This window comes from Oncorhynchus clarkii, chromosome 17 (genome assembly GCF_045791955.1).
Source record: "Oncorhynchus clarkii lewisi isolate Uvic-CL-2024 chromosome 17, UVic_Ocla_1.0, whole genome shotgun sequence".
In the NCBI taxonomy this organism is placed as follows: Eukaryota; Metazoa; Chordata; class Actinopteri; order Salmoniformes; family Salmonidae; genus Oncorhynchus; species Oncorhynchus clarkii.
In genome coordinates this window covers 17,092,467-17,164,555 of record NC_092163.1, presented here as the reverse complement: position 1 = coordinate 17,164,555, position 72,089 = coordinate 17,092,467, and the positions used below count along the sequence as shown (strand labels likewise).

The following is a 72,089-nucleotide window of genomic DNA, read 5'->3' as shown; positions in this document are numbered from 1 at the left end:
GATACATGCCTCACATGAACCTTCTCCGCGTCCCAGAAACGTATGCCAACTTTTTTTCATTTACTGCCCCTCTTGTGACAACAATGGAAATGTCAGCTGACGTGCTTCTGGTTGAGTCCGCCTTTGGGCCAGTGCAAGCTGGCAGTGTGCTGTCCTATCAACTTCCTCAGCCAAAGACCCGTGAAATTGTGAAGATTGCCGATGCCCCTTCTCCACCAATCCTTCCATTAGATGGCTACAGACTTCAGTCTTCCCAGTGTGCTCACATCCTTAGCCTTTAGTCAAGTCATTACAGACAACCTACGAGATGTCACACAAATTCGAGGTTGCTACAAGGGAGCAGAGCAGCAGCTCTGAATGGCATCAGCTTAGGAAAATGAGAATAACATCCTCTCGTTTCCGAGAGGTTTGCCATGTCCGGGGAGAGACCTCAGCTGACCGTCTAGCTGAACGGATGTTCAAGGGATCTGGTATGCAGACCATGGAGATGAAGAGGGGGCTAGCCATGGAGCCAGTGGCTGTACAGCAGTACTGCACACTGAAGAATGTTAACTTCTTTCCGTGTGGCTTCGTAGTGCACCCAGATGCTCCTTGGTTAGGATCCTCACCAGATGGCATCATATTTGATCCCAGTGTGAGACCACACTTTGGACTCTTAGAGGTCAAGTGCCCAAATGTACCAAGTTATGTTGACTGCCCTTACCTGAAGATACAGAATGGAGAGCTGATGCCCTTACCTGAAGATACAGAATGGAGAGCTGATGTCCTTACCTGAAGATACAGAATGGAGAGCTGATGTCCTTACCTGAAGATACAGAATGGAGAGCTGATGTCCTTACCTGAAGATACAGAATGGAGAGCTGATGTCCTTACCTGAAGATACAGAATGGAGAGCTGATGTCCAGACCTGAAGATACAGAATGGAGAGCTGATGTCCTTACCTGAAGATACAGAATGGAGAGCTGATGTCCTTACCTGAAGATACAGAATGGAGAGCTGAAGTTGAAGAGATCTCATGCTTACTACTGGCAGGTGCAAGGTCAAATCCTTCTCACAGGTTGTAGCTGGTGTGACTTTGTCATCTGTGCACAGGAGGTCATCCTAGTTGAAATTATATATAATTATATATCATCTACAGGTTTCAAAAACTATAAGAGAGATGATTGGCCACTTATTTTTACCACTACTTGCAGAAGTGTCTATCTCGCACCTGAATGTATCCCCTCCCTGCATGGGTGCCATGTTCTTGTGAAGAAAACTAAAGTAGAATAGATTTGTTTAAAAAAAATGTATTTCAGCAAATGTTCAACAGTTCAGTTAATCAATTACACATCTCTAACATTGTATTCAGTCTTGCATTCTGGCTATTCTGTGTTGACTTGATTTCTTTCCCCCACCCCTAAACTCATTGCCAAATTAAAGCCAATACAAGCTCCACACAAACTGATGTTCACTACAACACAAATGATTGATACATGTCGTAGATAAACAAATTATTATTTTGCTGCTAGCAAGTAAACACAAGTACATTTACACTGACTTGGCCTATGCTCTGACCAAAGGTCCGTTTTGATAGTTGGCCAACAGGCACGCCACTGCAAATAATTGGTTGATGCTGCCTGAGATGGTCAGGGGGGTGACTGTGTCAAACAGCCTGTGCTCCTTTACTCTGTGGATCATTCTTTCAAAATGCACTCTCAGCCTGGCAATGGACTGGGTCTCCCTAACCTCATGCGCTGGCCTCTGTGTGTGTCTTGACAGAAAGACTGTCCGGTAGCCCTTGCACGGAACAATGTCATCTACGAGAAGGCCATTATGGTGGATAAGGGCTATGTCAGGGGTGAGTAAGGAAATCATTCCAGACTGCTTGAAGATCTCCATGTCACTCACATATGTGGTGACATTCCCAACATGCCCTTAAAGGTACAGTGTGACTTGTAGGAAGAAAACACCTCACTCTGCAGTAGTAGTGAAGATGATGTCTGGCAGTCGATCACTACCTGGGTATCTGGACAGTCCTTGAACTCAGGTGGCAGGTGGGCTTTGATGGTTTCTTTGGGGATCCATAGCCGTGCTGATCCAAGCAGACAGTAGAGGAAGTTGGCCCAAGAGATGATAATCCGGCTCACTGTCGATTGGTGGATACTGAACCGATGGGCCAAATCCTTCTGTTTCAGACCCAGAGACAGATGAGTCATAAACAAGAAGAGCTCGTCGATTGATGGCAGTGTCTGAACGTAAAGAAAACCGTTTTAGTACAATATAGTCCTCATATTCGGTCCATAACAAAAAGTAAATAATGTTTAACAATTACAGTAAGATCAAATAATATTCTCTTAAGTATTTAATGAAGTTGTCCCTTACCAGTTTTCTTAAAGTAACATTTGTTTCAGATGAATTGGTGCTTGTGACTCTTATAAACCTGGTCTCTGCTGCCCCTTCAAACAAGTGCCAGAAGGCCATCAGGTGGGTGTAGCTTGCACATCTAAAGACGAACCCAGAGTATTTGAATACCAAAAAAGCTCATTACTATTATTGCCCATCTTCTCTAAGCATCAAGTAGCACTAGACATGACCTAGTTGCTATTGTAGCCTGTTTTGTTGTTACTGCAATTCATACTGTAATTCACAGCAGCTATCATCACAGCAGTGAATTTGTTTTAAATGTTCCGTTATTTAACCTGGGAAGTGGACTAAGAACCAAATCTTATTTGCAGCAACGACCTAGGAGCATTTTGGGGGGTTATCTGAAAACGAATGTAAAGACGATATGCATTCAATGTGCCTACTTATGCTAAGATATGCTTGCCTAGTTTTAAATAACAATGAACATGTTCTTAAAGGTAAGATGGACTTTGGGATAACAATTAATAGTAAATAATTAACAATAGTAATGCTGGATAATAATAAATCATTACTGTACCTTGTGTAAAAACGTATATCCTCGTCAGAACCAGCAAATCGCTGTAGACCAAAGCCGTGTTGGGCGATCAGTTTCTCCAGCTTGGCTCGAAGCTCCTCAATTTCTCTTACGTGTTCATGCTTTTCCATTTTCTTTCCCAAACACCAGGTCTCTTTTGAATGTGCCAGTTCCACGCCAAGACTGTAGGAACAACACCTCTTTTTAGGTATTGTCACCTCCTAATGTTTACCTCAACAAAGTCACTCAACGAAATGTGTACAACACATATTTGTGTGTTTGGTGACAGTAAAGTTGTCACGACGTACTGCCACCAACCACCTTTTTCTGAGCTCTACACTGACCGGGAAACTATGGAAGCGCACAATACCATTCAATTTGGAAGAAACTGAACACAGATGCACTGAACAATGTTCATTAGCACCTCCTTCGCGGGGCTGTAATTTAAACGTAGTCATTGCAAACTATTTCAGTCAGAAATGCATCGACGACATTTAGATAGCTAGTAAGCTAATGATAAAAACAATAGCAGAAATCGCTCCGGAAGTCATCAACCCGGACGTTGGAGGCGGTATAATGCATAGAGCCTATTGACAGCCATGGTGTGATGCATATCATGTGTTTGGTTCTGCTGGTCTTAGTTCAGTTCACACTGATCTTACTCAGGGCTACTGACTTCTGTCTGAAATGGCACCCTATCCCCTATAAAGTGCACTACAGTAGTGTATTATATAGGGCAGAGGGTGCCATTTTGGACACAGACAGTGACTGCTTTCCACGACAACCCCCAGTAATAGGAGAAGTGAATTATCTAGTCTTCAACATCCTTTCCAACACTTCCCCTTCAGCAGTGATGTGCAGCCTGTCCTCATACATGTCTAGTAGTTTGACAAGCATTCTATCTTTTCATTTAGATTTCTCTCTCTCATACATTTTAGTCATTTAGCAGACGCGCTTATCCAGAGAGACTTACAGTAGTGAGTGCATACTTTTTCTTGTTTGTTCGTACTGGTCCCCAGTGGGAATCAAACCTACAACCCTGGCGTTGCAAGTGCCATGCTGAACCACATGGGACCCCTACTCATACTTACTCCAAGCGATCTCACACACACACACACACACACACACACACACACACACACAAAACCCCCTCAACCCGTCTCTCTCCCTATACACAAGTCCACCTCGCCCCCTTCTATCTCTTTATTCCTCCCATTGATTCCCCTTCCCCCCTGGTCCCTGTGGCCTATTAACAGCATGATAGATGATCAGGCTTTGATCCACCGTCACTCACTGGCAGTGAGGTCAGCACCACCTGACCCAACGGCCATGTAAAGACAGATCCCTAAAATAACTTCTGTCTTGGTGTGACTTTGACTGCCCAGTTCCAATGTGTGGTGGTGAGAGATGTATAGGGAAGAGGGATGTGTGTGTTAGGGCGTGTCTGTTTGTGTGTGTGTGTCAGCTCTTGCAGGGTGGGATGAGCGGTGAGCCTTCATACCAACCACTATAGTGTCCTACCACTAGATCATAGCAAGTCAAGGGAAAGTGAATGTTTATCCCCTTGGCCTTGCACTATTATGGCTAATATCTTACACCCCATTGGAACATACTGTGGACAAGAGTACAGACAGTATACCGTTTTTTGTGTTTATTTTTTGTTGCTTGTGTTTGTTCCCATTCTACATGGTATACTGTAATAAAGAGATCCTAACCTTTTCAGCAAAGGCAGAAGAATGTGTAGTGTTAATCAATACCTCCACATAACTCTTTTAATAGTGCCCTGAGGGCGCCACTAACCCAGTGACCTGGTTTCACCATAACACAGCTGTGTACTGATATCAGTCACACAGAAAGAATGGGACTGGGTAACTTATCCTGTTAGAGCTAGAGAGGAGCGCTGTTTTCTAGCCTAGGCTATATATCACCTGTAACACCTTGCGCTGTACAGTCACAGTGGCATGGTAGTTAATAGTGATTTTACCATAGCTTTGATTTTGGGCCAGATCCTGTTTTTTGCAGCCAACCATGTCTTCAAGCTCCGCTTGTATAGACGCTGCAGCTATTGCAGTTGTATGTTATAAGGAGGGCTGTGTGTGTGTGCTGACATTCTGTTGTGGGTAGAGAACACCTGAATATTTCATGGCGAGCGGCAGCAACGGGATCTGATCGCTAGTGTGCGTGTGCGACTGTGCGTGCGTCCATGTGTGTGATCTCTCCATTTCATTCCGCCATAGTGTCTGCAGATCACTCCCTCTGAGCTTAGAGAGATAGACAGGGCAAATAGGACTGTGTGGAGGCTTGATTCTGCCTGCCCTGAAAACGAGAGGCACTTAACTGCTCTGGAACGCCACTTACCTTGGGAGAGTGAGGGGTTATGCAGTCTGGCCATGCAATATACATTCTAGACCATACTATAGCAATTTGGAGAGAGAGTGCAAATGTATAGGTAAATATCAAGTCAGTCTGTCACACACAATAGAGGAATATCAACTCTCTGTCTCTGTCTCTCTCTCCTGTTCTCCTTATTCTCTCTCTCTCTGTCTCTTTCTTTCTATCCCTCTCTCCCTTTCTCCCATTCTCTCTCTTCTATCTCTCTCACTGTTTTTCTTTATCCTATTTCTCCCTCCCTCCCTTCCCCCCCACCCCCTCTCTCTCTCCTCTATCCCGCACTCTCTCTCCCTGTCTCCCTTTATCCTATTTCTCCCTCCCCTCTCTCTCTTCCCTCTCCCTGTCTCTCTCTCTCTTTCTCTCTGTCTCTCTCTCTACCTCTGCCTACGTTATCATTTTGTCATTGTGTAAAGTGGTGCAGTAGGTGTTTGCTAATTCTCTCCATGTACAGCAGCTGTGGCTTCAAAACGCTGATAACATACCAGACCAGCAAAATATATACCTTGCTTTAACATCTATAGCAGCCTATTTTTCTCTCTGCGTCCCAAATGGCACCCTATTCTATATGTAGTGCACTAGTAGTGGTCAAAAGTAGAGCACTATATAGGGCTTAGGGTGCCATTTGGGATGCATATTATGTTAGAGCCTAAGGAAATGTATGAGAAATGTCTCAAAGTGAGAGGAACATGTGTTGTCTGTGTTCTTAATGAGTTATGATGCTCGACTCATGATGTGGTGGTTCCAGAGTCTGTGTTCAAATGCACTGGTGTGTCTTTGGCTATGCCGGATTACGTGATTTGACATGCTATTCTATAAAATCCTTTCTCCCTAATTAATATTACCTGATTGAGCTAATCATGTAAATGTAATTAACTAGAAAGTCAGGGCACCACAAAATAATATTTATAGAGCTGTTATCTTCCGAATAAACTCTTAAAGACCTAGTAATATTTTACATCAATAGCAATCGTCACCTTAATTCAGTCTCATCTGAAAGTTGTAAATTCTTGGTTATCATCACGAACCCTGGCTAACAAGTTGAATCAGCAATACAAAATTGGGTTTAATTATTTATTTACTAAATACCTAACTAATCACACAGAATTACACATACACATAATTAATCATAACTTGATTACAAATGACGTCATAAAGGAAAACGTCCCTAGCGGGCGGAACAGATATGAGAGCTTGTTACACAAAAGAAAAAGGGCTGGGTTTGAGTGAAAGAGCGGGAAGACTGAGGGACAAAGGAAGAAGCTGTGCTATCGTAAATACAGTTTCTTATGCATTCTAAATTTCCGCCCATTTGCAAAAGGAAAATGCAATAACTATTTACTCTGAGCTGCGCTTCAGTAGGTTGGTGGTAGATGGAAGGTCGTGTTGCCAAACCGAGTCCTTTGAAGAATGTCTCTGGTGGTCAATTGGATACATTGTAGTAACGTTGTTGTGTGATAGACGGGATACTCTGTCTGTTCCTTAAGAGTTCAAAGTTCATAGCATTCGCAACCAAAGCTCACGCTGATGTTGGCTTCGTTCTGTAGTTATTATCTGAACCATTCTGACATCGGACCGTCGTCCTCACATCCCCAGAACAGGAGGTTATATTGTCATCAAGGCTTTATATAGGAAGGGAGAGGAGGGCGTGTTTGAAAAGTTTTATAACCCATGTCCCTTCACAGGGGCGGGCCACTGATTGAGCAGAGCCCTAACCTTATGAAAACTCAAATCTCTAATTTGGAAGCTAAAATTACATTTAATTTCTTCACCAATAATTTGATATTCAAACATTTAAATTTAACAACAATTCCATGTGAATCCGATAACTCTGATGTTTAGACTTTCCACTATAGAGTTTATGTCATCTTATCATTGATGAGAATGTCTCAGATGACAACCGAACTGACATCATATTCATTAAGTACCACCCCATATGTTCAATTGGTCGGATTAACAGAATATAGTTAATTTCCCCCCACCTTCTGATGTTCCCAGAGTCTCTATATTAACCAAGGGGTTTTCCAAAGGGGGGAAGAGGTATTTATGACTGTCATAAACCTACCCCCAGGCCAACGTCATGACAGCACTTATTGTGAGTCACTCTAAAGTTTCTCCAGAGTGTTCTGCAATTGTTATGCATTGTCTTTTCTGGTATATAAACACTTTTCCTTCTCTAGTCTATATGCCTTTTGAACCATGCATCCCACAGCTGGCTTGCCTCTGAAGCTAAGCAGGGTTGGTCCCTGGATGGGGTACCAGATGCTGCTGGAAGTGGTGTTGGAAGGCCAATAAGAGGCACACTTCCCTCTGGTTTAAAAAAAATATCCCAATGCCCCAGGGCAGTGATTAGAGACATTGCCCTGTGTAGGGTTCCGTCTTTCAGATGGGACGTTAAATAGGTGTTCTGACCATCTGTGCTCACTAAAGAACCCATAGCACTCATAAGAGTAGGGGTGTTAACCCCTGTGTCCTGACTAAATTCCCAATCTGTCCCTCATACCATATTGGCCACCTAAACATCCCCAGCTTCCAGTTGGCTCATTCATCTCCCTTGTAATTATTCCCAAGATTGTTTCTGTAGATGAGAATGTGTTCTCAGTCAACTTACCTGGTAAAAAGATGGCAAACTATTGAGTCGAACACGCTAATTTCTCATTCTCTGGTACAGATCAGAATCTGGAATTCTCTTCCACCATAGCCAATAATGACAGCATGGTCAGTAGTCCAGTGGCCTAATCAATCCATCCCATTGTCCAGATTGTGTGTGTGTGTGTGTGTGTGTGTGTGTGTGTGTGTGTGTGTGTGTGTGTGTGTGTGTGTGTGTGTGTGTGTGCGCATGTGTGATTGGCTATAGAAGTCATCAGGAAGATAGCTACAATGGACTGATGAGCAATCCTAGTTGCACGGGTACCAGTGATTAACCAACATTTCATATTTTTTCCCGATATTAAACAACTAATAATCGATGTCGGTTCAATTACTAATGAACTACAATGACCATAATCCACTGCGCCTGTTCTTTCCGGCTTGGACAGATGGATACACTTTTATGCTTGCTACGTTAGGATAGATACACAGACCGCATGAGAGAGGAAAGTACACAACACAATGAAGAGGGAGATGGATAGAGACGGTTCATGAAAGTATGCCTTATCTACTTTGAAGAACTAGTAAAATGATTTAGTCAGACAGCCCTGCAGCATACGGTGTGCAGGCACAGAGAATGTTGTCTGGCTGTTTGGCTGCTACTGCCTGAGCAGAGATGAGATTAGGATTTTTAAGGAATGAAAAGTAATAGTCATCAATTAAAAACAATGTAATATACATGTAACGATCGTCTTCGGGAGAAAGAGAGGAGGACCAAGGTGCAGCGTGGTAAGTGTTCATGTCTTTTTAATAATCAAACTGAACACTGGAACAAAACAATAAACGTTGTGAACAAAACGAAACAGTACCGTGTGGCCCAAACACTCACACGGAAACAAACACCCACAAACCAAAAGTGAAACCCAGGCTACCTAAGTATGATTCTCAATCAGGGACAACAATTGACAGCTGCCTCTGACTGAGAACCATACTAGGCCGAACTCAAAAACCAACATAGAAAAACAAACATAGACTGCCCACCCAACTCACGCCCTGACCATACTAAAACAGAGACAAAAACAAAGGAACTAAGGTTAGAACGTGACAATACACAACTGAAATATTGAATTATTTCATAGTAATTTCCTATTTTTCTATTGCTGTCTACTCAATGTGGACCTGACAGAGACAATGGAATATTTAAAATGTTTTGGCAATTGAATGTCCACGATTTTGGGCTTTGGAATTTCAATTAAAAAAATATAAAATCATTTGAATCTCATTCTTTCATAATGTATGTAATGTTCAAAAACATGTAGCTCTCTTCCTGATGGCTTCTATAGCCAAAGAAGTAGAGTAGGTCTACAGGAAATGGTTTGCCCACCTTGGTAGTGTAGAAACATCGGACTATGTGTGTATGTGTGTGCATGTGTGTGGCCGTGGTTGTGTTTGAATTCCCCCAGTCCTGCATCTTGGCAGTAGGAGAGTAGCACCGTTGTTGGTATTCACGTCAGCCACTCCACAACACCACTCACTGTATCCATGTCTTTACCCCTCACTGTATCCTTGGTACCCCTCACTGTATCCCTGGTACCCCTAACTGTATCCCTGGTACCCCTCACTGTATCCCTGGTCCCGCTACTGTATCCCTGGTACTCCTCACTGTATCCCTGTCTTTACCCCTCTGTATCCCTGGTCCCCCTACTGTATCCCTGGTACTCCTCACTGTATCCCTGTCTTTACCCCTCACTGTATCCCTGGTACCCCTCACTGTATCCCTGGTACTCCTAACTGTATTCCTGTCTTTACCCCCCACTGTATCCCTGGTACTCCTCACTGTATCCCTGTCTTTACCCCTCACTGTATCCCTGGTACCCCTCACTGTATCCCTGGTACTCCTAACTGTATCCCTGTCTTTACCCCCCACTGTATCCCCGGTACTCCTCACTGTATCCCTGTCTTTACCCCTCACTGTATTCCTGGTACTCCTCACTGTATCCCTGTCTTTACCCCCCACTGTATCCCTGTCTTTACCCCTAACTGAATCCCTGGTACCCCTCACTGTATCCCTGGTACCCCTCACTGTATCCCTGGTGCTCCTCACTGTATCCCTGGTACCCCACTCTGTATCCCTGTCTTTACCCCTTCACTGTATCCCTGTCTTTACCCCTCACTGTATCCCTGTCTTTACCTACTCCTCACTGTATCCCTGGTACTCCTCACTGTATCCCTGGTACTCCTCACTGTATCCCTGGTACCCCTCGCTGTATCCCTGGTACTCCTCACTGTATCCCTGGTACCCCTCACTGTATCCCTGTCTTTACCCCTCACTGTATCCCTGGTACTCCTCACTGTATCGATGGTACCTCTCACTGTAACCCTGGTACTCCTCACTGTATCCCTGGTACCCCTCGCTGTATCTCTGGTACCCCTCACTGTATCCCTGTCTTTACCCCTCACTGTATCCCTGTCTTTACCACTCACTGTATCCCTGTCTTTACCCCTTACTGTATCCCTGTCTTTACCCCTCACTGTATCCCTGTCTTTACCCCTCAATGTATCCCTGGTACCCCTTACTGTATCCCTGTCTTTACCCCATCACTGTATCCCTGTCTTTACCCCTCACTGTATCCCTGTCTTTACCCCTCATTGTATCCCTGGTACCCCTCACTTTATCCATGTCTTTACCCCACACTGTATCCCTGTCTTTACCCCATCACTGTATCCCTCTTTACCCCATCACTGTATCCCTGTCTTTACCCCATCACTGTATCCCTGTCTTTACCCCACACTGTATCCCTGGTACTCCTCACTGTATCCCTGTCTTTACCCTTCACTGTATCCCTGGTACCCCTCACTGTATCCCTGTCTTTACCCCTCACAGTATCCCTGGTACCCCATACTGTATCCCTGTCTTTACCCCTCACAGTATCCCTGTCTTTACCCTCTACTGTATCCCTGTCTTTACCCCTCAATGTATCCCTGGTACCCTTCACTGTATCCCTGTCTTTACCCCATCACTGTATCCCTGTCTTTACCCCATCACTGTATCCCTGTCTTTACCCCACACTGTATCCCTGTCTTTACCCTTCACTGTATCCCTGTCTTTACCCCATACAGTATCCCTGTCTTTACCCCATCACTGTATCCCTGTCTTTACCCCACACAGTATCCCTGTCTTTACCCTCTACTGTATCCCTGTCTTTACCCCTCACAGTATCCCTGGTACCCCTCACTGTATCCCTGTCTTTACCCCTCACTGTATCCCTGTCTTTACCCCTCACTGTATCCCTGTCTTTACCCCACCACTGTATCCCTGTCTTTACCCCTCACTGTATCCCTGTCTTTACCCCTCACGGTATCCCTGTCTTTACCCCATCACTGTATCCCTGTCTTTACCCCTCACTGTATCCCTGTCTTTACCCCTCACTGTATCCCTGTCTTTACCCCATCACTGTATCCCTGTCTTTACCCCTCACTGTATCCCTGTCTTTACCCCTCACTGTATCCCTGTCTTTACCCCTCACTGTATCCCTGTCTTTACCCCATCACTGTATCCCTGTCTTTACCCCTCACTGTATCCCTGTCTTTACCCCTCACTGTATCCCTGTCTTTACCCCATCACTGTATCCCTGTCTTTACCCCATCACTGTATCCCTGGTACTCCTCACTGTATCCCTGTCTTTACTCCTCACTGTATCCCTGTCTTTACCCCTCACTGTATCCCTGTCTTTACCCCATCACTGTATCCCTGTCTTTACCCCATCACTGTATCCCTGGTACTCCTCACTGTATCCCTGTCTTTACCCCAATACTGTATCCCTGTCTTTTCTTCCACATCCACCCTACTCCTTCTCTCATTCTCTCTCATTCTATCGTGCCACTCTCTATTCCTCTCTCTCACACACACACACACACACACACACACACACACACACACACACACACACACACACACACACACACACACACACACACACACACACAATCTCACTCTTTTCCTCTGTCTCCCTCTCTCTCTCCCTCCCTCCTCTGTCTTGTTGCTGCATAGTGAATGCTGGCTGCCTCTCAAGTCCCCACGGAGCTTATTGAACTGAACCCTGCAACATACACTATTTGTTTGGCTTTTTTCTTTTTCTTTGGGAGGAATGTGTGTGTTTCAGAGAGAAGAAGTGAGTTTGTGTGGTTGAAAAGCGGTAGCGTGTGTGTACTGTATGTGTGTGCGATGTGTGTGATGTGCGTGTGTGATTGGAGTGACAGCATAATGCAGTACAATAACTTTGCCACAAATCTCCTCTCGCTTCATTCTTCCCTCTTGATTCATATTTCACCTCACTATTCCTCCAATACACAGTTCCATACCCCTGGAGAATTGTTTAATCACTCTATTCTGCTCTCTGTGAATAACATCAATAAATCACATTAATGCTGGATCTGAAAGCATTACCCTCAAAGTATTACTACATGTCTCCAACTGAAATACAATACGCCAGTCTCACCCAGGTAGACCTGAATAGAATGTGAAAGGAGAAGGCCAGCCCTCTAACAAATTGCGTATTAACAAATAGCTGTGGGACCGTTGGTTGACGTGTAGCCAGTCTTTGAATGTGTGAGAGAGAGAGAGAGAGAGAGAGAGAGAGAGAGAGAGCCAGAGAGAGCCAGAGCCAGGAGGGGAGCATTCCTTGCCACATAATTAGCTTTCATTTGGGTCCCCTGGCCTGGATCACCCTCTCTATCCCTTCTTCTCTCACCCCTTCCTTTCATCCTTCCTTCCCACCCTCTTTATATAAATCTCTCTCTCCATATATGCATGTCAAGCACTTGGTGATCTAGTGTCTGTGAGGTGAGGATCTGATACATATGTCAGTTCCCTCCGGAGACAGTCTGAGTCATAAAGACAAAGGGGGCAACAGGAAGAACAGGAAGAAAGGAAGAGGTAGAGGCTGAGAAGCAGAGGGAGAGGGAAAGATGGGAGTAAGCTGAGAAATGAGGAGAGAGAAAGGTGAGAGAGAGGAAGTGGTGAGGGAGAGGAAGAGAAGTGTTCTCCACCCTGAAATGCTACAGGGTTTGGCTTGGCATGCCAGGCACGGTCACCATTGTTTGGAGCAAGTTTGTCACAAAGAAACTAGATTGGCACGGTACATAGGGATAAGGTGTATTATGAGTGATCAGGTTGGTTGACAGGAGAGTACCTTGTTTACAACTGTCCTGTATGGGAGACAGCTCCTCTCAGCTCCTCTCATCACTGAGACATAACAGAGACAGCAACTGCTCCCCGAGCGCCAATGATGTGGACGTCAATTAAGGCTGCCCCCCCCCCCCCCCTTCTGATTCAGATGGGTTGGGTTAAAGGGGAAGACACATTTTGTGCAACTGACTAGATACAATACCCCACTTTCCCTTCCATTAACACAACAGCACAACAGGCAGGTGCACAAGACACCATAGTAACAACAACATTACCACAGACAGGTGCTAGTGCTACCACAGTGAGATGCTATCGTTTGGATCTAGGAAGAACAGGGAGATTTACATGGCGTAGTTTGCACAGGTGCAACAGAGAGGCTGCTGTGTAGGTAAAAGACTCCTACGAAGTGTACCGCACCTCTAAATGATAACGCTGATTAATCAAATTCCATATGCTGACCGCAAGGCACTGCAGAGGGTGGTACACTCAGTCGAACGCACCACTGGGTGCACACAGCCTGCCATCCAGGACATCTACAACACCAGGTGTCGCAGGAAGGCCACGAAGATCATCATTGACCCCAGCCACCGTAGGCAGTACAGGAGCATCATGGCTAAAACTAACAGACTGGCCAATAGCTTCTACCCCCAGACCATTAGGCTGAGGAATAGTCAGTTACCTGTCCCTGATATTTATATTAATCATTGTCACAGTGGAAACAGTTATATATTATTATTATTATTTATTGTTTCATTCACACCTGCACTGTTGGAGCTCGGAGCTTAAGAATTTCACTGTACACTGCAACTACCTGTGACTAATTAAAAAGATCTATCTAATCTAGAATAAATCATTTGTTTTAATAATGAATTTCACCATGCAGGTGATGCACTGCACAGACTCAACAGTATTCCCCTCACCATCCACCCCTCATCCTGTCTAGCAGTTTGAGCTGTTGTCTTGTAGTCTGAGGCTGCGTCCTAAGTGGCACCCTATTCCCTATGTAGTGCACTTTTGACCAGAGCCTGGGACACAGCCTGACTCTATCCTTCTACTGCCTTTGCCAAAGTCAACTTATTATGTTGTGAGACAGTTGGGCTCAGCTGGCTCAGACTGTGTGGGTTTAACATTAAGCTGCTGGGCCCTGGGAGAGGGGGTGAAGGAGGGTGAAGAAGTACAAGGAGGAGGGGAGCTGGGGAGGAGAGGTAGAGGGGAGATTGGGGAGGAGATAATGAGAGAAGGAGGTGTTAAGGCTGTAGCTGTGTTGTGATGTGGTGCTGGCCTTTTGGGATCCACTGTTGTTGACTCAAACACTGCCTCAGCCAGGCGTTTTAGAATATTAATTCATTAATTTATTTATTTTTGTTTTTATTTAACTAGGCAAGTCAGTTAAGAACAAATTATTGTTTACAATGACAGCCTAAACCGCCCAAATCCGGACGACGCTGGGCCAATTGTGCGCCACACTATGGGACTCCCAATTACCGCTGGTTGTGATACAGCCTGTAATCGAACCAGGGTGTCTGTAGTCACACCTCACTACTGAGATGCCGTGTCTTAGAACGCTGCGCCACTCGGGAGCCCCAGACTATCAGGAAGGGAAGGAAGGAGGAGAGAAGCCTCAGTCTTCCCCTCTCTTAAGGGTTGGGGGATCTGGGGAGGTTGGTGGGGTGGAGAGTTCATCACCAGATCTCAAAGTCCATTGTTCCAGTGGGAAGTGTGTGAGTGACGGAGAGGGTGTGTGTTTTGTGTGTGTGTCTGCGTTTGACCCTTTCTCTCTCGCTCTCTTTCTGTCACTCTGTCTGTTTTTCAGACATGAGTTTATTTAGCTCTTTCTTCCAGTGACACTGTAGCCTACCAGCTATCTCCCTCGGTCTAAAATACAATTTCTCACCATTCACTCTTCCCCTCATCTCTATCAATTCAATTCAATTCAAGGGGCTTTATTGGCATGGGAAATGTGTTAACATTGCCAAAGCAAGTGAGGTAGATAATATACAAAAGTGAAATAAACAATAAAAATGAACAGTAAACATTACACATACAGAAGTCTCAAAAGAATAAAGACATTACAAATGTCATATTATATATATATATATATATATATATACAGTGTTGTAACCATGTACAAATGGTTAAAGTACACAAGGGAAGATAAATAAGCATAAATATGGGTGGTATCTATCTCTCTCTCTCTCTCTCATATACTCACACAGAAGCTCAAATATGCAAACAACTTTTTATACACCTGATTGGGACACCTGACACTCTCTCCCCTTCCCTTATCTCTCTCTCCTCCTCTCCACTTTCTCAAATCCTCAAACCCACACAGAAGAACTCCATCACTCCACTTTCCAGGTTTTGAACCTGTAGATAAATGTGCCATGTCATTCGATAAGACTGTTTGAGTGAAGATAGAATGTTACTTCAGCCCTCTAGTAAAGCCGCTCTGTTCTATGGAAGAGAGGCAGGGCTTGATATGCAAATGCAGCTTGAGGGGGCGGAGGCCAAGAGAGAGTTTGCAGCAATGTGACTCTCTCTCTCTAGGGGCCGGCCCAGCTGAAGCCAGTTGCCTGGCAACAGCTCGGGGAGAGGGGAGGAGGGGGGAGTGGCCTAATCTCAACAACTGTTGCCAGAACTGAGCTCCCTCTGTGTGAATGTGAGCCAGCCAGAGAGCGAACAACCAAATGAGTGTGTGTGAGAGAGTTGCTGCATCTCTGCATGTGTGTGAGAGAGTGAGGTAGTTGCAGTGTGTGTGAGTCGTGCTCTCACAGAGGAGCTAAGCCAGCCAGCACAGTTTTAGAGGCTCTGAAAGAGCACTCTCTCCTCTCCTCCTTTTCTCTCCCTCTTTTTCTGGACAACACTGATTCAAAGGACTGCCATTTGGACTATCTAAACCCCCGGCACTTTCTGTACTGACCTGGCTTCACCTGTGTGTGTAAGACGAAAGGCAGAGGACTTCGCCCCTGGTTTGAGGGGCGCGTTGGATGACTTCTATGGATGAGGGCTTGGCCGGTGGAGTGTTGGGCCAGGGGGACCACCATGGCTCCCCCCAAATAATGGATGGGGTAAGAGACAGCACCTCTTTGCTAAAGGACGGGGGTAAGGGGATAGAGGGGTAGAAGGATAGAGAGAAGGATCTGGGGCGGAGGTTAGGGGTTGGGGGATCTGGGGGGGTTGGTGCGGTGGAGAGTTCAGCACCAGAGCTCAAAGTCCATTGTTCCAGTGGGGTGTGTGAGTGACGGAGAGTGTGTGTGTTTTGTGTGCGTGTCTGCGTTTGACCCTTTCTCTCTCTCGCTCTCTTTCTGTCACTCTGTCTTATGCTCTTTCTTCCGCTGCCACACTGTAGCCTACAGTCTATCTCCCTCTGAAATACAATTAATCACCATTCACTCTTCGCCTCATCTCTCCCTCTCTCTCGCTCCCCCTCATTCTCTGACCAGCCAGCCCCGGATTTCAATTAATCCCATTACAATCAGAGGAGGGGTGAACCGAGACAGCACCCAGCCACCGACAGAGAGAGAGAGAGACTTAAACATTGTGGGTTTTTAGTGTACAGTGCAGTATGAGCTTGGCTGAAGCTCAATGTTGTCCGTTCCGGCTGTGTAACTTAGCCTATGGTTCAGTGAGAAATTAGAAGTTTATCCCACACAACAGTGTGTCAAAAAAGGAAGTCTACATTCAAACTGTTGGAATGGGTGATAGGGTTTCACAATGTTTGCGTTTCCTTGATCAGTACCTGTGACTTTGTCAATATAATTACCGACATGTTGTAATTGTGGTCTCAGTTCCACAGAAAAGAGGAAAGATGTCTATTTGTCATACAGTAACTAGTTTCTCCCACAGTGACATGTGACATGGCTAGCCGTATCTGTTTGAACAAGATGGCTCATGTTCTGTAACAAGACATTAAGTAATGAGATGCATCCTCTTATTCTCAAACTAACTAACATTTCTCCTTTGCCAAGATAATTAATCCACCTGACAGGTGTGTCATATCAAGAAGCTGATTAAACAGCATGGTTATTACACAGGTGCACCTTGTGCTGGGGACAATAAAAGGCCACTAAAAGGCCAGGTTTGTCACACAACACAATACCACAGATGTCTCAAGTTTTGAGGGAGCGTGCAATTGGCATGCTGACTGCAGGAATGTCCACCAGAGCTGTTGCCAGAGAATTTAATGTTCTCTACCATAAGCTTCCTGCAACGTAATTTTTAGAGAATTTGGCAGTAAGTCCAACCATAGACCGCGTGTGGGCGAGCGGTTTACTGATGTCAACATTGTGAAGAGATTGCCCCATGGTGGCAGTAGGGTGGCACCTCTCTATCACTTTCCACTCTCCATTCCAAGGGCATTTTTAGCACGGCTTTTCTGAACTCTGATATGGCCTGTCTCCATTATGGTGTCTATATCAGGGCTTTATTCTGGTATTTGGTGTAGGTTTTGTTTTGATATGAAACAGCGGGCTCTAACTGGTTCGTTTGAACATGACCAGGGCCCAGTTGCTCAGCACTTGTTGCTCAATGGCAACAGGTTTAACACCATGAGAACAAATGGATGGTCAGCATGTTGATGACACTGCAATCTGACTCCTAGGGCACTGATACCGATACTAGGGAATATTACACTGACTCCATTGGCTCTCTCACTCTCTCTTTATCTGTCTGAGTATGTGTTCCTAAAATACACTTTCAGATAGTCAGGATGACCGGACTGATTCCTCAGTGGGCGTCTTAACACCCATTCCCCCTCACCAAGGATACCTTTTATCTATCTGACAGACACACACACACACACACACACACACACACACACACACACACACACACACACACACACACACACACACACACACACACACACACACACACACACCCTACTCAACATAACCCCCCTAGCCCAATCTTAGTCCTGCTTTGAGGAAAGAAAAAACAGCTGAGGGAAATGTCACCACAGGGCCGTCCAGCCAGGGTGGCACAGACAGGGACACAAACACGCGTTTGTTCCCACTTGGCTCTTCAGGGAACAGATAGCTGACAAAGGACAAGGACAGAATGGAAAGGGAGTGGCTCCCATAGAGGTATACAGGAGACTGTGTTGAAGTATTTTTTACTGGGAAACCCAATACAGCCAATTGGGTTGATACAGGGACACTCTGGGAAACACTCTGGGGTGGGTGTGGGTGTGAAATGGGTCCTTCCTATTGTCGAAGAGAAAGTGTGTGTTTGTTTGAAACACACACCCTGAAAACGTGACAGATCAATGGCACACAATGAATGGTGGTTTGGAGGAGCTGAGTCCACAGAGAGACTTGAAGACCTACTACTGTACAGGTGTCCTAGAACAAGCATACAGGAGCGGCCATCAGTTATGAGGTTGTGTGTATGAGGTTGTGTCCATTTCTAAGTGTGTGTGTGTATGGGGTTTATAGTTTATAGTCTATGTGTCAGCACGTGCCTCAAGCATTTCTGTTTGTGTCTGCGTGTGTGTCTCAGTAGCCGAAACCTGAAGTGCTTTTAGAGACTTCTAGTGCTTACTTCACAGAATGCGTCTGGATTATGAGTCATCAGTTCCTGTTCTCTTTTGACTCTCGGGTTTTTTTTACTCCATCTGTGAATGTGTGGGCTGAGAGTCTCTCCATTGCTGTAAGAGGTTGAATCATAAAGATCCAAAACACACACATAGGAAACGCTGGAAATAACCTCAGCTGTACTCAGAGAAGGAAACCTACTGACTAAACAGTTAACACATAGGCCTACTGGTAAAGGACAGTAAAATAGACTTAAAAAGCAATATTGTTTAGTGACTGCACAGGTAGACTCCATTGTGTTGGAGAGAGCACTTGAATCAAATGCAGGCTGCTGAGTTAGAGTGTAAGACCGAGATAAAGAGACTGAAAAGCGCTCTGCAGTGCGTCAACAGTATGAGATTGGATTGGATCTTATCTTCTCAAGCACAGTCAGAGAAACACCAGCAAAGCCACAGTATGGCTCTCTCTCTCTCTCTCTTTCCTTCTTTCTCTCACTGTCGCTCACTCTCCCAGTCTATCTTTCTTTCCCTCCCTCTCGGTCTCTCTCTCTCCCCCACTCCTGTTTCTGCTGACACCCACAAAATCAAAGCCTCCTCTTTTGAATTTCGCCAGTCAATGTCTGTCCCAGTGGGTGGCTGCTCATACCTGCTGCTCTCTCTCGCTCTCTTTCTCTCGCTCTCTTTCTCTCACTCTCTCTCGCTCTCTCTCTGTCTCTCATCTCTCCAACATACCCAATATCCATAAAAGATCATCCAGACTTTAATTCAGGGAATAATTATCCAGACTATCTGAATATTTCCCATCTCTGGACAGCGGGAGAGAGGGATGCAGATGGTGGGAAAAGGATAGGATCCAGGCTAGAATACATGGAATAGCTAAATTATCCTTTCAGATTTCCCATGCGGAAGTTAAAAGGTATTACGACGCATGGGAAAGAATAGACGGACACAGGCCTTCTGTCCCTTTCTCTTTAGGCTAAATACTTCCGGGGCCGACAGAGATGGCCGCCTCGCTTCGGGTTCCTAGGAAACTATGCAGTATTTTGTTTTTTTACGTGTTATTTCTTACATTGGTACCCCAGGTCATCTTAGGTTTCATTACATACAGTCAGGAGGAACTACTGAATATAAGAGCAATGTCAACTCACCATCAGTACGACCAGGAATATGACTTCCCCGAAGCGGATCCTGTGTTCTGCCTTTCACCCAGGACAACGGAATGGATCCCAGCCTGCGACCCAAAACAACGAAGTCGGTCTTCTGGTCGGTCTTCTGGTCAGGCTCCGGAGATGGGCACATCGCGCACCACTCCCTAGCATACTACTCGCCAATGTCCAGTCTCTTGACAACAAGGTTGATGAAATCCGAGCAAGGGTTGCCTTCCAGAGAGACATCAGAGACTGTAACGTTCTTTGCTTCACAGAAACATGGCTCACTCGAGAGACGCTAACGGAATCGGTGCAGCCAGCTGGTTTCTTCACGCATCGCACCGACAGAAACAAACATCTTTCTGGTAAGAAGAGGGGCGGGGTGGGGGCGTATGCCTTATGATTAACGAGACGTGGTGTGATCACAACAACATACAGGAACTTAAATCCTTCTGTTCACCTGATTTAGAATTTCTCACAATCAAATGTCGACCGCATTATCTACCAAGGGAATTCTCTTCGATTATAATCACAGCCGTATATATTCCCCCCCAAGCAGACACATCGATGGTCCTGAACGAACTTTATTTGACTCTTTGCAAACTGGAAACCACATATCCTGAGGCTGCATTCATTGTAGCTGGGGATTTTAACAAGGCTAATCTGAAAACAAGACTCCCTAAATTGTATCAGCGTATCGATTGCGCAACCAGGGCTGGTAAAACCTTGGATCATTGCTATTCTAACTTCCGCGACGCATATAAGGCCCTCCCCCGCCCTCCTTTCGGAAAAGCTGACCACGACTCCATTTTGTTGCTCCCTGCCTACAGACAGAAACTAAAACAAGAAGCTCCCGCGCTCAGGTCTGTTCAACGCTGGTCCGAACAATCTGATTCCACGCTTCAAGACTGCTTTGATCACGTGGATTGGGATATGTTCCGCATTGCGGCGAACAACAACATTGACGAATACGCTGATTCGGTGAGCGAGTTCATTAGAAAGTGCATTGACGATGCCGTTCCCATAGCAATGATTAAAACATTCCCAAACCAGAAACCGTGGATTGATGGTAGCATTCGCGTGAACCACTGCTTTTAACCAGGGAAAGGTGACTGGAAACATGACCAAATACAAACAGTGTAGCTATTCCCTCCGCCAGGCAATCAAACAAGCTAAGCGTCAGTATAGAGACAAAGTAGAGTCACAATTCAACGGCTCAGACACAAGAGGTATGTGGCAGGGTCTACAGTCAATCACAGATTACAAAAAGAAAACCAGCCCCGTCACGGACCAGGATGTCTTGCTCCCAGGCAGACTAAATATCTTTTTTGCCCACTTTGAGGACAATACAGTGCCACTGACACAGCCCGCAACCAAAACCTGCAGACTCTCCTTCACTGCAGCTGACGTGAGTAAAACATTTAAACGTGTTAACCCTCGCAAGGCTGCAGGCCCAGACGGCACCCCCAGCCGCGTCCTCAGAGCATGCGCAGACCAGCTGGCTGGTGTGTTTACGGACATATTCAATCAACCCTTATCCCAGTCTGCTGTTCCCACATGCTTCAAGAGGGCCACCATTGTCCCTGTTCCCAAGAAAGCTAAGGTAACTGAGCTAAGCGAATTCCGACCCGTAGTACTCACTTCCGTCATCATGAAGTGCTTTGAGAGACTAGTCAAGGACCATATCACCTCCACCCTACCTGACACCCTAGACCCACTCCAATTTGCTTACCGCCCAAATAGGTCCACAGACGATGCAATCTCAACCACACTGCACACTGCCCTAACCCATCTGAACAAGAGGAATACCTATGTGAGAATGCTGTTCATCAACTACAGCTCAGCATTTAACACCAAAGTACCCTCCAAACTCGTCATCAAGCTCGAGACCCTGGGTCTCGACCCCGCCCTATGCAACTGGGTACTGGACTTCCTGACGGTCCGCCCCTCATCAAGTTTGCGGACGACACTACAGTGATAGGCTTGATTACCACCAACAACAACGAGGCGGCCTACAGGGAGGAGGTGAGGTTCCTCAGAGTGTGGTGTCAGGAAAATAACCTCACACTCAACGTCAACGAAACAAAGGAGATGATTGTGGACTTCAGGAAACAGCAGAGGGAGCACCCCCCTATCCACATCGATGGGACAGTAGTGGAGAGGGTAGCAAGTTTTAAGTTCCTCGGCGTACACATCACGGACAAACTGAATTGGTTTCCCCACACAGACAGCGTCGTGAAGAAGGCGCAGCAGCGCCACTTCAACCTCAGGAGGCTGAAGAAATTTGGCTTGTCACCAAAAGCACTCACAAACCTCTACAGATGCACAATCGAGAGCATCCTGTTGGGCTGTATCACCGCCTGGTACGGCAACTGCTCCGCCCACAACCTTAAGGCTCTCCAGAGGGTAGTGAGGTCTGCACAACGCATCACCGGGGGCAAACTACCTGCCCTCCAAGACACCTACACCACCCGATGTCACAGGAAGGCCATAATGATCATCAAGGACAACAACCACCCGAGCCACTGCCTGTTCACCCCGCTATCATCCAGAAGGCGAGGTCAGTACAGGTGCATCAAAGCAGGGACCGAGAGACTGAAAAACAGCTTCTATCTCAAGGCCATCAGACTCTTAAACAGCCACCACTAACATTGAGTGGCTGCTGCCAACACACTAACTCAACTCCAGCCACTTTAATAATGGGAATTGATGTAAATTTATGTAAATAATATCACTAGCCACTTTAAACAATGCTACTTAATATAATGTTTACATACCCTACATTACTCATCTCATATGTACTGTATATGTATATACTGTACTCTATAACATCTACTGCATCTTTATGTAATACATGTATCACTAGCCACTTTAAACTATGCCACTTTGTTTACATACCCTACATTACTCATCTCATATGTATATACTGTACTCGATACCATCTACTGCGTCTTGCCTATGCCGTTCTGTACCATCACTCATTCATATATCTTTATGTACATATTCTTTATCCCTTTACACTTGTGTGTATAAAGTAGTAGTTTTGGAATTGTTAGGTTAGATTACTCGTTGGTTATTACTGCATTGTCGGAACTAGAAGCACAAGCATTTCGCTACACTCGCACTAACATCTGCTAACCATGTGTATGTGACAAATAAAATTTGATTTGATTTGAAATAGAAGGAGAAGAGAGAGTGGAAACATTGCCAGTGGAAAACTTGTCCTTATGCCTTAGGTATAGTGCAGTATAGCATATATACCTTGTTGTTATGGTGAGATGTTGGCCTGCATCATGCTCACTGTTCAGTCATGATGAAGCAGCTTCTTAAACCATCTCCCGTCCTCTTCCTTCTTCCTCAGTCAATAGTAGTGTGAACTGCATGGTCATCCAGATGACTGCCTACTGGCCCTGGGCTGCAGATCAATGACATGTCCAGCGCTCAAATGTTATTGACCTTCAGCACCACATGGGAGTAGTCCATTTTATTCATTAGAGTCGTAGGAACAGTGTCGTCTCTCCTCTTAAAAGAAACTCAGATCTGGGAAAGAGGTAGTTGTAGATCAGAGGCGTTTTAAGGCTTTCCCAATATTGTTAATGTTACATGACATTTGCGAGAGAGAGAGAGAGAGTGAGCGAGAAAGATGTGTGAAAGTAGAGACTACAACTTTCCAAATCTGTTTGAGCAGGATGAATGTCGCCCATATTCATCCCATATGTGTATTAACATATCCATGTTATCTCGCCACACTCTGAACAGATGGTGCTTTAGGATGGAAATGTCTCTTTTCCACTAACTTGCTGAATTGAACAAACTATTTATCAACGTCTTTTCTAAAGATTGTGTGCCAACATGCTGTAAACATCATGGGCGTGTTTGACTAAGTAGTTGCGTGAATATCATTTGACTGTGGGTCAAGCTTAGAATACATGGATGCCAAAGATAAGCTCGTGTAACTGATGCTGCAAAATACCAGGGACTAAAATTGAGATGATTCAGAATTGTTATAGAGGTGTATTTTACTGTTGTATAACACATACATGTGCAGGTGTATTACCTTCCTTGATCACTCTGTTGTCGCAGCAGGAAATGCAAGTTGTAGTGTGTTCAAGTTTTAAAAAGGCGTCTAAAGTTAGTAGTTTACACTTTAACATGTCAGACTTGATTTATCCTAACAGAAAATGTGTCAAGCCTTATGAATATGTATCCCGCGTAATAATTCACATTTCCTGTTGCTGCAGGATTATCTTCCTGCTGTGAGGAACTGGTCAGCATGTACATGTCCTGGTTGGTTGAATAGTTGTAGTTGTGTTCCCAGCTCCAACAGCGCAGTAGTATCTAACAAATCACAACAAAACACACAAATCTAAAACTAAAAGAATGGAATAGAGATATATAGATATAAGGAAGAGCAATGTCGGAGTGGCATTGACTAAAATACAGTAGAATACAGTATACACAGTGCCTTCAGAAAGTATTCAGACCCCTTGACTTTTTCCTCATTTTGTTAAGTTACAGCCTTATTCTAAAAGGGATTAAATTGTTGTTGTTTTTTTACCATCAATCTACACACAATACCCCATAATGACAAAGCAAAAACAGGTTTTTAGAAATGTTTGTACATTTATTAGAAACATTTAAACTGAAATATCACATTTACATAAGTTTTCAGACCCTTTACTCAGCACTTTGTTGAATAACCTTTGGCAACGATTACAGCCTCGAGTCTTCTTGGGTATGACACTACAAGCTTGACACATTGTCACGGATCCCTCCGGTACGGTTGCTCATTCCGTGCACCAGTTTCAGAGGTCTATGTCACCAGCCTCTAGGCACTGAACTGTGTCGTTACGCACACCTGGTTCCAATTCCTCACTGATTTGTATAAATGTGCCCATTGTTTCACCATTGGGCTGTCGATTATTGTTCTAATGTCCGTTGGTCGTGTGAGTACCTGTACCTTGTCGTTTTGGATTTCTTGCCACTTGTATTGTGCAACTCGGTCTCGTCCCGTGTTGTATCATTGTGCGCTTGTGTTTCGGGTCTCGTCGCGTGTATTTATTCAAGGTACTCCTCGCTCTTTTGTTTGGGTTTCAACCCTGTGTTTTGTATACGTGTATTATTGGTCTTCATCCCCGTGCCTTTACATGGCACGCTGTAATTTGGGTAGAGAAATTGAAAAAACTATTACGCATTCTTGCGGCTGTCTCCCGATCCTTTATACCAACGTGACACATATCTGTATTTGGGGAGTTTCTCCCATTCTTCTCTGCAGATCCTCTCAAGGACTGTTAGATTTGATGGGGAGCGTCGCTGCACAACTATTTTCAGGTCTCTCCAGAGATGTTCGATCGGGTTCAAGTCCGGGCTCTGGCTGGGCCACTCAAGGACATTCATAGACTTGTCCTGAAGCCACTCCTGCATTTTCTTGGCTGTGTGCTTAGGGTCGTTGTCCTGATGGAAGGTGAACCTTCGCCCCAGTCTGAGGTCCTGAGCGCTCTGGAGCAAGTTTTTATCAAGGAACTTTGTACTTTGCTCTGTTCATCTTTCCCTCGATCCTGACTATTCTCCCAGTCCGTGCCGCTGAAAAACATCCCCACAGCATGATTCTGCCACCACCATGCTTCACCGAAGGGATGGTGCCAGGTTTCCTCCAGATGTGACGCTTCGCATTCAGGCCAAAGAGTTCAATCTTGGTTTCATCAGACCAGAGAATCTTGTTTGTCATGGTCTGAGAGTCCTTTAGGTGCCCTTTGGCAAACTCCAAGCGAGCTGTCATGTGCCTTTTAATGGGGAATGGCTTCTGTCTGACCACTCTACCATAAAGGCCTGACTGGTGGAGTGCTGCAGAGATGGTTTGTCCTTCTGGAAGGTTCTCCCATCTCCACAGGGAAACTCTGGAGCTCTGTCAGAGTAACCATCGGGTTCTTGGTCACCTCCCTGACCAAGGCCCTTCTCCCCGGATTACAGTCGTGGCCAAAAGTTTTGAGAATGACACAAATATACATTTTCACACAGTTTGCTGCTTCAGTGTCTTTAAGATATTTTTGTCAGATATTACTATGGAATACTGAAGTATAATTACAACCATTTCATAAGTGTCAAAGGCTTTTATTGACAATTACATGAAGTTGATGGAAATAGTCAATATTTGCAGTGTTGACCCTTCTTTTCCAAGACCTCTGCAATCCGCCCTGGCATGCTGTCAATTAACTTCTGGGCCACATCCTGACAGATGGCAGCCCATTCCTGCATAATCAATGCTTGGAGTTTGTCAGACTTTGTGGGGTTTTGTTTATCCACTCGCCTCTTGAGGATTGACCACAAGTTCTCAATGGGATTAAGGTCTGGGGAGTTTCCTGGCCATGGACCCAAAATATCGATGTTTTGTTCCCCGAGCCACTTAGTTATCCCTTTTGCCTTATGGCAAGGTGCTCCATCATGCTGGAAAAGGCATTGTTTGTCACCAAACTGTTCCTGGATGGTTGGGAGAAGTTGCTTTCGGAGGATGTGTTGGTACCATTCTTTATTCATGGCTGTGTTCTTAGGCAAAATTGTGATTAAGCCCACTCCCTTGGCTGAGAAGCAACCCCACACATGAATGGTCTCAGCATGCTTTACTGTTGGAATGACACAGTACTGATGGTATCGCTCACCTTGTCTTCTCCGGACAAGCTTTTTTCCAGCTGCCTCAGTTTCTCCCCCCTTCTCTCTGACTCCCCCTCCTTCTCTCTGACTCCCCCTCCCTCTCTCTCCCTCTCTCTCTCATCCCTCTCTGTCCAGCTCTGTGATCTCTCCACTCTGTTCTCCCTCAGTGGGTGTGTGACTGGAGGGGAGGAGCAGTTCCTTTCTTTCCCTCCTCTTCCTTTCTCTCTCCCTGTCTTTTCCCTCTCTCATGTCCTCTCCTCTCTCACGTCCTCTCCTCTCTCACGTCCTCTCCTCTCTGCTGCGCTGGATGTGAATAATAGATTTCTCTACTGATCCTCCTCTCAGAGATCCGTGCTGCTCTCTCTCTCTCTCTCTCAGACTGCAGCACACAAACCCAGTGTCTGCAGGAGCATATTCTGTTTAATAGTAATGATTTGGTATGACTGTATCTAGCACTTCTCTGCTGTCCAAAGTACTTTATATTGTGACTCAGTGCTTGCACCACTGATGTGGAGCCATTTCTCATTCTCTCTTTTTGTGCAGCACTATCACCCACCTGGCAACCATCTCTCAGTAACTCTCATTCTCCTCTACCTGCAATATGACAGCAACTGATACTGACCCCACTTTAGTACCAATTGTCCCTGTGACACACAATCCCACGTCTGTAGGAGCCTCTAGTGTTTTTATATTAGTGTAGATAAAGAACAAGGGATGATGAGAGGAAGACATGTTAGACTATTGAGATGCATCCCTTGAAATATAATTGCTTCCATGTCTGTAGTGTAGATGGAGACGACGAGGACAGGAAGACAGCTTAGACTATTGAGATGCGTCCTTCTGACACAAAAACACAAAAACAGCATTGCATCGCCCAGAGCTGGAGCCGCTCTACTCTACTGTGTGTAGCAGAGCATCAATAACAGTAATTTTACTGTTGGGCTTTTCTCTCTCCACTGAGTGAGCAGGCCATGATAAGCCTAATAAAGACGTCCGGCAGGCTGGGTTGGCCGATGACTGAAGGTGTGAGGAGAGATGACAGAGAGAGGAGAGTAGAGATGGGAAAGAGGAAAGGAGAGATGTGAGAGATGGGAGATAGGAGAGGAGAGATGGGAGAGTAGAGATGAGATGGGAGAGAGGAGAGGAAAGATGAGAGGAGAGATGGGAGAGAGGAGATTAGAGATGAGAGGAGAGATGGGAGAGAGGAGAGGAGAGATGGGATAGAGGAGAGGAGAGATGAGAGGAGATATAGAGGAGAGGAGAGATGGGAGAGAGGAGAGTAGAGATGAGAGGATATATAGAGGAGAGGAGAGATGGGATAGAGGAGAGGAGAGATGGGAGACTAGAGAGATGGGAGACTATCTGGCATCATTAACACAAGGATGGGGGAAAGGGCTGAGTCTTTAACATGAACACACCCGAGTTCACATATGTGACCGACCACCTTCAGGTCTTATGGTGCAAAATTAGATTTTGTTTTTTACATTGGATAACAGCAGAGACACAGAGCTACAAAATGGTATATCATACACTGTGTTTGAGGAACAATGGGACTTGTTTCTCACTTTTGAGAAAATGTCAGTTGAATGTTTTGGTACCTACTGGAGAGCTCTTCTTTGTCTACACCCATTCAGCATCATTCACACCCTCTTAAGCTTTAGCCCCACCCATCTCTTTAAGGGTTGATCTGAGCGTCAAGCACCCAAGCTAACTGTCTAACATTGGCTAGCTTGCCAGCTACTTCCAGACACAAGTAGAACAGCTCACTGACCATTTTACTCTCCCTAGGCTGTTTTTATGTTATCCAGAGCGTTGGTGACAGCAACTGTGCTGCTGGCAACAATTTAGGCTTTTCTGCCAACGTTTACTCAAAATCAAATCAAATCAAATTTATTTATATAGCCCTTCGTACATCAGCTGATATCTCAAAGTGCTGTACAGAAACAGAAATACTTATTTTCCACCATAATTTGCAAATAAATTCATTAAAAATCCTACAATGTGATTTTCTGGATTTTTTTCCCTCATTTTGTCTGTCATAGTTGAAGTGTACCTATGATGAAAATTACAGGCCTCTCTCATCTTTTTAAGTGGGAGAACTTGCACAATTGGTGTCTGACTAAATACTTTTTTGCCCCACTGTATGCACACGCGCACACACACACACACACACACTAACAGTCTGATGGCAAACCAACAACTCTTTGGTAATAGAAAAGCCTTCTTCCATTCCATCACCTCATCCCCTCTACCTCTCCTCACAGCCCCTTCCAGCCCCTGATGTCACCTGGGATGTGTGAAAGCGGAAGAGGAGGAGAGAGAGAGAGAGGAATGGGTGTTGGCCTGGATATCAGGAAACCAGGCCAGAGCCCCTGGGTCTTGGTCTCTCAGGTTTTTGGGGGCTTCCCATCTCTCACTTGATCTTGAATGGGAAACCAGAGAGAGTGACAGCGAGAGGGAGAGTTATAGAGAGACAGAGAACTCCAGTAAGTGATCTAGAGCTATCAATATTAGAGAAGAGCAAGAATGGGCATATCCTGGGAGGTGGTGATCAACTGTGCCCTCTCTGATGTTCTTAAAGCTTGTACTAACATGGCATCATTAAAGAAGAGTGCAACACCCTTTGGCATTCAGGTAACACCCACTGGCTGCTGTGAGGTCATTTGGTAACCTCCACAGACATCTGTATATATGGCTCTGACAGCATCCTGGTACACTTTTGGGAACACAGTGATGTGTTAGCCCGTGGTAGCCTAGTTATTCAGCTGTTATGGCCTGCAGGCTTTTTAGGAGTAGTTTGTTGTGCAAGGATCCGGTAGAGAAGCCGGTCTCCATACACACACACACACACTCCACCCCCTCGGCCCCTCCTGTTGATCACCCTGTTCCCACTGTTGTCAGAACAGCTCAGGAGTGACTGGAGGAGTGCCAGCTGAACCCCATCCAAAACAAACCACTACCCCATCCTTCTTTACCCTGTCTCTTCTGACCTAAACTACCAACTGCTTACTGGCATAAAGGCATTCACCCACCCTGACCAAACTGTCCCAGTCTCTATTGTACTGGACTACCAGGGCTGGGGTGACGCGGTCTGGCTGTCTGGCTGTGTGTGTGTGTGTGTGTGTGTGTGTGTGTGTGTGTGTGTGTGTGTGTGTGTGTGTGTGTGTGTGTGTGTGTGTGTGTGTGTGTGTGTGTGTGTGTGTGTGTGTGTGTGTGTGTGTGTGTGTGTGCGCGCAGAAGGGAGTGTTTGTTCATTTTGTTTGTTTGTATGTCTGCCCTCAACTGAGCTTTAATTCAGACGGATTGGAGGCTCATCTGTATGTAATAGCCCTATCTGAGTCTCATGTCTTGAGGGAGAAGACCTTTAGAAGTTAAGTTGCTCAACTTCTGTCTACTGAACTATACTTTAACCATTCTTAGCCATGCCCACCATACAGCACCAAACACAGCAGGCAAGATCCTACGCTGTACACACTGGCTATGCAAAGCGGCTTCCTCACGCCCAAATAGTTCTTCAGCAACAGGTGTCAAGTCAGGTTAATCAACACCATTCACCTAAAATCGTAACAACTCTTCCTACTGTGTGTTTTTCTTTGTGTGTTTCCTGTAAGGAATTTACACTCTTCACTACTGCTACTTTTTTCTTGCAGTGTAATATTTCCATCCCGAGAGGTGCGATGGGGCCTAGTTTATTGCCTCTACCCCATGCTGGGTGGCATTCCCTGGGGCATGGAGATGTGAAGACCCCCTCCTGGTCCTCTATGGAATACTAAACAGGCTCTTTCTCCTTGTATTGTCCCTGGCCCTCCCTGCCTCAGGGTCCCTGCTGCTGTCGCTTAATCCTACAGACAGTGTGTGTGTGTGTGTTGTGTGTTTGCCTACAGGTTGTGTGTATGGGTGTGTTTGTGTGTGCGATCAAGGGTTGGGTGTGTATTCTGGGAGGCAGACAGACTCCAACAGCGCTTTAGTGAATTTAGGAATAGTGCTTTTGGCCTCCAGCCCTGAGTTTTCATCCGTTAGCAGTTCAACCAGTATTGAGAGAGAGAGAGAGAGGTGAGGTGAGAGCCCTTGAGTGATAATGCCTTTATTATCCTCTAAAGTTGTCTAATGCTCTGTGTGGGATGTACCTGTGTGTAATTGGGCTGGCCTCTGTACCTCCCTCTTTCTCATCTCTCTCTCTCCCTCCCTCCTACTTCTCCGGTATGTAGAGATAAAGTAAGGCTCCTCTATTAGCATTAGACTGGATTAGAGCTGTTGGAGCGACACTGAATGAATGACAAGTGTCTCATGACCTTTAACCTTTGACCCCCCCCCCCCCCACACACACACACACACACACCTCAATACCCTCTGTGACCTCTTGGGTCTTCTCACAGTGACGGATTCCACTAGCCTAATTGAAATTCCTTTAGTGTTTCACTTACGACCTTGTTTGAGTTAAGACCACGTTTGAGCACTTGTTCTAGCACTTGCATTTTAGGTTTGTGCTCACTGTTCACTGTTCAACCAACATGTTTTGACCTTTACTGAAAGCCTAAGAATGTATCTGTCAGTGTTTAATGCTATCAATGTTTTGACTGGTGATGTTACAGTTTTTTTCGATTGCTAAACGACAGTGGACACAACTGGAGTCACATGTGCAAAACTCTAACTACAGTCTGCACAGCAGCAGTTCATGTGGACCAAACTCTAGTTCGTTTTTCATTGCTTGAACACAGTTTTCAAAACTCTACACACTTATCCCATGACTTTAACCACAACCTGCACAACACTGTGGATTTACAGCACTTTGTTCAAATGCTAACACACTGCTGTCAAAACTGTGAACCACACATTCAAAACGGAATAGATTTCAGCCTTGTGCCTTTCAAACACTGCTGATTGCAATTTCAGCTGAAAGGCTAAGCAGGTGTCTTGTTTTAGACTTGTTAGTGAACACACACACATATTACAGTATATATAGGTAGAGCTCAGAAAGATTCATTTTGGAAATGGAACAAGGAAGATGGGTTCGTGGAGGGAGAAGGGTGGCAGGGAGAGGGCGGATGCGTGGAGGAAGACAAAGAAGACAAAGAGCTGTTATTTCAGATGAAATAAGGGCTACACTTATAGACCATGTCGTGAACCATGGTCTCTCATTGAGAGAGGCAGGGTTGAGGGTGCAACCCAATCTGCAAAGATCCACAGTGGCATCTGTAATGCAAATTTTCCATCATGCAAACAGGTGAGAGTTACATCCTTACAGTAAATGAAAACATTACAGGAATCTATTTTGTATTGCAATTATAGAATATTTACACAGATATATATTACAGTAAGTTTGACTGTAAAATATATATTTACAACAGGACCCAAAGGCTGCCCCCAACAGGGGGAAGAGGAAAAATATTTTCAGATGCGCAGGAAAATGCTATTGTTGACATGGTTGTTGTCAACAATGCAATAAAACTGCGGGAGATTCAAGATAGAGTGCTGGCTGATAATGATATATTTGAAAATGTTAATTCTGTCAGCACAACAACTATTGCTCGAGTCCTAAAGAAACACCAAGTTACAATGAAACAGTTATACACTGTACCGTTCGAGAGAAACAGTGAACGGGTAAAAGAGCAAAGATACCAATATGTCCAGGTAAGACGTCTGAGGTTACGTACACAGCTATACAAAATATTTACAGTAAAAAAAAACACTAGCATTTCTACAGTAAAACTGTGCACTTACTGTTTTTCAGAGAGTAATGGAGGTGGAAGCACTGGAAAGACCACATTCATTTGTATTTATCGATGAAGCTGGATTTAACCTTGCCAAAACACGGCGCAGAGGAAGGAATGTTATAGGTCAAAGGGCCACTGTGGAGGTTCCAGGCCAAAGGGGGGGGAAATATCACCATGTGTGCTGCAATGGCCAATGATAGTTTGCTTCTCAACACACCACTCATTGGCCTATACAACACAGAAAGGCTTATAGCTTTCCTAGAACAGCTCTATGCTCAGCTAGTGCCAGCAGAACAGGGGGAGCCAGTAAGAAACCCCCAAGTTTTTGTCATAGTTTGCGATAACGTTGCTTTTCACCACTCTGCAGCTGTCACAGATTGGTTTGCAGCACATCACAGATTTATGGTTTTGTACCTGCCTGCATATTCACCCTTTCTCAACCCAATAGAGGAGTTTTTCTCTGCCTGGAGGTGGAAAGTGTTTGGTCACCACCCACATGACCAAATGTCTCTTTTGGAAGCCATGCGTGCCGGATGTGAGGACACAAGTCCAGAGGACTGCCAGGGATGGATAAGGCACTCCAGAAGGTTCTTCCCCAGGTGCATGGCAAGAGAAAACATTAGATGTGATGTTGAAGAAAACCTGTGGCCTGATGCTAGAGAGAGGCAGGATTAGCCCCTCAATTATTTGTTTGAATTACAGTATGTACTTTTAGTTTCTACCTTTTTTTCTCATTACTGTAATTCCGTAAATTACTACAGACTATTGAAGCAAACTGCTAATTTTCATTTACCTTAAAGAATTGTTATGTTCTAAAAAATTTAATAAATCATGTGAAAGAATGTCACTCTTTTCTTTGAAGAAAATATTACTTTGTATGAAGTCACTGAAATTGTTCAAACTGTAAAGATGAAAAGTTTGTATTTTCTGTATTGGTGTTTGATGCTAGTGTTTTTACTCTCCGTGTGTTCTGAGTGACAGTGTGTGTTATCTCAGTGAGGGTTGTGCATAGTGTTTGGCTGCACTGAGCGTGTTTTGAGCCATGTGTTAAGAGTTGTGTTGCTTGGAATGAGTTTTGCAGGTGATGTGAACTGTTTAGCTCAGGTGACTGTTGGTAGTGCAGACTGTAGTTAGAGTTTTGCACATGTGACTCCAGTTGTGCCCACTGTCGTTTAGCAATCGAAAAAAACTGTAATAAGGCTGACAGTACTATTTGCGTTGTCCTGTAGTCTGCACAAAGATGTCTGTGCGCTTTCCAGGTGGTTACTGTGTACGTGCGTGTGTGTGTGTTCTGGGAGGCAGACAGGCTCCAACAGAGTTCTAGTGATGTTAGGAAGAGTACTTTAGGCATCCAGCCCTGAGTTTTTTAAATATTTTTAATTCAACCTTTATTTAACAAGGCAAGTCAGTTAAGAACAAAATCTTATGTACAATGACGGCCTACCCCGGGCAAATCTGGACGATGCTGGGCCAATCAGCCTACTGATCAACAACATTTGCATAGAAGCTTCACTCCAGCATGTCACGCCTGTGTGGAAGGACATCATGTAGGCACTGCTGTTAGTTTGAGAATATAAAAGGCAAATGGGTCCACTTTAACGTCATGATTTGTGATCATGGATGCTTATCAAACTAGTATATTTTGTCATTTTCTGTGATCTGGATTTTTTTCTTATATTTCTCAGTAAGCATCTCTAATCTGCCTGGACGAAATTCAAAACAACTCAGTTGGCTAGTTCAGCTATCTGTCAACAATTGGGCTGTTTGTAACTTTATCCTACAGCTACGATTGGATAGAGCGAGGAACTCCGCTCCCTTTCACATGTCCTAACATCTATCTCCATCGCTCATATCACTTGGTGATGTTTACTGCTACTATGAGAACTAGCTCAATGGCGATGACATTTGCTGCCAAGCCATAAATGTGCATAATATCTAACAAGGATAGCAAGGGTAGGAAAAAAAGATGAAACGACCAAGCACGTTCTGTCTGAATAACTCAAATCTGCCAATAGTTTGAGACGTGAGAACGCACAAAGACGTGATGATCTTGTTGCGTCCGTCGTCGGAAAGAGACCAAAGCGCAGCGTGGAAAGTCTAATTTATAATTTATTTTAGAATGGACACAAAAAAAAGATAAACGAAAATAAAGTTCTGCAGGGTTATACAGCTACTGTGCAAAAACAAGATCCCACAACATAGGGTGGAAAACAGGCTGCCTAAGTATGATTCCCAATCAGAGACAACGATAGACAGCTGCCTCTGATTGGGAACCATACCCGGCCAACAAAGAAATAGGAAACTAGAATGCCCACCCAAATCACACCCTGACCTAACCAAATAGAGAAATAAAAAGGCTCTCTAAGGACAGGGCGTGACAGATCTATAGCTTTCTTGGTCCATACACATTAAATATGCAGGAATATTCTTAGGTAGCTAAACCTATTGCCAACCTTTATTTAGGCATTTTAAAACACTTCTTTCTTTCCCTATTACGACAATCATTTAACACGACTATCAACTGTCAATTTACGGATTCAATTGCGGCTGGTCAGATCAGCACACCTGTAAATAGCTAACTTTACTCCGCAAGTCAGATATTGTCTCGTTGCTGAAAAGGGTGCATGTTCAAAATGATAACCAGCTAACGTTAGCTTGCTACGTTGGCTATTAGCTCCTATCTGATATCTTAGCACCTTGTTTGTCTAGCCAGCTAGTTAGCATAGTAGCTAATATAGCTAGCTAGATAACTCCACAGATGAAATGGTTAGTTATCGTAATATTTGCTAAAAGGTCACATAGCTATCTACTTAGCTTATTACATGCATGTCGGGGCACGTCGACACAAGCCTTATTATTAGTGAATTAACTAAACTAATATTTGCAACACGAGTTTGATTTTGGTCACTGTGTCAATTTATCAATTTCTCAATACTGCACCTTTCTGTTGAAAAATGAGCTAGATCGCTGCGGCTGACTTTCCCAGCTAGACATTCCTCTGCATTGTGCAGTGCTCGTGGCTCAGGCAGTGAGTGGTGGCTAGCATAGCAGCAGCTTTGCTACGTAGAAGGGACTATTGGCTAAGCCGATAGAGAAGGGCCGATAGTCGATAGACTAGAAAAGGCCAATATTGGTCCGATATATCGGCTCGGCTGATTATCTGTCACCGGTCGTTCTTTACTCTATTACCATTAGACTGGATTAGAGCTGTTAGAGTAAAACTGAATGACCAGTCTCATGACCTTTGACCCCAACTCAATACCCTCCATGACCTCCTGTGACCCCCAGAGTGAAGGAATCCACAAGCCTGATTTAAATCCCTTTAGTGTTTTACTTAGCACCTTGTATGAGTTAAGACCTCATTTTGAGCACTAGTTCTAGCACTTGGATTTCAGGTTTGAGCTCACTGTTCACAACCAACTTGTAACCTTTGCTGAAACCCTAAAAACATGTCTATCAGTGTTAGACGCTATCAATATTTTGACTGAAGGTCTGAGAGTACTATTTGCATAGTCCTGTAGTTCTGTCGACTGCACAAAAACGTGTGTGTGTGTGTGTGTGTGTGTGTGCACGCATGCCTGTGTGTGTGTGTACCTCCCCTGCTTACCTCACTCCCTCTCTGTATGTAAATGTTAAAATCTTTTGTCTGTAATGTGTTTTTCGTTATGTTTCAGACCCCAGTAAGACTAGCTGTCTCCATTGGCGTCAGCTAACGGGGATCCTAATAAATCACATCTCTCTCTCTCGCTCTACAGCGTGTTGACAAAGCCCTTGCACATCCGGTCCTCATGTGCACGCGGGTGTCCCTTAACCCAGAGCCTGGGTGCCATCTATTCCCAGAGGGAGAGGAGAAAGGAGAGGTGGAGGGCAGAGAGAGGGCAGAGTTAGACATGGACAGTGCTGTGGAGAGCAACCCAGGATCAGATGTCTCTGAAGGGGGGAGGAGTGGAGGAGACAAGGAGTATGGACTGGGAGGACTTTTCTTTCCTGGAGACAAGTTAGTTGTTAGTCTTTGTGTGGTGTTGAACATATGGTGTCTTTATAAGTGAACTCTCTTTATAAAAGAACTGTAGAGATTAGACTTGTTCATGTACATGTAACTCATCTACCTCATGTGAAATATATCATTTGCAATCCTATAAAAAAATCTGCACTGTCAGAATCTAAATAGTCACCCTTATAATTGAAAAATGAATGTACAATTTGTCTATTTTCACTACGACACTTTAAACGTATTGAATGTTACTTCCTGAAAGTCTACTTCCTGTTTTTGCAGGTGCAGTCAGCTAAACCCATCGGTGACCTCTGACCTGTCGACACGTTCCTCTGCCTCTCTGAACGAGGAGCAGTTTGAGGACTACGGAGAGGGAGAGGACGTGGACTACACTCCCAGCAGCCCCTGCCCCGAGGACGAGACGCGCACCAACGGCTACTCTGACCTGGGCTCCTCTGTACCCTCCAGGTAAGAGGAGACCCTGACACACTAATACACAGACACACTATTACATAGAGTATCATTACAACATCCACATAAAATTGGGGAACACCATATGCAACGAGAAATACAAACGTATACACGATCAAAACTGTGTGTAATGATATAAGACAGAAACACAAACACGAAGATGATTCATTACCTGTCAAACATCATGTGACCCAGAAAGGCCAACTGATCAACTAGAGAAATCTGCATAACACTGTGCAACAAAAAGATGACAAGTGCATGCACAGCATCACCCAACCCAGAATACAAACACACAGAGCTAAGAGTTTGAACGATTTCAGATCCAAGTGATGATTACTTACTGAACCCCACTGAGCATAATGTTATATTTTCCCTGTCCCCCTGTCCTGTAAGTCTGTGACCCTCTTAATCCCCTAGTGTGTGTGTGTGTGTGTGTGTGTGTGTGTGTGTGTATGCCCACTTCAGGCTGCTTCTCTATTCTCTCAGAGCCTCACTTACCAAACTCATTAGTTTTTACTCTTGACTGGAACTGAGTGTGATGGTGTCCCAATGTACCCTATTACCTACATATTGCGCTACTTTTGAACAGAGACCTATTGGCCCTGGTCAAAAGTAGTGCACTATAAAGGGAATAGGGTGAAATTGGAGACGTAGCCTATATGGCCCCCAGGGCCTCTCTTGATTAAAATTCATCTATAGAGCTGTTTTGAAGGAGGATTTACTCCCAACACTATTCAGCTTCCTTGGTCCTGCTCCGAATATCAAGTACCTAAACTCATTACTATGGACTTATTTTTGTCCTACTTCTGAGTTTAGAATAGAGCTTTATGATATTTGTAGATGGTTGTGTACGTTTCCATGGGAAATAGTGTGTTATGTGAACTACATGTTAAGGTGTAGTAAACCCAGACAGCTGTGTGTGTGTGTTTGTGTGTGGGTGTTTGTACGTGCAAGTAATGTGTTTGTGTGTCTACTGTATTTGTATATTTGTATTTATGATGATCCCAGTAGTTCCTGCCATGGCAGCAGCTACTCTTCCTGGGGTCCAGCAAAATTAAGGCAGTTGTATACAATTAACATTTACATTACATTTCACAACAGATTTCATAACACATTAAGCGTATTCCCTCAGGCCACTACTCTACTACCACATATTTACAACACAAAATCCATGTGTATGTTTGTGTATAGTGCATTTGTTATCATATGTGTTTGTGTATGTGTGTGCCTGTATCTGTTTATTAAATCTGATTTTACTGTGTGTGTAGTGCTGGCCAGAGCCCCAGGAAGACACGCCACCTGTACAACAATGAGATGATGGACGTGTACTGTTCCCAGTGCTGTAAGAAGGTCAACCTACTCAACGACCTGGAGGCCAGGCTGAAGAACCTCAAAGCCAACAGGTAACACAGGACAGGACACCCACCGACACCATTACACGTACGAGCCCAGAGCCCAGCTGAGTAGGTGGAACGGGCGCAGGATTTTGGTCATGTCAGATCACGTGGACAGTTAAACTCCTGGCTCTGAGAATGAGATGTGTTCTCACAGAAAATGAACCTGGTCATTATTTCAGGGAAGTGACACACTTCTATTGTCCACTATGTTTACCCTGACTGACTATTGCACTGTAGGTAAGATAGGTTAGATAATACTGTCATAGTGACCTGCTGTTTATTTTGATGATGTCACCAAGAGCTTAAATGTCTTGTCCCTGCACACACACACACACACACACACACACACACACACAACGTGTTACATAAATCCCCAAATGTCAGAATGGGTCACCACCATTCATCGACCCACATCATCAGCGTGTGTACAGTGAGAGTTGTAGGCATATCTATTTTCAGACACGTTATCCTGTGTGATCTTTATGGATTGAATCACTTCCTCTGTAAACTAACGCACCCACACCTTCTTTGATGAACACACACTGACTGAAACACTCACATCTCACATAGAACTTACTTATATAGACTTGCGCTCTCTTGTACACAGACACACGCACACACACACACCAAGACACCTGCACCCCTACTATATGTAAGCAATAGCAGTAGTGGCCCTAGGCTGGAGAACTCGGTGATGAATGTAATGAAGTGGTGAGGACTCTGGAATCGTTTTGTCTTCCCTTCAACTACAGCTCTGTCTCTGCTGACTCTGCAGTTCTTCTGCCTGAAAAGGTTACTCTCTACTGAGATGAATACCTGGGCTAACAGTAATTAGTCAGACCCCTACCTTTCGCAGGAGAGCAAGTAAAGAAATGGGGAGTAGTAAAGGGGGGAGAGGGAGAGAGGATGGGGATGGGAGAGGGGGAATGGGAGTGGGAGAGAGAAAGTGAGAAGGAAGAGAGAGAGGGAGAGGAGGGAGGTGAGAGAACGTGGAATGATAAATAGGTGAATGGGCATGCAGAGGAGGAAAAAGCGACAAAGAGAGGATTTGTAGGAGAAGGATAAGTTAAAGCAAAGATGGATGATGCAGAGTCGCTGAGAGTGAAGTGTTGCTGGCAGAGAGATGGAAGACTTGACAAGATCAATCCTTGAAGGAGGGACAGGAGGAGACAGAAGAAGATGCCCCGTCAGCATGCAGTCAGTCTGGGGAGATGCTTGAAATGGCATAAATGTGTGTGCGCACGAGCATTTGTGTGTGCATAAGGTGTACTCTCACACCTGTGTGTGTGTGTGTGTGTGTGTGAGAGAGAGATTTCTCTCTTTGATTTAATGGTGAAGCAGACGCAAAGCTTTGAGACAGAACTATTGCTGAACCCACAAAACTACTGTTCCCAGCAGCACCCTCAGGGAACGTTATTTCATTAACATTGACATGCCCTTCATGCCATACTCTCTGGTTGTGTTTTAAATGGCACCCTTTTCCCTGTAGGGCTCTACTATTGACCAGGGCTTATAGGGCACTACTATTGACCAGGGCTTATAGGGCACTACTATTGACCAGGGCTTATAGGGCTCTGGTCAAAAGTAGTGCACTATATACTATAGGGAACATGGTGCTATTTGAAACACACACTCTCTTTCTCCTCTTGTGCAAAATACTGATTAACAATACTACCTTAATACCAATCAAACAGCAATTAGCTTTACTATCTATAATTCACTGTTATAACTAATAAACTAAAGTCTCTAGACATATCCATGACTTCTGACAAGGATAAAGACTAACTGGGATGTTCTCTGACTCTTTTTCTCCAGCCCCAATAGGAAAATCTCCAGCACAGCCTTTGGCAGGTCGGTCACGTCTCCATATGTGTGTGTGTGTTTACTGTGTTTGTTTTTGCATGTTGGCCATTTCCTTATTGTTCCAGTCCGTTAGTCATGTGATCATCATGTCAGCCAGTGTATTTGACTGCTGTCTAGGTCATTCTTAATTTGACCAGTTTCTCACAGCAGGAAAATAAACTTGCAGCAACAGGAAATATGGGCAAATGAAGGAAATTGATCAACAGGGTGATCAAATGAAGATGCTTGTTTGTACACATTGAAGCAAGGGCACTGTGTTCAACATACAAGTGTACCTGTATACAATGCAGTGGAGGCATTATTATAGGTTATTTTACAATACACATACAAACGACAACATCACACAAACATCAACTACATCACACCTGCCCAGACCCACATGCTGACTGACACCACCATCTCAAGCGCCCGCATCACTCTCCGCCACATGGCCTCAATCGGCACCATCTTGTTTCTTTCTCTCTGTTGCCCACACACTTTCAACATTTAGATAACAAAGCATTTGACCTTTCCACTGTGTTAACAACGGAGGTTTGGTTGATTTCCAGTTTTTTTAAGTATTCGTTTTTTCAAGATGATTGACGAGAAAAGTATCGTCCCAAGCCATTGGGTATCTCACTACACCCCCATTTGCCATGTCTTGAAATATGCAGACAGACGGATTAAAAGCACATTTACATTGTAATATTTCTGACAGACAACTTTCAACTCCACCCATACCTTTCCAGAAGGCATGGATTATTGATTCATAGTTAGTTTTACACTTAAGACATACATGAATCTGCTGTTGTGCTGTAGAATTTTTGAATTTTGTCTCCTCTAATACAATTCTATACATTAGTTCATACTGGATTAAGTGTACATTTTAGTTAATTGTAATTTTGTTAGTTAGGTTCCTCTCTCTACTCTCGCCCTCTCTTCTACTCTCGCCCTCTCTTCTACTCTCTCCTCTCCACTCTCTCCTCTCTTCTACTCTTCTACTCTCCCTCTCTTCTACTTTCACCCAATCTTCTACTCTCCCTCTCTTCTACGCTCTCCCTCTCCTACTCTCTCCTCTCTACTCTCGCCCTCTCTTCTACTCTCGCCCTCTCTTCTACTCTCGCACTCTCTTCTACTCTCTCCCTGTCTCTACTCTCTCCCTGTCTCTACTCTCGCCCTCTCTTCTACTCTCACCCTCTCTTCTACTCTCTCCCTGTCTCTACTCTCGCCCTCTCTTCTACTCTCGCCCTCTCTCCCTCTCTTCTACTCTCTCCCTCTCTACTCTCTCCCTCTCTTCTTCTCTACCACTCCTCTCCCTTTCCTTTCCTCTTTACCTCTCCTCCTCTCATCTCCTCTCTCCCTTCCCTTCCCTACTCTCTCCCTCTCCTCTCCTCCCTTACTCTTTCTCTCCCTTTCTCCTCCTCCTCTTATTGATGAATAGTCTCTGTAATGGAGGCTGGTGTGAAGCCATTCCATTAGTTAGAGTGGGGCTAGATGTTTTGGTGGCAGTTTGAATGCCACTGTGTGTGTGAGTGTGCGCGTGTGCGTACATATGGGCATGCATGCCTGTGTGTCTTTGTAGTGTAATAGTGTGTGATGTGTGTGATGTGTGCATGTGTGTGTGATCAGCTCCCCCACTAGCACAGCCCTTTTGCTTATAGTCCCTTTTACATCCTATCCTGCAGCATTCTCTCTGCAGGAGTGGACACACACACACACACACAGTGGCATTATGGTTCAGCAGTAAAGCTCAGATTGATGCCCTATAGGGTGAAGCTAAAAAAGGATAGCTCTAGGACTACCACAGTTGGGAGAGATTTGATTGTTTTTTTCTTCAAGTCTTGTATAACAGCCTCTTCCTCTCTCTTCCTCTCTCTCTTTCTGCAGGCAGCTCCTCCACACCAGTAATTTCAGCAGCAGCAACGGCAGCACGGAGGACCTGTTCCGAGACAGCATCGACTCCTGTGACATCGACATCACTGAGAAGGTACCGTAGAGATACGTTGTGTTCTGTTTAATTCTATGGAAGGGACTGCCATTTATCGTGTCTGTCTCTGTCTGTGACCGTTCCACTACCTGCACTCCATTATATTAAGGTGAAAATTGATGGGATACTGATTGTGAAATTGATTGCATTGGCTGCTACTGTCAAGAGGTGTTCTGCTGTGAATCGAGCTGAATGGCTCGAGCTTGTTGCTGATTGTGCTGGCTGAAGTAAGGACATTGGATGAATGAATATATAACAACATCTCTTACCCTCTCTCTCTCTTTCACTCTCTCTCGCCCTCTCCCCCCCCCCCCCTTCTCTCTCTCTCCCTCTCTCTCCCACACACAGGTGAGTTACCTAGAGAAGAAGGTAGCAGAGTTGGAGAATGACACGCTGATGAACGGAGATCTCAAGTCCAAGCTGAAGCAGGAGAACACACAGCTGGTTCACAGGTAGGAGATTTACACACACACATGTATGCCCACCCACCCACGCACACACCCACACGTAGATACACACAAACACATACACACAAACACATGTACGAATGCACACACACGTTCATTCTTAAATATATATATATATATGTGTGTGTGAGCATTTGTGCTAATGTTTCTGTATGTGTGTGTGTGCATGCGTGTGTGTGTCACGCATAGGGTCCACGAGTTGGAGGAGCAGTTGAAGGACCAGGAGGCGCGGGCAGAGCAGAACACAGAGGAGGAGCAGAGACGACACCGTGAGGCCTACAGCAAGATGGAGAGAGACAAGAACACTGAGCTAGAGCTGCTACACAACCGGTAACACACTTACTTCAATCATTTATACACTGCATCATAGATACTCATATTTACATGTATGCGTGTACACAAAGGTGCTATCTATAACTTAAAAGGGTTATTTGACTGTCCCCATAGGAGAACCCTTTGGGTTCCATGTAGAATCATTTCCACAGAGGGTTCTACATTGAACCCAAAAGTGTTCTACCTGAAACCAAAAAGTGTTCTGCCTGGAATCAAAAAGGGTTCTTCTATGGGGACATCCTAAGAACCCTTTCTTCTAAGAGTGTAGTCCATAGCGCTAGGTAGATAGCATAGATTAGGCCTTGAGCTAGATACTGAATCCAGACCTTGAGGTCTCTTTGTTAGTGGCCTTGTTTTGAATAACCCGGACATATGTTAAACATGGATGAATTATCATAATGTGTTTCCTCTTCTTCCCCTACAGAGTCCAACAGCTAGAGGAGGAGAACGGGGATATATCGGTGAACATGTGCAGACTGAAGTCTCAGACAGAGAAACTGGACGAGGTATGTGCGTGCTTGTGTACATATCATCCTCAGAGACACAGTAGGCTACGTTTAGTACAAACACACGCTCTCACTCATGCAACTCCAGTACTACTATCGCTACACAGACAGAGACCCCATCAACAGCACGTGACCAATTGCCACAGTCACACACACACACACACATACACGTTTGGAGATGTGAAGGCTACAGCTGGGCTCATATCAACACCTCTTTTTCTAGCCTGCCTGGTGAAAACATGCAAGGGAGTTGGCATTACTGGTCTGCGTGATCAATTAATTGTGTGGTTGTGTGAACAGACAGTCACACTAACTAATTACTATACTATACACTTCAGGTTGCCTGACGACTCAAACTGAATTATTTCGCTGCTCTGTCGTTCACCTCATACTTCAGTCTGAGACTGCCATCGCTGAAGTCATTTGTGGTGACGTCAAAATGGGGGGCGTTGTACGAAGCAGAGTCATCAGCGATTTGATTGTATCAAAGCCAATGACGAATTTTCAAACCTTCGCTTTACCGATGTGTAGTCTGTCTCTAGCCCAACCCATTGGTTTCTGGAACCAATCACAGTGGCTAGAATGTTGTTCCGTTCTAAAAATCATCGGGGAGGGACTCAGATCCAGACTCATTGCGGAGAAGAAACTCATTTTTTATTTTTTTTATTTCACCTTTATTTAACCAATTTTTTTAATTACATTTTTTTTTCTCATTAATATTATAGTTACTTTTAAGGTATGTGTCCTAATGCTTCTTCTTACAGGACTATTCACTGTGCATTATTAGACTGACTGTGTTCTTTCTTACCGCATACATCCTAACAACCCAATGCCTTATTCATACTGTGGGACCTTTATTGTGTGAACACCATGTGACTTTTATTTTGATGAGCTACTCTGGAAGGTTGGGGGCAGAGCCGAGGTTATTGGGTAATCGGGGTCAGTTTTGAGATTGAGTGACTCCACCCTCCCCAGCTTGTTGCATTATTTTGCCTCTCCCTAAGCTGTTGTACTTGGCTTATAGGGCCGCCCCAGACTGCACTGTGCTGGCTTGGGGCTCTTCTATTCACATTGTCCGTCCCAGCACGGCTCCAGCAACTATAGTGGATGCGTAACCAGTCCAGCCCAGAACAGATTGCCTTGGCTTTGGTCTGTAATGTGAATCAGGCATATGTTTGAAACACGATCCGTGCTTCATTCTCTGTGCATCATCACATGTATTCGAATGTGTCTATACGTGTGTGTTGTCAGGAGAAGCAGCGTATGACAGACAAGCTGGAGGACACCAGTCTGAGGCTGAAGGATGAGCTGGACCTCTACAGGAAGATGATGGACAAGCTGAGGCAGAACAGACACGAGTTCCAGAAGGAGAGGGAGGCCATGCAGGAGGTGGGAGGAGGGATAGCACACACACAGGGACACACGCGCACACGCGCACACACACACACACACACACACACACACACACGCACACATGCACACACACGCACACATGCACACATGCACACATACACACACACACACACACACACACAAACAAACAAACACACACATGTACACACACTTATGCACACTTTTACATGTAGTGTGAAATGGAAGCTTATGATGCCTCTCCTACTCTTCTAAAATCTCTAGTAGCTGAATGTTTGTACAGAATACATTTTCACATAAACCAGCCTGCCCACTGCATCAGACTGGTCTACATGGCTATCCCAGGTACTCTTTATAACTACACAGTCTCCACGACAGCTACCGCATATCATCCCTGGTTGTCTCCCTCCTCCTGCAGCTGATTGAGGACCTTCGTCGGGAGCTGGAGCACCTGCAGCTGTTCAAACTGGAGACAGAGAAGCCTGGCCACGGCCGCAGCTCCTCCTCTGGGCTGACGGAGTTCAACGCCAAGACCAGAGAGATGGAGCTGGAGCACGAGGTCAAGAGACTCAAACAGGTGGGCTTGAGAGCTAGTGGCTAATGCTAACTCTGTATGAATGCATTGTTACTTCCTCTTTTGGAGTATTTGCTAGGATTTAATTGGGCAAGAGACTCAAACAGGTCGGGCTCAAAAACAATATTTTACACAAAGTGTTTTTTGTTTTTTTTACACACGTTCCCCCTCAATTCCACCTCTAAGTATAGTGTATGTGTTTGTATATGCCACCACTATATGCTTTTGTGCGAGCTAACAGTGTTCCGTGTGATAGTCTAATGCTGGGAGTACACTCTCAACATAGAGAGTGGCATACACTGGTCATATCTACCTACAGTGCGTCTTATCTACTATAGGTTTGTCCTTTTCGACTTCTTAGATAGTGTGCCATTTCTAGGTGGTGAATACCAGTGATATCTGTCGGTCAAGGGCAGTGAAATGATATTGTTAATGTTCCCCATCCTTGTTACGAGCATCGGACCGAGTATAACCATGAGACAAGAGATCAAGATGAAAGTGTTTCAAAGATGTCCTCTCAGACAAGGCAGAGGCTCTAATGCTGAGACATGCAGTATTGCGGTATCTTCATGTGTAAAGATTTGATATTCTACTGTAGGCTTCTTTCTTGCCTTCGGTCAGTACACTCTGTCAAACTGACAGTAACGCTAGGAGAGTAGTGCCTCGCCTTGCCTGCAGCTTTCATCTGGATCTGTCTTGCTCTCTATCTCTCTCTTCTTTTTCACACTTGCCTGGTGGCCGTCTCTGCTCAGCTGTTACATTTGGCAAATGACAGGAGTGGAATGTTAGCTAAAAAGTCTGGTACCCAGACTACACAGACACACAGACAAGTAAACCATTTTCTGCAGTCACAGGCTTTGATTCAAAGTTTAAACTACAAGGCTGGAAGAGAAACATTTCTAATTGGTGTCAGGCAGATATGCGATACCCTTTTTCTCTTTTCTCAACACTTTTAGATCAAATGGTGCTTATCTGAAAACTCCTTATTTAAAACACTCATAGGTTACTTTTTCAAATCGGTTATTTTATTAATGGCACTGTTTCATATTTGAGAAAGGGATCAAAAGGGAATGCAGATCAGCTAGCTGATGTGATAGTATTCCAAACAGGGATGAATGAGTCTCTTCCCTCTCATGTCTCCCTGTGCTCCTCTTTGCTCCTCCTCTGTGTGTCCAGCGGTTTGTCTCGCAGGATTTTCCTCTGACCTCTGACTTCCGCCACCTCGTAGTATCCGCTGGGGCACGCCTCCGTCACGGTCAGACGGTAAACAAACCCACTGTTGTTTCTTGTGAGCTTTAACCTTTGACCCCTCCCATTAACCACAGCATAATCATCACCATACAGCGCCTATAGAGCTTCACCCCCTGTCGACACAGGGCGCAGTTTGTGCCATAACACCGTGATAAACATAATAACCCGTGTCCTGTCCTGTAGGTGTTACTGTAGATGTGGTGTGCTGTGTCGGCTGCTGTTGAAATCGAGAGATGGTTTGTTGTGGGTGTATTTGTGTGAGGCTTCAGTAGTCTAATCTAACAGGCCTTGCCTACTGACACAGTGTGGATGAAGTGGGGCGCTTGGAGAATTGAGATGAATCTCATCAAGCTGTGGACTCCCTCTAAACCCATCGCTTCAGTCTGTCAAATCAAGCTATGATACTCATCTCGCTCTCTCTCTCTCTCTCTCTCTCTCTCTCTCTCTCTCTCTCTCTCTCTCTCTCTCTCTCTCTCTCTCTCTCTCTCTCTCTCTTTTCTCTTTTCTCTTTTCTCTTTCCCAAACTCCCACCCTCCCTCTATGTCCCTCTCCTTCCCTCCCCCCTCCACCCAACAGGAGAACCTGAAACTGAAAGAACAGAACGACGACCTGAATGGTCAGATCCTCAGTCTGAGTCTGTATGAGGCTAAGAACCTGTTTGCCACACAGACCAAGGCCCAGTCGCTGGCTGCTGAGATAGACAACGCCTCACGTGACGACGTGAGTTTTTCATTCATAATGCTAATCATTTGATGATTTGATCATTTCGGAGTAACCCTGCAAGAGTAACCCTAATGATTAAGGTCATAGTACGCATGGAATTTAGACAGTAGGCATGTATGTGATGAGTAACCTTGCCTAAGACCTGAAGAGTTTCATTCTGCATGACATCAGGGTTAGCTGGTATAACCAGATAATGGCACCTCCATATCTAATGGTAACATCACATTGCTTTGATATTTCTCCACAGTTGATGGAGGCCCTCAAGGAGCAGGAGGAGATCAACTTCCGCCTGCGGCAGTACATGGACAAGATCATTTTGTCTATCCTGGACCACAACCCCTCCATATTGGAGATCAAGACCAACTAGAACCCCCCTACTAGAAACCCACTACTAGAACCCCCACCGGGAATGGGGAATTTGAAAGGGAAAGGAAGACTAGCCACGCTGGGGCCTGGGACAGCTAGACATCATTGCCCCCTGCTGCCCCAGGAGTGGAACTGTGAACTTGGGTGTAATCATTAGGCACAAAACAGAAGAAAACAGACTGAAACTGGGAGGTACTACCGGGACTTGTTCAATTAGAAACACTTGTTTTTGTGTTCTGTTGCAAAACGCTACGGTCTGGCCTAATGAATACGGCCCTGTTTTCTCTCAGCGACTGGAGCTATAGTGGATTTTCTGTGTTGACGACTAAAGGGAGTTTTGGTACTTCACCGTCGTACTTCTGTTCTATTCTGTGACTCATCAACAGATGTTGGTATCTCCCTCATACTCCTTCATGCACTTTCTTCTATGTTCTCTATTGTTTCCTCGCAGCTTTATCTTTAGTCTAAAACACAATCGAGATGAATTATTACTGGGGAAAATAATTATACTGGGCAGGTGCTTTGAATAGGTAGGGCATTACTGGTTGTTGAACACTGGATATATGTACTCTAGTGGTGTATGTAGAAACAATGTGAACAAAAACCTATTCACCTGCAACAGTGTGTGTTGTAGCCATTGGGGAATAAAGGAACAGAGAGAGGCTGGCAGATAGCCACACAGATATCTTTAGCTTCCAGACAACCCTATCCCCACTGTTTCCTTAAAGTGGATCTGTATTTGATCGCTGAAGACCGGTATGTGGGTAGAGGCACGTTGATGAAGAAAGTAAAGCAGCACGTGTTTCTGTGAATAAGAAGAGTGACAGAAAGAGATGAAAGGAGGGAGAGAAGGAGCGAGAAAGTGTTGTACAAGCATCTCCATGTCGAAAGGTGTTGGCATTGACTGAAGAAGATATCAGTTATGTGAAGTGATAATGAGAGGCAGCAGAACTTGGTGTGATGGAATGCTTTCAGGAGGATGGAATGGCTTTGTGAAGTCAAAGAAGGAACAGATTAAGTGTATCGGTCAGTACAGTACAGAGGAAGAGAAGAGAAGAAGGCCTTCCTAGGGAACTCTGAGATGACAGTACAGTATGATCTGTGTAGAGTAATACCGTATGATAAATCCATATTGTAAATTCTTAACTAACACAGTGAGTTGTTAATTGGCTGGTTAAGAATTTCAAGATGCCAATTCCTCTTAATCATGGGTTCCCATTCATTATTTTCTACTCAGACATTCTGTAGTAAGTCTGTCTAAATAAGTTGGTTAGACCCGGGATATCTGCTATGAAGGATGTCCCATTGCATTAAGCTGCTATAGCTACCCACACAAAAAACTATAGTATACTATGGAATAAATACTATAGTATTCACTGTAGTGTTTTTGCAGACTTTTTTTCTGACTTACGGAGTCCGCAAAAACACTGCAGTGAATACTGTAGCATTTATTGTAGTATTTACTGTAGTATACTGTATTATACTGTAGTATTTACAGTTAACTAAAGTATAAATACTGTAATAATAGAACACTGTAGTGTATACTATAGTAATAATGTATTGTTTTTGCGGTTTGTAGTATTTACTGTAGTGTTTTTGCAGACATTACTGTAGTATTTACTACAGTGTTTTTGTTTTATTATCTTTGACATAGAAATGGAGGCTTTCTCCTTCAGGAAAGCTACTGGAGAAATACCAAAAGAGCACATTTTCCATAACCTGTAGGTAGGACTGGGGTCTAAACAGATTGTTCAGTGCTTCTGCTCTTTTCTATAACCTGTAGAGAACACACTATATGGTCTATACTTGGCATGTAGGTTTCTCACTTAAGGGTGGCACAAATTGCGACATGGGGGAGGGGAATGGGCAGGTTATATGCAAGTAAGATACTGTAGTATTTACGACAGTGCTTTTTTATGGCTAACACTACAATATTTACTATAGCACCTACAGTATACTATAACATTACATAGTACTACTGTTCACATGAGTGAGGGATACTACAGTGTGTAGTATAGTATAGTACAGTTTACTCTAGAATTCTATAGTAAGTACTTTAGTATTCTATAGTATAATATAGTGTTTTTTTATGTGGGTATTTGCCTATATGCTTTATATTTCTGTGTCGGACATTGCCACTCCACTCTCCCTATATCCCTTCTGAACTAGAGACAAACCCTGCCAGCACACAGGGCTGTCAAGTCAACAGCATAACAATGTACAAGCACATGAATGTAACCCAATGGATGTGAATGTACAGAATGCTTAATGCATTCTGCATAGAGATAGATACAGTATTTATCTCTATGTTGTTCCACATCTCAATGTGTTTTATGAATTTCCTCTGGGTGTTAAGCCATGTCAGTGTGGCTCATTGAATCATCCCTATCATCTCTATATAAGATCCTGTAGTATACTGCGGTATATTCATCAGAAGTTCACTTACTGTAGACTAGAGTTTGGTACTAATAAGACTGGAATAGCAATCATACTGGAGTCTATACAGAGTATATGGGTAGTGTTTGCCCTTTGGCTAGTATACTGTAAATATCATGAATGTCTCACGTATCTAACATTCTCTCTGTTAAAACCTAATGTTTTTTTGTGTACAAAACTACATTTTGTTGAGACAGTTTTCAAATGTCATACAGTAGGCCTTTGCTGTACTACTGTATTCGAGAGAACGTTGATAGGCAAGGGGGATAATCTGCTGTAAATTAAATAGCTCTAAACGTACATTTTGCTTCCTTGCACAAAAATATGTTGTTTTTTCTTCTTTTTGCATGTTCTCACATTTTCTGGTATTCGTGCCTTTAAAACAGTATATAGCTATGTTGTTTAGACAACGTAATAATGAATATTTTTACTGTTGCTTTAAAATCTGTGTCTGAACGATGTTCATGACTTGTAAATGTTGTACAGGATTTGTATTGTGCCACTCACCACACTTTTACTATTTTATACAGTTCTATCAGGAAATGGCCAGGTAATCAACTCTAGTTAATAAAACTGTTACAGCACAGGTTTATTTTTATTTATTTATTTTTGTACTTTTTACCCCTTTTTCTCCCCAATTGGTAGTTACAGTCTTGTCTCATTGCTGTAACTCCCGAACGGACTCGGGAGAGGCGAAGATCGAGAGCCAGTCCTCCGAAACATGACCCTGCCAAGCCGCACTGCTTCTTGACACACTGCTTGCTTAACCCGGAAGCCAGCCGCATCAATGTGTTACAGGAAACACTGTACAACTGGCAACCGAAGTCAGTGTGTATGCCCCCGGCCCGCCACAGGAGTAGCTAGAGCACGATGTGACAAGGACAACACGGCTGGCCATACCCTCCCCTAACCCAGACGAAGCTTGGCCAATTGTGTGCCACCTCATGGGTCACCCAGTCACGTCTGGCTGCGACACAGCCTGGGATGGAACCCGGGTCTGTAGTGATGCCTCAAGCACTGCGATGCAGTGCCTTAGACCGCTGCACCACTTGGGAGGCACAGCCCAAGGTTTTTTATTTAAAAACAGATGAGCGTTGGGGGAATATTTAGGTTAACACAGAAACAGAAAAAACTATCTATGAATGCAGTGTCCATTGCTTTTCAGGTTGCTTTGGTTTCTGTGTCCTTTCAAAGTATGTTGATATGGTTTCCCCCTGTCTTCCTATACACTAAATAAACTGGTGAGCAATACTACTTTTCTCTATACCATACCAACCTGGCACTACAAGGTTTACTTCTACAACCTTGAAAGATTTACTTCACACAAATTTGATATTGAGATAAATTGAGAAATGTCTTCAAATTGAGCTTTGACTTCGTCCTCATGTAGAAGCCCTCTTGTCGTTTGAGGAGTTGTTGATCATTGGCATCCCATTTCAGACAGTGCAACAGCCAATCAATCACCTGTTGAGCACTGTCACAAAGTTTCACTTGCAACGTTTTTAAATAAACTCAAACGTTTCCCATTCGTTGGCTCCTAAATACTTCCTAACATAATGTTCTTCAAGATATTGAGAGGTTGGGTTTTAAAGTGCACAAGGGGTGGCATTGTGGCAATAAGAATGGCTTGAGCTTGTGATATCTTGTTATTTTCTGTTACCTAGTTTCTGTCGTCCTATTTCTCTACCACGTACCACTGTTACGCATACATTGAAGCACTGTACTTGCATGTGGCTGTAAGTAGGCTACTACTTATGATATGAGGTCTTATCTGCAATTGTGATGTACAAACAACTTTAAGCTGTAAATAAAGAGATTTGCCCTGGCATGATTACAACCTGATGAATGCTAATTTCAGAAATGAAAATGTCAACTTCTTACAGTATGATGAAAGGAATACTCTGTCCTGTTTTAGGAATAATAATGTTTGCCATTGATTCAGAAATGCAGTAAAACAGGTTTGCTACAATTGATCAAATGTGGGATTTCCTGTATAGACATAACTCTCTAGCTGCAGTGTGCCTGATGAGGAGCCTCTATCTATGCTGACCTAAATCTCACAGTCCTGAGAAATGACTTGTGGGACCCAGAGAATTCTCAAAGAGATGGAAATGATATGGTTCAGTGTACTTCAACACATACATTAAACCCCTGATTCACACTGTCAATTGATTTAATATTATGATGGTGGAGTGGGGAACTAAAACTTGTATTATTTGCATGATTCAATACATTGTCCTACAGAGAATACATAGGGTTGGATTGAAAACAAAAACCCGACACAGTACAAAATAATAAACCAAGCAGTAACCCACGTGGATGTCAGAACAGAGGAGACTCCGCGGTGCGCTTGACGTCATACACCGCATTCGAAGCCCACCGGAGGTACATGTAGATGAATTGGTTAATTAGCAATTTACCTTACCTTGATTGTATTTTTATAATTGCCCATTCTGAAACCCACGTTTATGTAGTTAAATTGGGCTGTTGAGTTTACATGAAAGGGGAAAAATTATATGATAATTGATGCTGGTATAAAGTGAGTTTTCTAGCCAGCAATCGACGTTAGCTAACTATCGAACAATCAATCTATTAGCAACCGGAAGACTTAATTTAGCAACGTAATAAAAATAAAAATGTTCATGCAGAATTTTGTTGTTAAATGTAGCTAGCCTATTGCTGTATTCCATGTTGTCAGTTTAATTATTTGTGAAGGAGGACTTGCCTCGACAAAATTTGTGGCAGAAAGGTGATATCGATAGTGCAAGCTTTCTCTATCTAGAATGATGCTGTGAAGAAACATTTATTTTGCAAAAGTGTCAGACGTTATTAGTCGTGCTTGACTTGGACCGATATAGGTGCCGGTACTGTTTATATTTTGGTGCAGGAGCTCTACCATACTATTGAACAGGAGCTCAGGAACTCAAGCGTATAAAATAAGACGTGCAGCTACTCCGCTCTGGCGATCTCCTGTGCCAAAACCATTCCAGAGAGAAAGCTGATATATTCCTGCCCTGGCGCCACAGACCCTGTTCCAGAGAGGAAGCTGATGTATTCAGGCAATGGTATACTGGACCCTGCTCCAGAGCGTAGGTACAGGCAGGCCTATTCTTCCAGGTATAGGTGGAAATGGAGGAAGAAGTCCAAAAAAAAAACACAGCCGTTGCCGCCAGCCTCACCTCTGCCACCATATGAGGAAGAAAACTGGGAGGAGGAGATGGGAATCGTAGAGACGTATGGATTTGCTCCATATGGTAAAGAGGGGGAGAGATAGAGTGGGGTTTGGAATTATTGGATCTCTTGATTAAAAATGAGGCAAAAATACAAATACTGAGCTATATTGTATGAAAATTGTTCTTTTATACTAATACAATTGCTCAGAGAAGGGAGAAAAAAGATGGGGTCAAAATGATTGGAGCTGCTGTTTTCAATACTCCATCACCCTCCCCTTTGAGAATAAGGAAACGGAACATTTTTCTAAAATGTTTTATGAGATTGGAGAACACGTTGGGAGGGAACTTAGACCATTCCTCCATACAGAATCTTTCCAGATATTTGAAATCCTTTGTTTGCGCTGCACTTCCCTCCTCAATTCACACCACAGGTTTTCAATGAGGTTCAAGTCCGGAGACTGAAATAGCCATTGCAAAATGATGATTTTTGTGGTCAATTAACCATTTCTTTGTGGATTTTGATGTGTGCTTGAGGTTATGGTCTAGCTGGAAGATCCACGTGCGGGCAAGTTTCAGCCTTCTGGCAGAGGCAACCAGGTTTTTGGCTGAAATGTCATGATACTTGGTACAAGATCCCCAGGACCACTGAAAGCAAAATAGTCCCGTAACAATCGAAGATCAACCACCATTATTTTACAGTAGGGATGAGGTATTTTTTTGCATATGCATTCCATCGATGGCCAAACCGGTCGATCCCGATCTACTGGTCGATCTCCAAGAAATTCCTAATCGGTCGCCTTGCGTTCCTGTTTTTTATTATTTATTTGTTTCACGCTGTTTGTGGTAGTTGCTCTTGATTTAAGGTTCCCTGCGCGCCGGGAAGTCGACGTTTCATGTGTCTGAAGGTACAAACTCCGCGTACCCAACGAGCCCAATCAAGTGCACATATAGGCCTACAGCTGGCCAATCAGATAACTCTGATCACCGTGCAGCTTCCATGAGTCCACAGAGAAGCCTGAGCATCATTTCTTTCTTTCTGATGAGAAAAAAAATGCTTCTGTCTGGGAAGGTTCTCTTCTGCACAACCAATCCAGTAAATGGGGAGGAGGATTTAAAATGCGGTGCTGCCTTGTAAATGTCCAAAAGCAGATGTCACATCCTTTATTTGTAGCACTGGTGCACCTAACTTCAAAAAGAAAGGAGAACCAGACAAAATGTAGGCCCACCAGATTTTTTTCTATTTTGTACTGCATATGACTGTCGTATCATTCTAAAATGTCATCAGTTGTTACCGTGATGTAGAACGCATCACTAGACATTACCAGACATCACAATAAAAACAACTTTTAATATTTGTATTCAAAAGTGCAACAGCAAACCTATTTACATAGGTCATTTGTTTTGGACAAACAAATGTAACATACAAAACAGATGTTTTTTTGTATTCAAAAGTGCAATAGCAAACGTATGTATGTGTGTGTGATTTAAAACATTACCTGCATTGTATTTAAAAGTGCACATTAAAATATAATCTCTCTGCCTGGTGATTGGCTTTCTGTCACATACCGCTACCCGGTACTAGATGTGCCTATGATGTTGCTGCAGCTCTTTCCTCGTACTACAAAGTGTATCGATAAGCTTTGCTATTATTAGTGGCTTGTCTTTTTAATATCGAGTAATATTTTAACGTTCTCTAACAACATGAATTGGTGGATGAGGCAGAAATATTGAAGTGAGATTCGAGTTTCGCCATCGCCTGGAAGACTGTAATATGCAGGCACCATCAGTCCAGTAAAATAAAAAAAGGCAAATTATTTCAATTTATGCTGACTCAGCTGCGCATAACAAGTAATACAACAAATTATCTCATATTACCAGTGTGATCATAAACCTCAAGTTTTTAAATATAATACAATTGTCTGAGAATAACAATATTGTAATGCCATTTGCAGGGCAATTCAAGCATAGTCAATATGCTGTGATAATGTATCAGGCTATAGCCTATTGCACAAATTTCATAGGCTAATGTAGCATTTGTTTATGTTTTTTATGTCATGTTTAAAAAATGATCTGAACGGTAGATCTCGGCCTGCATTTTGACTCAAAGTGATCTCGGCTCTGAAAAGGTTGGTGACCACTGGTCTAGGACAAGTTAGATTCAAATATTGGACTCTATTAATGTATGTAACTTACTGCCATTACTCCCAGGTCAATAACAATGTATCCATATTACTAGACAATCGGTAGTATAAGGAAGGAACCATTATTTATTTCAGACCTAATATCATATCAAGTCTTGTCTTGTTCTCTTGGTTTGTATAGAAATGTTGACACAAAGTTTTGGCAGCACTAACAGTGCAATTTTATTTGTTTCTATACAATTTCTCTAACTAAGGACTTTTTAATGGAGGGTGGTGTTCAGTTGTATCAAACTGGAGAACACATTTAGCTGAAACAGAGGTGCTAGAGGACTTCTTCAGTAAGAAAATTTTTTGGTTTTCCATTTTGCTATATCGTGCCCTACTGAAGATTTTCAATGCGCTGCTCATAACAAAACATTAGATATAAATATTATAGAACAGACATACAGTTGAAGTTGGAAGTTTACATACACTTAGGTTGGGGTCATTAAAACTTGTTTTTCAACCACCACAAATTTCTTGTTAAACTATAGTTTTGGTATGTTGGTTAGGACATCTACTTTGTGCATGACACAATTAATTTTTCCAATAATTGTTTACAGACAGATTATTTCACTTATAATTCACTGTATCATAATTCCAGTGGGTCAGAAGTTTACATACACTAAGTTGACTGTCCTTAAACAGCTTGGAAAATTCCAGAAAATAATGTCATGGCATTGGAAGCGTCTGACATCATTTGAGTCAATTGGAGGTGTACCTGTAGATGTATTTCAAGGCCTACCTTCAAACTCGGTGCCTCTTTGCTTGACATCATGAGAAAATCAAAAGAAATGTGTAGACCTCCACAAGTCTGGTTCATCCTTGGGAGCAATTTCCAAACGCCTGAATGTACCACGTTCATCTGTACAAACAATAGTACGCAAGTATAAACACCATGGGACCACGCAGCTGTCCTACTGCTCAGGAAGGAGACTCATTCTGTCTCCTAGAGATGAACGTACTTTGGTGCGAAAAGTGAAAATCAATCCCAGACCAACAGCAAAGGACCTTGTGAAGATGCTGGAAACAGGTACAAAATTATCTATAGCCACAGTAAAACAAGTCCTATATCGACATAACCTGAAAGGCCGCTCAGCAAGGAAGAAGCCACTGCTCCAAAACCGCCATTAAAAAAAGCCAAACTATGGTTTGCAATTGCACATGGGGACAAAGATCGTACTTTTTGGAGAAATGTCCTCTGGTCTGATGAAACAAAAAATATAACTGTTTTGCCATAATGACCATCGTTATGTTTGGAGGAAAAAGGGGGAGGCTTACAAGCTGAAGAACACCATCCCAACCGTGAAGCACGGGGGTGGCAGCATCATGTTGTTGGGGTGCTTTGCTACAGGAGGGACTGGTGCACTTCACAAAATAGATGGCATCATGAGGTAGGAACATTTGTGGATATACAGTGCCTTGCGAAAGTATTCGGCCCCCTTGAACTTTGCGACCTTTTGCCACATTTCAGGCTTCAAACATAAAGATATAAAACTGTATTTTTTTGTGAAGAATCAACAACAAGTGGGACACAATCATGAAGTGGAACGACATTTATTGGATATTTCAAACTTTTTTAACAAATCAAAAACTGAAAAATTGGGCGTGCAAAATTATTCAGCCCCCTTAAGTTAATACTTTGTAGCGCCACCTTTTGCTGCGATAACAGCTGTAAGTCGCTTGGGGTATGTCTCTTATCAGTTTTGCACATCGAGAGACTGACATTTTTTCCCATTCCTCCTTGCAAAACAGCTCGAGCTCAGTGAGGTTGGATGGAGAGCATTTGTGAACAGCAGTTTTCAGTTCTTTCCACAGATTCTCGATTGGATTCAGGTCTGGACTTTGACTTGGCCATTCTAACACCTGGATATGTTTATTTTTGAACCATTCCATTGTAGATTTTGCTTTATGTTTTGGATCATTGTCTTGTTGGAAGACAAATCTCCGACCCAGTCTCAGGTCTTTTGCAGACTCCATCAGGTTTTCTTCCAGAATGGTCCTGTATTTGGCTCCATCCATCTTCCCATCAATTTTAACCATCTTCCCTGTCCCTGCTGAAGAAAAGCAGGCCCAAACCATGATGCTGCCACCACCATGTTTGACAGTGGGGATGGTGTGTTCAGCTGTGTTGCTTTTACGCCAAACATAACGTTTTGCATTGTTGCCAAAAAGTTCAATTTTGGTTTCATCTGACCAGAGCACCTTCTTCCACATGTTTGGTGTGTCTCCCAGGTGGCTTGTGGCAAACTTTAAACAACACTTTTTATGGATATCTTTAAGAAATGGCTTTCTTCTTGCCACTCTTCCATAAAGGCCAGATTTGTGCAATATTCGACTGATTGTTGTCCTATGGAAAGAGTCTCCCACCTCAGCTGTAGATCTCTGCAGTTCATCCAGAGTGATCATGGGCCTCTTGGCTGCATCTCTGATCAGTCTTCTCCTTGTATGATCTGAAAGTTTAGAGGGACGGCCAGGTCTTGGTAGATTTGCAGTGGTCTGATACTCCTTCCATTTCAATATTATCGCTTGCACAGTGCTCCTTGGGATGTTTAAAGCTTGGGAAATCTTTTTGTATCCAAATCCGGCTTTAAACTTCTTCACAACAGTATCTCGGACCTGCCTGGTGTGTTCCTTGTTCTTCATGATGCTCTCTGCGCTTTTAACGGACCTCTGAGACTATCACAGTGCAGGTGCATTTATACGGAGACTTGATTACACACAGGTGGATTGTATTTATCATCATTAGTCATTTAGGTCAACATTGGATCATTCAGAGATCCTCACTGAACTTCTGGAGAGAGTTTGCTGCACTGAAAGTAAAGGGGCTGAATAATTTTGCACGCCCAATTTTTCAGTTTTTGATTGTTAAAAAAGTTTGAAATATCCAATAAATGTCGTTCCACTTCAAGATTGTGTCCCACTTGTTTTTGATTCTTCACAAAAAAATACAGTTTTATATCTTTATGTTTGAAGCCTGAAATGTGGCAAAAGGTCGCAAAGTTCAAGGGGGCCGAATACTTTCGCAAGGCACTGTATTGGAGCAACATCTCAAGACATTAGTCAGGCAGTTAAAGCTTGGTTGCAAATGCATCTTCCAAATGGACAATGACCCCAAGCATACTTACAAATTTGTGGCAAAATGGCCTAAGGACAACAAAGTCAAGGTATTGGAGGGGCCATCAAAGCCCTGACCTCAATCCTATATAAAATGTGTGGGCAGAACTGAAAAAACATGTGCGAGCAAGGAGGCCTACAAACCTGACTCTCTGTCAGGAGGAATGGGCCAAAATTCATCTGACTTATTGTGGGAAGCTTGTGGAAGGCAACCCAAAACGTTTGACCCAAGTTAAACAATTAAAGGCAATGCTACCAAATACTAATTGAGTGTGTAAACTTCTGACCCACTGGGAATGTGATGAAAGAAATAAAAGCTGAAATAAATAATTCTCTCTACTATTATTATGACATTTCACATTCTTAAAATAAAGTGGTGATCATAACTGACCTAAGACAGGGAATTTTTACTAGAATTAAATGTCAGGAATTGTGAAAAACTGAGTTTAAATGTATTTGGCTAAGGTGTATGTAAACTTCCGACTTCAACTGTACTTCTCTGCCATGCTGAATAGGGAATAATGTCCGCTCTATTACAAAACATTTATCTGCAACATTCAGAGCGTTGCTCCTCTAGAACATGACCCAGGACTGTGTTCAGTAGGGAGAAAATGTTTTGAGCTGAATGAAACTGGGAGGGAATACCTCCAATGAGAACACAGATTTCTGTTGTAGGTTTCAATATGTTTTGCTTCAGTTTGCCCAACTGAACACAAACCAGAATTGCCATGAACCTTCTGTTCCTCTCTTCAGGCCCAGAGGATGTGGATAGAGTGGCCCTACAGGGGTTGACCCGGAACCAGGCCCCCTGCCCTCCCCACCCCCAGACAGCAACCGACTACAGCCCTGCCACCCACCACCAAGCCCCCATCAAATGGGTCCGCCACATCATCCGCAGCGTGGAGGAGCAGTTTGTCGACGCAGAGGTTTGAGGTCCGGTGTGTCCCGATTCGCTTTTATTAGTTTACTCTTTAATTGTGAGCTCTTAGGAATGATTTTAGTTGGTTTCTCAGGTGTTTCAGTTCTGCTTGTTCCTTGGTTGGTTATTAATGAATTAGGATGACGAATTTGTAGCCTAGTTGACAGTTGGGTCACGTGTTAACACTTCATGATTTTAGTTTTTTAGGTGTGTAGTTTAACTCCTAACTAAAAGAGAAATCATAGTTTTGATCTTTTTTTATATACTTTTGTTTTAAAAGCAAATAACTGATATAGGCCCATGTGTTCAACTGTCACACTCCCTTTAAAATCAAATGTGTTAAAATAGAGAAGGCCCAGTGCAAGAATAAGATGGGGTTATCAGGTTTATTACACTGATATGTTTGGATTTATTCTCAAATGGATTCACCTGATTGGACTGATTCTGAGCCCATGGAGAGCAAGAGGTCAGGTCACCATGACTACAGCAACTCTAAGACACAACCCACTGGGCACAGATGTCAATTCAACATCTATTCCACATTGGTTCAATGTAATTTCATTGAAATGGTGTGGAAACAACGTTGCTTCAAACAGTGTGCGCCTAGTGAGAATGAAATTCAGCTTTTAAATTCCAGGATCTCTTTAACAGGAATAAACCATGCATTTTAACAACAACCCTTCTACACTGACGCTTCATTCCCACAGTTTTTGTTGTAGTAGTAATTCAGAAGAGAAATGGTAGCATTAGTTGCCCACCGGGTGGCAGTGTTGGTTAAATATTACATTCACCTCCGTTGTGCTGAATTCTTTCCATGCAGCTCTGGGTTTATATAGTGAGTTCATTCAGTTCACAGGCCCCGTTCAAATACTCAAAAAATGCATCCTTCCTTCCTACCTTTTCTTGAAAGTAATTACAGATCTGAATTTGTGAAAACAAGAAGGAGCTAACCTTGCTCTGGGCCCGGTTTCCCTAAACCATCTTAAGGTTAAGTTCATCGTTAGAACCTTCGTAGGAGCATTGTTAAATCTCTGAGCTGGTCACCAAAACTCTTGTTATTAACGTTGCACTTTAAAACGCTCGTAATTTTAACGCCTGCCTCAGACCACTCATAAAACAGTTAAATGTGTCGTTAGTGTTCTGTTCGGACGGTACAGACCGAAGTTAGCTGATCGGCTCTACCGACTTCAGACGAGTCCCAATATGATTGTGGGGGTCGTAGAGCAAAACGAAGAACACCCATCGTGTTCGTGAGAGTCATCTTTCCACAGAGGGGTCATAGTAGTTTGGAGGCCATACCGTTCAGACGCTACAGACGGGATTTTCGGGGTGTCCCCATGGCCTGACACACGGCTCTAATTCTGCCACTTTTCACCGTAGCTGCATAAGTGCAACATCGGCGGATGTGGTGGATTGAGACGCATCCAATGCACATATCCCTAGTTTAAACTGGGGATGTTTTGATTATGCTAATTAGACTAACGTGCGCAATGATGTGACAAATCTGTGATTTCATTTTTTTTTTGCCTATTTGGGTAAGTATTAGAATAAGCAGCCTCAATATTGCAGCCGTAATTGGTAATATCTCTCTAGGAGCTGATGCGTTGTCAATATTGTGAAATAACATTACAATTAAGGTAGATTTTAATGGAGAAAGCTGATCCGAGAGCAGGGCTCCCTTTCTTTCGATCCGATCAGGAACGATACATGCGCCAACGACGCACTTAGACTGCTCTCTCTGTGTGTTGTTTTGTGAAATGCATGTTACATCTTCGGCCGTTGTAGGAACGACGCATCGTTAAAACGCTTCTAAGCCTAAATTCCATTGTGATCAGGGAAACCGGGTCTAGACCTATCCAATTTCGAATAAATCTGTCTTTACCTCAAGGAAGGAAGGAAGGATGCATTTCTAAAGTAGAAGTACAAGGCCCACACATTCACTTGCCATTTAAAATGACTTTCCCTAGTATCATTCACAAAGGCAGTTGTTTTGATGAGCTAAGAATGAAATTATTTATTGTAACCAATCTGATTCATGTAATCTAACATGATTTAGTGGTGTGCTTTGTCCTCAGATATTAGGTGTTCGATCGAGATGATCAAATGCTTTGGAATTCTCTGCTCCGTGCCTGTAGATTAATTTTAAAACAAGGCTCCTCCGTCTTTTAAAGAGAGAATTATTTAAGATTGGATCAATCACCATCAAAGCAGACCACTTGCAGTTTGATGTGCTTCTATAATAATCTGTGAGAATTTAAATGTTGCTCCAAGGGCACTGTCAGACAGTCAGTGTGATGTTGCACTGTCAGACAGTCAGTGTGATGTTGCACCGTCAGACAGTCAGTGTGATGTTGCACTGTCAGACAGTCAGTGTGATGTTGCACCGTCAGACAGTCAGTGTGATGTTGCACTGTCAGACAGTCAGTGTGATGTTGCACCGTCAGACAGTCAGTGTGATGTTGCACTGTCAGACAGTCAGTGTGATGTTGCACTGTCAGACAGTCAGTGTGATGTTGCACTGTCAGACAGTCAGTGTGATGTTGCACTGTCAGACAGTCAGTGTGATGTTGCACTGTCAGACAGTCAGTGTGATGTTGCACTGTCAGACAGTCAGTGTGATGTTGCACCGTCAGACAGTCAGTGTGATGTTGCACCGTCAGACAGTCAGTGTGATGTTGCACCGTCAGACAGTCAGTGTGATGTTGCACCGTCAGACAGTCAGTGTGATGTTGCACTGTCAGACAGTCAGTGTGATGTTGCACCGTCAGACAGTCAGTGTGATGTTGCACTGTCAGACAGTCAGTGTGATGTTGCACTGTCAGACAGTCAGTGTGATGTTGCACTGTCAGACAGTCAGTGTGATGTTGCACTGTCAGACAGTCAGTGTGATGTTGCACCGTCAGACAGTCAGTGTGATGTTGCACTGTCAGACAGTCAGTGTGATGTTGCACCGTCAGACAGTCAGTGTGATGTTGCACCGTCAGACAGTCAGTGTGATGTTGCACTGTCAGACAGTCAGTGTGATGTTGCACCGTCAGACAGTCAGTGTGATGTTGCACTGTCAGACAGTCAGTGTGATGTTGCACTGTCAGACAGTCAGTGTGATGTTGCACCGTCAGACAGTCAGTGTGATGTTGCACTGTCAGACAGTCAGTGTGATGTTGCACCGTCAGACAGTCAGTGTGATGTTGCACTGTCAGACAGTCAGTGTGATGTTGCACCGTCAGACAGTCAGTGTGATGTTGCACCGTCAGACAGTCAGTGTGATGTTGCACTGTCAGACAGTCAGTGTGATGTTGCACTGTCAGACAGTCAGTGTGATGTTGCACCGTCAGACAGTCAGTGTGATGTTGCACTGTCAGACAGTCAGTGTGATGTTGCACTGTCAGACAGTCAGTGTGATGTTGCACTGTCAGACAGTCAGTGTGATGTTGCACCGTCAGACAGTCAATGTGATGTTGCACTGTCAGACAGTCAGTGTGATGTTGCACCGTCAGACAGTCAGTGTGATGTTGCACTGTCAGACAGTCAGTGTGATGTTGCACCGTCAGACAGTCAGTGTGATGTTGCACTGTCAGACAGTCAGTGTGATGTTGCACCGTCAGACAGTCAGTGTGATGTTGCACTGTCAGACAGTCAGTGTGATGTTGCACCGTCAGACAGTCAGTGTGATGTTGCACTGTCAGACAGTCAGTGTGATGTTGCACCGTCAGACAGTCAGTGTGATGTTGTGTCAGACAGTCAGTGTGATGTTGCACCGTCAGACAGTCAGTGTGATGTTGCACTGTCAGACAGTCAGTGTGATGTTGCACCGTCAGACAGTCAGTGTGATGTTGCACTGTCAGACAGTCAGTGTGATGTTGCACTGTCAGACAGTCAGTGTGATGTTGCACTGTCAGACAGTCAGTGTGATGTTGCACTGTCAGACAGTCAGTGTGATGTTGCACTGTCAGACAGTCAGTGTGATGTTGCACTGTCAGACAGTCAGTGTGATGTTGCACTGAAGGACAGTTCTCACTGGTGATTGTCTTCATTCAAGAGAACAACATCCCTCTTGTCATGATTGTGAATGGGGATACTCGACATAGGCCATACCATCAACTGCTATATAAAGAGCATAACGTGTAAAAGGTTTTCAATCCCTTATGGGAACTTGGCTTTAAAGGAATTAAGCATGAAAATGACATTTTCCCCTGGTAGGCTCAATCCAGGTCTGTGCAAGCACCCCCATAGACTAGATCTGGTTTGCTTGTTGTGAGTTGTATTAACAGCAGTGAATGCATTGTTGAGACACATGTCTATTGTCAGATGTCAGTTCCAATCATGTGGAGAATGATTAATACCCTGCTGTCCCAGTAGATATCTACCACCACTTACATTTTGGAGGAGTTTCCAATGGTGGGTGGTTGATCAACCCTAGCCACAGATCTAGGATCAGTTTACACTACAAATATTTTACTTGACCTTTATGACAGGAAAACACAAAACAGACCCCAAATCAGATTCTAGTAACAACCTACTCGTACTCTCCTGTATCTGGATCAGACTCCTGTATCTGGATCAGCAGCTCCATATTTCTCCTCTGTGACTCCGCAGCCATTGCTTTGTGATCTCCATCCAGTGTCCAGTCATTTAGTCCGGTAATTGATCTGGTTATAACCACAGATCTACGATTAGTTTACCCACCCAATCCATAACCATTAGGAGTGGAAAACTTAAAGCCCAAGATCAGTGACTAGGTAGGCGCAACATAACCAGCACCAGCTCCACATAATTTCCACTGTGTGACTCAGCAGCCACAGCCGTGTGATCTCCCTGGTGATTGATCTGGTATTAATAGCCACGTTTAGGCTCTAGCACAGGACAGGAAGAGGCTGTTGTTAGCTAGCTGCAACCAGAACTGACCAGAATAGACCTACAGCAAACTGCTCCTTACTATACTCTTATAGCTTAGATACACGTAACACCTCTGACTACCGACATTTTGTTTAATCTCTTTTGTGTTCACACAGCAAAGACCTTGAAGTCGTCAACCACTCAGCCTTGTTAAAATACTCCAAACCTGGAGGTGGCAGTAGTGTTTTTTGGCAATGCATGTCAATGTCTGTTGCTTAGTTTATGGTCTAGATTCCAATGTTGGTTAGCTAGCTAGATAATGTTGTTGCTATGTTGTAGAAAGCCGTTGTTGATACTAGCCAGATGGACACAGCTAGATAACTACCTAGCAAGATGATGAAGAAACAACACAATTCACTCTCCATAATCCCATTTGAGTTGGCAAGAAAGGCATTTCACTGTGCATGTGACATTAACTTGAAACTACTGCCAGTGTGTGCCAGTCCATAGGCAAATGTATACCTAGCTAACGCTAAAATATTCGCTAGCTAAGGACATTGTACTAACACAGGCAGCTGTTTCAATGAAACTAATCCACTGTGATTTAATTATAATGTCAATGTCAGTGGTTAGCTAGCTTGGAGGAAGTATTTTGTGTTTTGTGCATTGCATTGCATCTGTGCACTTAGCTAGCTACCATCCCATAGCCTACATTGCATATCAAGTGTGACTGGCTCATCTATTTAACCATGGAGGTGTGGAGAAAATGCTGTATATTTTTTCTATTTCTTTTCCTTTTTGTTGTCACTCCTTTTGGCTTCCCCATGTGGGAGTTTGTGCTCTCTGATTGGCTCAAAGTTGTTGACCACTGATGAACTAATGCGATTTTACAAGTATAATATCGTCGTTACCGGGTCGGCATGCAGCAGGTACCATTTTTGTTCTAGCAAGAGAAGGAACGGCTCCCACTGTGTACCTATTGGCAGTGAGATTCTCGGTGTTTCATGCTGTACAGGAGCAGGCTAGTGTTGAGATGTGCTACGTAGATTTATGATACTAGAACATTATGTTGAGGTCCTGTAATTGTGTTCATTGCTTTTAGCAGGGGTCTTTTAACCCACCAAAGGGCTAGTCTTGGGAGAGTCTTGTTCAGTGGGGTCTTACTTCATTAGACCTTGTATAGGTTTTTCTTGTTTAGTTGCCACATGAGACTAGTATATTCACTAGATACCACTGTCCAAGGCTGTGTTTACACAGGCAAACCAATTCTAATCTTTTTTTCCCAAAATGTGTATTTTCTTTTATAGAGCTGGTCTGATTGGTCAAAATACCAATTAGTGAAACAAATATAAGAATTGAGCTGCGTAAGAACCATGGTGATTTGGTTTTAATTCAATGTGACTTGACCTAGTGGGATGCCATCATCCATTCCAGGGTTCGGGGTGACAGTGCACTGACTGACTCTAGGCTTCCATGTCTCCTTTGTCTGTGGAAATAGCTGGCAAAGGTCTCCATGCACATTGCTGACCGGATAGACGTTAGGTGTTTCCTAACGTCCACGTGGGACAATGAAATGGTGCAATGCGAAAGGACAGACACTGGCCATGAGGGCTTCCAAGTGGGCCAGCCCTGTTAATTTACAAACCCCTTTGATTTTTCAGGTTTCAAAGCTAATTGCTGTAGTCATTGCGTAAGTAATGTTTGTTAAATTGTGTTTTTCTTTAAATATATATATTTTGATTAATTACAAGGCCACCACCAACATCTGGTGAACATGGCCATGTTTTGCTGAGTCACTTCCATTTCAATTCTTCTGTGTTTTTGAGGGTTGCCACACTATGAAACAACAGTAAAGTTCAAAATGGGGTAAGATGGATGGAGTTAGATATATGGAGTTAGATAAATGGAGTTAGATATATGGAGTTAGATATAGCCTTGATTTTAGCAATTTTCTTACAATTAACTTTAGAAGTGTTCTTTTTTTTTCAAGGTTTGTCATTCGCATCGCAACCTGTCTGCCTTACCCTGCTAATGCTGTTCTCGAAATGCTTACAAAACCAATCTCCTGTTTTCACCTCAGTCCCCCAGCCTGCAGTACCACCCCAGGCCCAGAAGGGGCCAGTGTAGCTGTGTCAGTCGATCATTGGTGGTGGTGCCCTCTGGCCTGTTGGGATGCAGGGCTCATAGCTGGTAGCCTGGCTGACTGCTGTGTCTGTGCTGTGCACTGGCCTGTGACGCCTCCCTGTCTTTGTCTGCAGCCATGTGGTGTCTGGGTTAAGGTGCTGCTAAAACAAAGCCCTTGAACAGTCGATCTCAGACAGATAGAGAGAGAGATGGTGTGAAAGAGGGAGGAGAGGATGATGATATAGGAAGCACCTATTACGTATTGGTACTTTTAGCCCAAGCAGCAGGACTGTGAATCTATGGGGATTGTATACTGATGAATGTCTGATGTTTCTGTCTGTTTTAGCAGAATTTTTATCACATATGAGACTGACTAGTATGAAGCTGATAATCCAGGGTGGATATTTAACAAATGTAGTGCAACCTATTGTTCCCATCCTATTGGTCTTTTCCTAATGTGGCTATGGTATCTCTACAATATCTCCACTCCAGAGGAGACTGGTGGGGGGAGCTATAGGAAAATGGGCTCATTGTAATGGCTGGATTGGAATGAATGGAATGGTATCAAATACCTCAACATATGGAAACCTCGTGTTTGACTCCATTCCAGCCATTACAATGAGCCTCTCCTCCTATAGCTCCTCCCACCAACCTCCTCTGCTCCACTCCTACCCTGTTATCTGCTGTGTTAGCTGTACAGCTCCCTCCTCCGAGTCTCATGGTCTTTAAACCTTTGATCGCAATGCAGAACCCTGCATCCTCATTCTGTGCATTACTCTGAGCGGTGATAAGCATGCTGGCCGGCCCCCCTGACTCCCACACGCTCTCTACATCACAACACCAGGAATGTGCCTTTTACATGAGTTACGCTAGTCTTTATCACAGGCACTGATAGACCCTCACCAACGTTTCTCAGGCCCTTTTTTTTATCCATTCAGTGGATAAAGAAAGTTCCTCCGGTTCTCTTAACCCCCTAGCTCCCTCGTTTCTCCTCTTCTCTTGTTCAGGAGTGCGTTTGATCATCCACTGGCCTTGGGTTGGCCGGGGTCGTGTTCGTTAGGGCACGCAACAGAAAGCGTTCTAAAACATGAACATGAGCATTTCTTATTGGGCAAATCCAGGCTGTCCCTCTGTGTTTCAGTCTGTTTACTTCCGTTTGGTGTCTCATGAACACGGCCCAGTTCTTGTGGTCAGTGGAAACAATGTGTGAGTAGCGAACTCCTGTACAGCTGCTTACGAATCTATTAGGCCGAACTTCTCCATAGAGATTTAAACAGCACACAACACTGGTATGTTACATGTCATAGCCCAGTGGGATGTCTGTGGCCACGAGTCTTTGTTAGTCATCAGGTCAGCACTGGGCCACTGGCAGGCGGAGGCTCGGCTGTTTGCTGTTTCCTCAATCACTACTGATGGACTGAGTCAGTCGGGGCCCAGAGTGTTTCCTGCTTAGGTCATGTGGTCTGACCTAAGCATTTGATATATTCCACTGTAATCAGGGCTAGGAATTTGACCTAGCCTGGTTATGTGACCTGTGCCCGTATTGATCGCTGATCTAAGATCAGTTTTGCCCCTCTCATAAATAAGGATTAGATCTGAAGTGATGAAGGAAACGGACACATACAGGGAGGTCACGAAGAAATCAAACCACACAACACTCAGATTTCTGGACGTTGTGTTTGGTGTTTAGGATTCTGTGTTCTCTATATATTGATGACTATTTTTCCACGTTACTTTTGATCAGCACTCCTACTCTGACACACTGACCAGGAAAAATGACTTGCCCTACGTATAGTACAATAACGGGTCAACTATGGAAGTAAAGTCACCTAGTCTATTGAACACCAGTGCTCCAGCATACGCATGAACCGTCCATGTTAATGTATCTTCTATCTAGGCCTTGGGCAGGTGCCAGTAGTAGTGGCAGAATGGCAAATTTTGGAAGCAACGGTGACAGTTGGCACAAGGCAGGCAGAATGGTACCTCTGTGCCGGTAGCATTGTGATTTGGAACACACTGACTGCACGAGCCTGGCATGCACGCAGGTGTGTGTCTGACACTGTGGGCTCTGTTTTCGGCTGTCATTAAGGCGGCGCTAGTGTCAAACGCACGTTAGTTTGCAATTTAGTCATGTAAAAACGCACTACCTTTTTCCAGCCCTAACGCCAGGTTCAGCAATTTACCTGTGTTATATCAGCTCGCTTGCGCACAGATGAGCAGGGTGGAAATATTTGAGGTGTCCTTTAAAAACATGATCCAAAGTGCTAATTTCAGGCAGTGCTGATAGGGATATTTAAGACCAACAAAAAGCTGGTTTTAGTGGTAACGCAGTTGGTTATTGAGTTCCACAGTCAATGTGTCATAATGCCCATAAAACCTAGCTGCCAAACAGGGAAATGGTTCCAATTGTTTTTCCACCATTCATTTTTCCTGTAAGGGATTTTAGAAACACTTTAAATAAGGGCTGTGTTTCGTGTAGGCTTACCCTGGTGGGACGTTTTGTAAATCTCTCTCGGACAAGGTGACTTTTATCAAGATATTCAGCAAATTTTTATTCCAACCAAACTTATTAGAATGATTCACCTTCCTGGTTTTATCGTGACAATGTCCTTGGCACGCTTGCAATGCAACTTCTGGAGATGTGTGACTGCGATCTGATCTGTAAGATGGTTCTGATTTTTGTTCATAAAACATAAGCCTATTTGGGAGAAGTTTAACGGTTAGTGGACATTCTCCCTTTCTCTTTATATTGGATCCCCTGTGAAAAGTTTGGATGTGTGTAAAACTCTCCATAGTCTGCATTGTTTTAATATTACATGCCCACGGGGAGAAATGATGGTGCCTGTAAGTGTGACACAGCCTATATTGAAAACAAGTTTTTGCTTTATCAATTTAATCCTGATTATTGACAATGTTTAGCATGCCCATGCTCAGCCGTAATGCAATTTACACTCGACCTAGCCCCTATATCAGTGTGAATGCTATTGAGGCTATGCAATTACTTGGAGCAATGTGGACTGCAAATGGTTTCAAGTGAACGTATTTAGCAAAGATAGGTCTACATTTTGTTATCTGGTTTCTGTAAGCCATTTAAAAAGCTATAACAGAGTAACATTGGATTTGGAGTTGATTCCAAGTCTATACATAAGTCCATAAATACACAACTTGAAGCAACCACATATTTGGCCATGGAACACGTTCAGATTGACCAGTGAGGGGCCAAGCCTGGACACACCCACAGCTTGTTTATTAATCAAAAGCCACCTTTTTTGAGCCAACGCCACCCAAGTTCATCGATTTAATTGTGATAGTGAAATAAGCAACGAACAAAAAAATTCTGACACACTCTGAACCTATAGTGCTACCGCCTGCGCTTAGATTTACTATTGCGATAGGTTTGTTAAAATAGAGCCGTGTGTGTGTGGCAGGTAGCCTAGCGGCTAAGAGCGTTGGGCCAGTAACCAAAAGGTTGCTGGTTCGAATACCTACGCCGGATAGGTGAAAAATCTGTCGGCGTGCTGTTGAGCAAGGCACTTAAACCTAATTGCTCCTGTAAATCACTCTGGATACGAGCGTCTGCTAAATGAACAAAATGTAAAGTGTGTGTATATCCAGGACGAGCAAGGCCGCTGGTGGTTGAGTGCTCGTAGGAGTTGGTGACCTCGTTCGCTCGATCTGCGACAAAGGAAAGGCAGGAGACGCAGGGAAGAGCTCAAATCACTGGTGTCTGTCCCAGTTTCTCTCTCCCTCTGGTACACTTACACACACTGGCTCTCTCTCTCTCTCACACACACACACACACACACACACACACACACACACACTGGCTCTCTCTCTCTCTCTCACACACACACACACACACACACTACCCCACCCCAGTCAGACACTTCAAGAGATTGGCAGATTTCCCTCCAGTACAGTACCACCTCTGAGAAGAATGGACCATCGCCCCACTGCCCAGCATGAAAGCTATACCCTGTGTTTATTTATGACTTCCATTTCATCTTGAAGCAGCCATTCAGCCCTCTAGAGTACCTTTGTACATAGCTGGTTGCCACACAATGACTGCATTGAGACATAAAACGGAGCCATGACAGACCTAAATTGGTTAGAGTCCTTGTGCGTAGCAGCGTGTAAATCTGAGTCGGGATCGCAGGGCATCTTCTTCCACTGAAATGTACTGTATTTGCCTTTCGCCAGGCAGGAGCTTTGGTGTGTGTGTGTGTGTGTGTGTGTGTGTGTGTGTGTGTGTGTGTGTGTGTGTGTGTGTGTGTGTGTGTGTGTGTGTGTGTGTGTGTGTGTGTGTGTGTGTGTGTGTGTGTGAGAAAAGGACAAGCGTTATCGATGGAGGCCAGAAGTGAGGCTGGTTGGAGGGAAGGATGTTCACTGACTGGGAAGGGATGAAGTTACAGTATATGTAGCTCTTTCTCTGTGTACGTTTTTCTCTGTCTCCTCTCCCTGTCTGCCTGACCAACTGACCCCCACCCCTCCCTCCATCTTTCTCTCTCTACTATATCATCAGGTCCTGGCACCACCAGTGAAACTCCCACACTCCTCTCCTTTTGGCCTCCTTTACTGGGACGTTTTATCTACACACACACAGTGTGTATTTGCTGGTGGCAGTGTACATGAGTTAGTGTTCAGTCTGACACTACTACACACCATCTGCTTGTAAGGATATCTGAGGAACATTCTAGCCTTTTCTCTCCCGCTTACATAACTGCTTCTATCTTAATTCTGAGTTATCGAGTCACTAGCGCGATTAAGCATGGGATACTTGGGTATTCGGAAACACACCGGATGCTATTCTCTCCCGATGCCCTTTGAGACCCCACGTATCAATTATAGACCTGGGTTCAAATACTATTCAAAATCATTTCAAATACTTTATTTCTGCTCATTTGAGCTTGCTTGGTTTAATGGACCAGTAGATTCTTCCCAGAACACTCTAGAACAAACGCTTAAAGTATTTGAAATATTTGTAATAGTATTTGAACCCAGGTCTCATGTGTTGCTGTGAGGAATGTGGTCAGTGTGACTGTTTAATGTAGGTTCACCTGAGAGGTTTGGCCTTCACACCTCCTCATCAGCCGAGAGGTCAGCGGGGCCACTGGTAACTGATCTCCGTGGGCATTGGCTACGGCTATCTCACCGACTCGTGCTCTGGCTCTCCTTTTCTGACACTAACACACACTCTCGCTCTCTTCTGAATCTCTCTCTCTCTCTATATAGATACAGTGCCTTTCGGAAAGTATTCAGACCCCTTGACTTTTTCAAAATGTTCTTACGTTTCAGCCTTATTCTAAAATGTATTAAATAAAACAATATCCTCAGCAATCTACACACAATACCCCATAATGACAAACACAAAAACAGGTTTTTAGAAATGTTTGCAAATTTATTAAAAACAGAAACCTTATTTACATAAGTGTTCAGACCCTTTGCTATGAGACTCAAAATCGAGCTCAGGTGCATCCTGTTTCCATTGATCATCCTTGAGCTGTTTCTAAAACTTGATTGGAGTCCTCCTGTGGTAAATTCAATTGATCGGACATGATTTGGAAAGGCACATATCTGTCTATATAAGGTCCCACAGTCGACAGTGCATGTCAGAGCAAAACCCAAGCCGTGAGGTCGAAGGAATTGTACGTAGAGCTCCGAGACAGGATTGTATCTGGGGGAGGGTACTAGATCTGAGGGAGGGTACCAAAACATTTCTTCAGTATTGAAGGTCCCCTAGAACACAGGCTGTAATCGCTGCCAAAGGTCCTTCAACAAAGTACTGAGTAAAGGGTCTGAGTACTTATGTAAATGTGATATTTTTTGCTTTAACATTATGGGGTATTGTGTGTAGATTGATGAGGGGGGAAAAAACAATTGAATCAATTTTAGAA

General features: G+C 43.9%; 1 protein-coding gene across 3 annotated transcripts; it reads left to right on the top strand.

The window, feature by feature from the left end:
• The first annotated feature begins 15,736 nt into the window (after positions 1-15,736).
• On the top strand, positions 15,737-51,683 carry LOC139370372 (rab11 family-interacting protein 4A-like). Of its 3 annotated transcripts, XM_071109812.1 has the most exons (14): positions 15,737-16,153; positions 35,884-36,125; positions 36,405-36,590; positions 37,862-37,996; positions 39,806-39,841; positions 41,720-41,819; positions 42,168-42,271; positions 42,476-42,616; positions 43,044-43,125; positions 44,377-44,514; positions 44,915-45,073; positions 46,247-46,333; positions 46,898-47,041; positions 47,292-51,683. In XM_071109812.1, the coding sequence occupies exons 1-14, from the start codon at positions 16,073-16,075 to the stop codon at positions 47,409-47,411; spliced, it is 1,755 nt and encodes a 584-aa protein (XP_070965913.1). In that variant the 5' UTR covers positions 15,737-16,072; the 3' UTR covers positions 47,412-51,683. The 3 variants fall into 3 exon arrangements, with proteins under 3 accessions (XP_070965913.1, XP_070965914.1, XP_070965915.1); XM_071109813.1 differs by lacking the exon at positions 46,247-46,333 and having other exon boundaries at positions 15,828-16,153; XM_071109814.1 differs by lacking the exon at positions 35,884-36,125 and having other exon boundaries at positions 16,082-16,153; positions 47,292-47,647.
• Positions 51,684-72,089: the final 20,406 nt, after the last annotated feature.

Excerpts from the sequence above, each read along its gene's own strand:
- LOC139370372 (XM_071109812.1), top strand. The coding sequence starts at position 16,073 with ATGACTTCTATGGATGAGGGCTTGGCCGGTGGAGTGTTGGGCCAGGGG. Across the intron at positions 36,591-37,861 it reads GGCTCCTCTGTACCCTCCAG|TGCTGGCCAGAGCCCCAGGA; the intron begins GTAAGAGGAGAC and ends CTGTGTGTGTAG. Across the intron at positions 39,842-41,719 it reads TCCAGCACAGCCTTTGGCAG|GCAGCTCCTCCACACCAGTA; the intron begins GTCGGTCACGTC and ends CTCTTTCTGCAG.